Consider the following 72,089-nt stretch of genomic DNA (forward strand, 5'->3'; position numbering starts at 1 on the left):
GTTGTCAGCCATGATATCTGTTATCCCAGCCCCTGATATACAGCGGAGAGTCATCACTAGATCCCTGTACAGCTGCGCAGCCCTGCAGTTCCTGACATGGCCATTGGTGGCAGCACAGGCGCTGTGTCACCACTTACTGTTAAAAATGTGAGAACAAAACTATGTTTTCTTCAATAAAGTTCTATATATAAAATGTGAAAGAATAAAAATTTGTATTAACCGCAACACTTTTTATTGTGGAGAGTAAGAACATCTATAGAGGAGGAATATAGAGAGGAATCAACCTGGATATCTATACTGACCGTCAGCCCCGTATACTGCCCCATCAGCCCCGTATACAGACCCATCAGCCCCATATACTGCCCCATCAGCCCCGTATACAGACCCATCAGCCCGGTATACAGACCCATCAGCCCCGTATACTGCCCCATCAGCCCTATATACTGCCCCATCAGCCCCATATACTGCCCCATCAGCCCCGTATACTGCCCCATCAGCCCTATATACTGCCCCATCAGCCCCGTATACTGCCCCATCAGCCCCGTATACAGACCCATCAGCCCTGTATACTGCCCCATCAGCCCCGTATACAGACCCATCAGCCCCATATACTGCCCCATCAGCCCCGTATACTGCCCCATCAGCCCCGTATACAGACCCATCAGCCCCGTATACTGCCCCATCAGCCCCGTATACAGACCCATCAGCCCCGTATACTGCCCCATCAGCCCCGTATACTGCCCCATCAGCCCCGTATACAGACCCATCAGCCCCGTATACAGACCCATCAGTCCCGTATACTGCCCCATCAGCCCCGTATACAGACCCATCAGCCCGGTATACAGACCCATCAGCCCGGTATACAGACCCATCAGCCCTATATACTGCCCCATCAGCCCCGTATACAGACCCATCAGCCCCATATACTGCCCCATCAGCCTCGTATACTGCCCCATCAGCCCCGTATACAGACCCATCAGCCCCGTATACTGCCCCATCAGCCCCGTATACTGCCCCATCAGCCCCGTATACAGACCCATCAGCCCCATATACTGCCCCATCAGCCCCGTATACTGCCCCATCAGCCCCGTATACAGACCCATCAGCCCTGTATACTGCCCCATCAGCCCCGTATACAGACCCATCAGCCCCGTATACAGACCCATCAGCCCCGTATACTGCCCCATCAGCCCCGTATACAGACCCATCAGCCCCGTATACTGCCCCATCAGCCCCGTATACAGACCCATCAGCCCCGTATACTGCCCCATCAGCCCCGTATACTGCCCCATCAGCCCCGTATACTGCCCCATCAGCCCCGTATACAGACCCATCAGCCCCGTATACAGACCCATCAGTCCCGTATACTGCCCCATCAGCCCCGTATACAGACCCATCAGCCCGGTATACAGACCCATCAGCCCGGTATACAGACCCATCAGCCCGGTATACAGACCCATCAGCCCTGTATACTGCCCCATCAGTCCCGTATACAGACCCATCAGCCCCGTATACAGACCCATCAGCCCCGTATACAGACCCATCAGCCCGGTATACAGACCCATCAGCCCTGTATACTGCCCCATCAGCCCTGTATACTGCCCCATCAGCCCCGTATACAGACCCATCAGCCCTGTATACAGACCCATCAGCCCCGTATACAGACCCATCAGCACTGTATACAGACCCATCAGCCCTATATACTGCCCCATCAGCCCTGTATACAGACCCATCAGCCCTGTATACAGACCCATCAGCCCCATATACTGCCCCATCAGCCCTGTATACAGACCCATCAGCCCGGTATACAGACCCATCAGCCCTATATACTGCCCCATCAGCCCTGTATACTGCCCCATCAGCCCCATATACTGCCCCATCAGCCCCGTATACAGACCCATCAGCCCCGTATACTGCCCCATCAGTCCTGTACACTGCCCCATCAGCCCCGTATACAGACCCATCAGTCCCGTATACTGCCCCATCAGCCCCGTATACTGCCCCATCAGCCCCGTATACTGCCCCATAAACCCTGTATACTGCCCCATCAGCCCTATATACAGACCCATCAGCCCCGTATACAGACCCATCAGTCCTGTACACTGCCCCATCAACCCCGTATACTGCCCCATCAGTCTTGTATACAGGGCTTATCGGGCATTATACAGGGCTGATGGGGCAGTATACGGGGTTGATGGGGCAGTATACAGGGCTGATGGGTCTGTATAAGGGGCTGATGGGGCAGTATACAGGGCTGATGGGGCAGTATACAGGGCTTATGGGTCTGTATACGGGGCTGATGGGTCTGTATATAGGGCTGATGGGGCAGTATACAGGGTTTATGGGGCAGTATACGGGGCTGATGGGGCAGTATACGGGGCTGATGGGGCAGTATACGGGGCTGATGGGGCAGTATACGGGACTGATGGGTCTGTATATGGGGCTGATGGGGCAATATAGAGGGCTGATAGCAGCGGTCACTCGTGTACTGCCCCTCCGAGCTGGCGGAGATACCCGATCACTCTCAGACCCGCTGGATCCTACACTCATCCCTTATTCCTTATGGTAATTGTGGGACCACCCCTCCGCTCTGAGTGACAGCTCTAGTGGTCTCCTGATTGGATGCTGAAGCTGTCACCCGTACAGTTATGAAAGCTCCGCCTCCTTGGCACTTGTGATAGCGATGCTTGGGACACTTCAAGGATTCTTCTTTCCATCCTGACCATTACCTGGGGCCTTACTTCGTCTTCTCTCCTCTTCTCATCCACTATATGGAGCCTTAGTTCGGATCTCATTGATTTATATGGGGAATCCTTTCCGTGCATCCGTTCCTAGTAATGACACGTCCTATTTTTTAACGGAACGGATCACGGATCCGTGAAATCACGGAACATCTGAATAGCCCCATAGAAAGCAATGGGCTGTAAAATTGTCCATGAGCACGGATCCGTGAGCACGGACAACTTCCCGGGACGTGTGAATGCAGCCTTAGTTCCATCCTCCCTCCTCTTCTCATCCGCTATATGGAGCATTAGTTCCATCTTCCATCCTCTTCTCATCCGCTATATGGAGCCTTAGTTCCGTCCTCCCTCCTCTTCTCATCCGCTATATGGAGCCTTAGTTCTATCCTCCATCCTCTTCTCATCCTCTATATGGAGCCCTAGTTCCGTCCTCCCTCCTCTTCTCATCCGCTATATGGAGCCTTAGTTCCATCCTCCCTACTCTTCTCATCCGCTATATGGGGCCTTAGTTCTATCCTCCCTCCTCTTCTCATCCGCTATATGGGGCCTTAGTTCAATCTTCTCTCCTCTTCTCATCCGCTATATGGAGCCTTAGTTCCGTCCTCCCTCCTCTTCTCATCCGCTATATGGAGCCTTAGTTCCGTCCTCCCTCCTCTTCTCATCCGCTATATGGAGCCTTAGTTCTATCCTCCCTCCTCTTCTCATCCGCTATATGGGGCCTTAGTTCTATCCTCCCTCCTCTTCTCATCCGCTATATGGAGCCTTAGTTCCATCCTCCCTCCTCTTCTCATCCGCTATATGGGGCCTTAGTTCTATCCTCCCTCCTCTTCTCATCCGCTATATGGGGCCTTAGTTCTATCCTCCCTCCTCTTCTCATCCGCTATATGGAGCCTTAGTTCTATCCTCCCTCCTCTTCTCATCCGCTATATGGAGCCTTAGTTCTATCCTCCCTCCTCTTCTCATCCGCTATATGGAGCCTTAGTTCCGTCCTCCCTCCTCTTCTCATCCTCTATATAGAGCCTTAGTTCTATCCTCCCTCCTCTTCTCATCCTCTATATGGAGCCTTAGTTCCGTCCTCCCTCCTCTTCTCATCCTCTATATGGAGCCTTTGTTCCATCTTCCATCCTCTTCTCATCCGCTATATGGAGCCTTAGTTCCGTCCTCCCTCTTCTCATCCGCCATATGGAGCCTTAGTTCTATCCTCCCTCCTCTTCTCATCCGCTATATGGAGCCTTAGTTCCATCTTCCCTCCTCTTCTCATCCGCTATATGGAGCCTTAGTTCCATCTTCCATCCTCTTCTCATCCTCTATATGGAGCCTTAGTTCTGTCCTCCCTCCTCTTCTTATCCGCTATATGGAGCCTTAGTTCCGTCCTCCCTCCTCTTCTCATCCGCTATATGGAGCCTTAGTTCCATCCTCCCTCCTCTTCTCATCCGCTATATGGAGCCTTAGTTCCATCCTCCCTCCTCTTCTCATCCGCTATATGGGGCCTTAGTTCAATCTTCTCTCCTCTTCTCATCCGCTATATGGAGCCTTAGTTCTATCCTCCCTCCTCTTCTCATCCGCTATATGGAGCCTTAGTTCCGTCCTCCCTCCTCTTCTCATCAGCTATATGGAGCCTTAGTTCCATCCTCCCTCCTCTTCTCATCCGCTATATGGAGCCTTAGTTCTATCCTCCCTCCTCTTCTCATCCGCTATATGGAGCCTTAGTTCCGTCCTCCCTCCTCTTCTCATCCTCTATATGGAGCCTTAGTTCTATCCTCCATCCTCTTCTCATCCTCTATATGGAGCCTTAGTTCCATCTTCCATCCTCTTCTCATCCGCTATATGGGGCCTTAGTTCCGTCCTCCCTCTTCTTCTCATCCGCTATATGGAGGCTTAGTTCCGTCCTCCCTCCTCTTCTCATCCGCTATATGGAGCCTTAGTTCCGTCCTCCCTCCTCCTCTTCTCATCCTCTATATGGAGCCTTAGTTCCATCTTCCATCCTCTTCTCATCCGCTATATGGAGCCTTAGTTCCGTCCTCCCTCCTCTTCTCATCCGCTATATGGAGCCTTAGTTCTATCCTCCCTCCTCTTCTCATCCGCTATATGGAGCCTTAGTTCCATCCTCCCTCCTCTTCTCATCCGCTATATGGAGCCTTAGTTCCATCCTCCCTCCTCTTCTCATCCGATATATGGAGCCTTTGTTCTATCCTCCCTCCTCTTCTCATCCTCTATATGGAGCCTTAGTTCCTTCCTCCCTCCTCTTCTCATCCGCTATATGGAGCCTTAGTTCTATCCTCCCTCCTCTTCTCATCCGCTATATGGAGCCTTTGTTCTATCCTCCCTCCTCTTCTCATCCGCTATATGGAGCCTTAGTTCCGTCCTCCCTCCTCCTCTTCTCATCCTCTATATGGAGCCTTACTTCCATCTTCCATCCTCTTCTCATCCGCTATATGGAGCCTTAGTTCCGTCCTCCCTCCTCTTCTCATCCGCTATATGGAGCCTTAGTTCTATCCTCCCTCCTCTTCTCATCCGCTATATGGAGCTGTCAGCAGTAAAGCCATGTACAAATTCGCTTACTAAGGGGGACATGTATCATCTGGTGTTCCGGGGGTTTTTGGCGGAAATTGACGATTTGCGCAATATTTTATTAGCAAATGGCCGATTTGCGAATAAAATATTCGCAAATCGGCACTTTCCGCCGGGTACGCCGGGGGCGGGGAGGGGGTGTGAAGGGGGCGGAACGGTGAGTCCGCGCGATTCACCATCCGTTCCGCAAAAAGATACGCCGAAAACCTACTCCAGTCCTCAGCTGGCGTAGGTTTTTGGCGGTGCGCACCAGAGCGCACTGGATTTATGTAGAGGCAGTCCGCCTCTACATAAATCCCCGTATCGCCAGAGATGCGGGGACATTTATAAGTCCGGCGTAAAAAACGTCAGACTTAATAAGTTTCCCCCTATGTGTTTTTTTTACACCACCTGGTTGGCACTGGCGCAGAGATCCCGTCGGTGCCGTCCATATTTCACTGTTCCCGTGATCGGCGCCAGTTCCTTCATGTGCACTTCGGCCAGCTCTATGTGGTGGAGGCGGGCCCAGTGCTCCCAGTGATCCAATATCTCTTTAATGACACGCCCCCCAAGGGGAGGGGTATCAGGGGGCTGGAGCGATGGGCCCGCCTCCACCTCATAGAGCAGGCCTAAGTGCACATGAAGAAATCGGCGCCGATCATGGGAACCGGGAAACATGGACGGCACCACCGGAATCTCTGTACCAACCAGGTAGTGAAAAAAAATAATAAATTCTGTAAGCGACTTGGTACACTGGCTATAACATGTATTGTGTAAGATGGGTCTGGGCTGTCTGTGAGGTTTATTTGGGCTCCCGGCCCCTGTGGTCACTGTGCACTCCCGTACTGAGACTTCACAAGGCGCAAGGACACATGGACCATCTATAGTGCTAAACCTCATCATTGTGATCAAGGATTTTATTGGCTGCCCAAGAGACCCGATCAGCCAATGAGTAGAGTTTTCTCACTTGTCAGCTGATCAGTGGCCCTTTTCTACGCCCCTAGGAGCCACAGATTATCAGGATGTGTAATATGACCTATAGAGAGTCCAGGCCCTTTATAATGTCAGATAGGGTTGGAGTGGCCACCAGAGCTCCAGACAATCCTCCTGTGGGCCGCCAAACCCAAACCCATATGGACAACTTACTGCTGGGACCAACAAAACATCTATAAGATCTTATTGATGATGAGTCCTATGTGTGTGATAATAACAGCTAAGATGGAGGGATTGTGGTCGTGGTCTGTGTAGATAGAGGGTGGTCCTCAGAATCATCTCTGGGATAGATGGAGGGTGGTCCTCAGAATTATCTCTGGTGTAGATGGAGGGTGGTCCTCAGAATCATCTCTGGGATAGATGGAGGGTGGTCCTCAGAATTATCTCTGGTGTAGATGGAGGGTGGTCCTCACAATCATCTCTGGTATTGATGGAGAGTGGTCCTCAGAATTATCTCTGGTGTAGATGGAGGGTGGTCCTCAGAATTATCTCTGGTATAGATGGAGGGTGGTCCTCACAATTATCTCTGGTTTAGATGGAGGGTGGTCCTCACAATCATCTCTGGTGTAGATGGAGGGTGGTCCTCACAATTATCTCTGGTGTAGATGGAGGGTGGTCCTCACAATCATCTCTGGTGTAGATGGAGAGTGGTCCTCAGAATCATCTCTGGGATAGATGGAGGGTGGTCCTCAGAATTATCTCTGGTGTAGATGGAGGGTGGTCCTCACAATCATCTCTGGTATTGATGGAGAGTGGTCCTCAGAATTATCTCTGGTGTAGATGGAGGGTGGTCCTCACAATTATCTCTGGTATAGATGGAGGGTGGTCCTCAGAATCCTCTCTGGTATAGATGGAGGGTGGTCCTCACAATTATCTCTGGTTTAGATGGAGGGTGGTCCTCACAATTATCTCTGGTATAGATGGAGGGTGGTCCTCACAATTATCTCTGGTATAGATGGAGGGTGGTCCTCAGAATCCTCTCTGGTATAGATGGAGGGTGGTCCTCACAATTATCTCTGGTATAGATGGAGGGTGGTCCTCACAATTATCTCTGGTATAGATGGAGGGTGGTCCTCACAATTATCTCTGGTTTAGATGGAGGGTGGTCCTCACAATCATCTCTGGTGTAGATGGAGGGTGGTCCTCACAATTATCTCTGGTGTAGATGGAGGGTGGTCCTCACAATCATCTCTGGTGTAGATGGAGAGTGGTCCTCAGAATTAGCTGTGGTATTGATGGAGAGTGGTCCTCAGAATAATCTCTGGTGTAGATGGATGGTGGTCCTCACAATTATCTCTGGTATTGATGGAGAGTGGTCCTCACAATTATCTCTGGTGTAGATGGAGGGTGGTCCTCACAATTATCTCTGGTATAGATGGAGGGTGGTCCTCAGAATCCTCTCTGGTATAGATGGAGGGTGGTCCTCACAATTATCTCTGGTATTGATGGAGAGTGGTCCTCACAATTATCTCTGGTGTAGATGGAGGGTGGTCCTCACAATTATCTCTGGTATAGATGGAGGGTGGTCCTCAGAATCCTCTCTGGTATAGATGGAGGGTGGTCCTCAGAATCCTCTCTAGTATAGATGGAGGGTGGTCCTCACAATTATCTCTGGTATAGATGGAGGGTGGTCCTCAGAATCCTCTCTGGTATAGATGGAGGGTGGTCCTCACAATTATCTCTGGTATAGATGGAGGGTGGTCCTCAGAATCCTCTCTGGTATAGATGGAGGGTGGTCCTCAGAATCCTCTCTGGTATAGATGGAGGGTGGTCCTCAGAATCCTCTCTGGTATAGATGGAGGGAGGTCCTCACAATTATCTCTGGTATAGATGGAGGGTGGTCCTCAGAATCCTCTCTGGTATAGATGGAGGGTGGTCCTCAGAATCCTCTCTGGTATAGATGGAGGGAGGTCCTCACAATTATCTCTGGTATAGATGGAGGGTGGTCCTCAGAATCCTCTCTGGTATAGATGGAGGGTGGTCCTCAGAATCCTCTCTGGTATAGATGGAGGGAGGTCCTCACAATTATCTCTGGTATAGATGGAGGGTGGTCCTCAGAATCCTCTCTGGTATAGATGGAGGGTGGTCCTCACAATTATCTCTGGTATAGATGGAGGGTGGTCCTCAGAATCCTCTCTGGTATAGATGGAGGGTGGTCCTCAGAATCCTCTCTGGTATAGATGGAGGGTGGTCCTCACAATTATCTCTGGTATAGATGGAGGGTGGTCCTCAGAATCATCTCTGGTGGGCCCAGTCCAATGCTACCTGGAAGGTTTTCTGTTATATATAAGACAATGAGACGACATTTTTACAAATATTTTATTGGTTATAAATACTACAGGTGGGTGAGGACCCTCTTGGCGCCGGTTCCTTTGCTGGACTCCCATCCGCTCCGGATCTTCTGGACTCTTCTATTGAAGCAGGGTAACAGTAATGCAGCTTTACAGAGAAGGACTACCAAGGGAAGGAGGACCACCAGCATAAAGGTGGGGGGAGTGTACCAAAGAAACTGCTTCCTGTCCACCCATTTATTCCAGGCAAAGACCAGGGCGTGCACCGTGCAGAGGAATAGCGCTACGTGGCCCAGCTGACTCTGTGGGGACAAAACACCAGAGAGTTACTACAAATATACATATACTGTTCACATTCAGTTCAGGTTGAGTTTCTCCTTGTGGCCGCCTACCAGAGGTTCCTTGCCTGTAGGTCAGTGCTCCCTAACCTGTGGCTCTCTGGCTGTGCACAGGAATGCATGCCTCCCCCTCCTCCACCCTCCCTGCCCTCCTTGATTCATATACAGGGCTTGGCTTCCAGCACCGAGAGAGAGAGACGGGGGAGAGAAGAGACCTGCATACTGAGACTAACCAACACCCCCTTGACACTTAAACATGATATATCTGTGACGGTATTATCTGGGCACTGTATGGTGGTATTATTTGGGCACTGTATGGTGGTATTGTTGGGCACTGTATGGGGGTATTATTTGGCACTGTATGATGGTATTATTTGGGCACTGTATGGTGGTATTATTTGGGCACTATATGGGGGTATTATTTGGGCACTGTATGGGGGTATTATTTGGGCACTGTATGGGGGTATTATTTGGGCACTGTATGGGGGTATTATTTGGGCACTGTATGGTGGTATTATTTGAGCACTGTATGGTGGTATTATTTGGGCACTGTATGGGGGTATTATTTGGGCACTGTATGGGGGTATTATTTGGGCACTGTATGGGGGTATTATTTGGGCACTGTATGGTGGTATTATTTGGACACTGTATGGGGGTATTATTTGGGCACTGTATGGTGGTATTATTTATATCATTTATAACTTTGTGCTTTGCAGTGTGTGTTATATCCTGCACTAGTGAAGTCTTATATATTACACATATTCCGAATATATCGGTGCTGTATGTTGCTGGTCACATCGTCCTCCTGTCTTTGTGATTGTTCCTGGATTAGTGATGCGCTCTGTACAGTCGGCGCGCGGGGGGGGGGGGGGGGGGGGGGGGGGATTATATCTCATCTCACTTTGATGTTAATAACTGTAATTTATAGGGATCCGAGGCCGTAAAGTCTCTGCAGACGTCTGAGATCGGGAAACATCAAGGAGCGGCTCTCATCAATGTCACAACTATATAAGAGGAAGAGTTTCCACGCTTTACTTCTGCCACGCCTGATGCAGGAACCGGGAATCAGCAGTCTCGGCTTTATATCCTGTAGATTCTACATTCTCTTCCTCCTCAGACTCAAAAAGACTGAAGGAAAAAGGTCACAAAAACTGCAGCGATATAGGCCGGGTGCAGGATTATAGGCCGGGTGCAGGATTATAGGCCGGGTGTAGGATTATAGACCGGGTGCAGCGATTATAGGCCGGGTGCAGCGATTATAGGCCGGGTGCAGCGATTATAGGCCGGGGGCAGCCATTATAGACCGGGTGCAGCGATTATAGGCCGGGTGCAGCGATTATAGGCCGGGTGCAGCGATTATAGGCCGGGTGCAGGATTATAGGCCGGGTGCAGGATTATAGGCCGGGTGCAGGATTATAGGCCGGGTGCAGCTATTATAGGCCGGGTGCAGCGATTATAGGCCGGGTGCAGCGATTATAGGCCGGGTGCAGCGATTATAGGCCGGGTGCAGGATTATAGGCCGGGTGCAGCTATTATAGGCCGGGTGCAGGATTATAGGCCGGGTGCAGCGATTATAGTCCGGGTGCAGGATTATAGGCCGGGTGCAGGATTATAGGCCGGGTGCAGGATTATAGGCCGGGTGCAGCTATTATAGGCCGGGTGCAGGATTATAGGCCGGGTGCAGCGATTATAGTCCGGGTGCAGGATTATAGGCCGGGTGCAGGATTATAGGCCGGGTGCAGCGATTATAGGCCGGGGGCAGGATTATAGGCCGGGTGCAGGATTATAGGCCGGGTGCAGCGATTATAGGCCGGGTGCAGGATTATAGGCCGGGGGCAGGATTATAGGCCGGGTGCAGCTATTATAGGCCGGTGCAGCGATTATAGGCCGGGTGCAGGATTATAGGCCGGGTGCAGCTATTATAGGCCGGGTGCAGGATTATAGGCCGGGTGCAGGATTATAGGCCGGGTGCAGCGATTATAGGCCGGGTGCAGCGATTATAGGCCGGGTGCAGCGATTATAGGCCGGGTGCAGGATTATAGGCCGGGTGCAGCTATTATAGGCCGGTGCAGCGATTATAGGCCGGGTGCAGGATTATAGGCCGGGTGCAGCTATTATAGGCCGGGTGCAGGATTATAGGCCGGGTGCAGCGATTATAGGCCGGGTGCAGCGATTATAGGCCGGGGGCAGGATTATAGGCCGGGTGCAGGATTATAGGCCGGGTGCAGGATTATAGGCCGGGGGCAGGATTATAGGCCGGGGGCAGGATTATAGTCCGGGTGCAGGATTATAGGCCGGGTGCAGGATTATAGGCCGGGTGCAGCGATTATAGGCCGGGTGCAGCGATTATAGGCCGGGGGCAGGATTATAGGCCGGGGGCAGGATTATAGGCCGGGTGCAGCCATTATAGGCCGGGTGCAGCGATTATAGGCCGGGGGCAGGATTATAGGCCGGGTGCAGGATTATAGGCCGGGTGCAGCGATTATAGGCCGGGGGCAGGATTATAGGCCGGGTGCAGCGATTATAGGCCGGGTGCAGCGATTATAGGCCGGGTGCAGCGATTATAGGCCGGGTGCAGCGATTATAGGCCGGGGGCAGGATTATAGGCCGGGGGCAGGATTATAGGCCGGGTGCAGGATTATAGGCCGGGTGCAGGATTATAGGCCGGGTGCACGAGGAGTCTCAGCCGGAGGTCGGCCGGGGGAGTGCAGGGTGAAGTGTGTGCTCTCCGAACTTACACTATAAGTCTATGGGGCCGTCTCTACACAATGATTGTGCTTTACCAGCATAAAACTGGAAAACTCCCTTAAAGTGGTACTCCGGCAGAAGAAGAAACCTTTCAAATCTGACAAATCTGTCAGAAAATTATACAGATTAGCAAATTACTTTTATGTAAAAATCTCCAGTCCTCCAGTACTTATCAGCTGCTGTATGTCCTGCAGGAAGTGGTGTATTCTCTCCAGTCTGACACAGTGCTCTCTGCTGCCACCTCTGTCCATGTCAGGAACTGTCCAGAACAGCAGCAAATCCCCATAGAAAACCTCTCCTGCTCTGGACAGTTGCTGACATGGACAGAGGTGGCTGCAGAGAGCAGTGTCAGACTGGAGAGAATACACCACTTCCTGCAGGACATACAGCAGCTGATAAGTATGGGAAGACTGGAGGTTTTTATGTAGAAATAATTTACAGTTCTGTATACGTTTCTGACACCAGCTGATTTGAAAGTCTTTTTTTTGCTGGAGTTCCCCTTTATCACAGTTGCTCTATAAGTTTATTGATGACGTCTAATATCACAATTTCTAGTTTATTTTTGCAGCGTCTATATTATTATTATTATTATTATTATTATTATTATTACTACGTCCTGTGATACGGTGTAGCCGTCTTTCCTCCCCGGCTCTCTGTGCAGATTTTATTGCCCTTTTATTACACTCTCGGCTGAGTCACTGGATTACGGACTCGCCCAGCGGCCGTCACATGGGATCTCAGCAGCTTTAGAACGTTTTGCCGCTGCCTGTATAGAAGCGTCCGTGACTCCTGTGACTCCTGTGAGATGGGGCCCCGACGGCTGACATCACTGCTCTGTAGATGGAGCGTCTACTGCTGTACACTCCACCCCAGAGTTATAGGCAGCACTGTGCTTGTGCAGCCCTGCAGTTCCTGACACAGACACAGGGGGCAGCAGAGAGGCCTGTGTCGTCCTTTCTTGCTGCCACTCGGCAGATAACTATGTGTAAATAATAAGATATAAATGTATTTTCTTGACGTTATACTACAAAGTGATGCAACTTTATTAAAGCAATGTGTTGGCAAAAAACTAGTCTCCGGAGTATCCCTTTAACTCTTTGTGTCTTTTGAGCTGGAGTTCTCATTTCATGATAGTCATTAGTGTATATAGTGCGCGCCCTGTATGTGCATACAGATTACCGGTAAATGATAAAATCCCTTGTACCTGGATGAAGTTGTATTCCCGCCATGACAGGCCGTCCCCGACAGCCGGGATGGAGGCCACGGCCAGTACTGATAATATGGCGAGTGCTATGATACCCAGACACACGTAAATCTCCATCCTCCACACATCCTCCTCAATCCAGCTGTCCTCTCTTTGTTGCTGAACCTGTAACAATAAGAATAATAACTGTAATATATGGTCCGGTGTAAGAACGCCCGCAGGATGTCCCCCATGTCTACCACGTGTGACCCCGGACACTGGGATTAAAGGGAAGGTAAAGGGATTGTTCACCAATTTTTTTTTTATTTGAAATCAACGGGTACCAGAGATTTGTAATTTACTTCTAATTATAAATCTCCAATCTTCCAGTAATTATCAGCTGCTGTATGTCCTGCAGGAAGTGGTGTATTCTCTCCAGTCTGACACAGTGCTCTCTGCTGCCGCCTCTGTCCATGTCAGGAACTGTCCAGAGCAGCAGCAAATCCCCATAGAAAACCTCTCCTGCTCTGGACAGTTCCTGACATGGACAGAGGTGGCAGCAGAGAGCACTGTGTCAGACTGGAGAAAATACACCACTTCCTGCAGGACATACAGCAGCTGATAAGTACTGGTGGACCTGGAGGTTTTTAACACCTTCAAGACCGAGCCCACTGATGCCCAGATATCCGGGTCAAATTAATGCAATGTCCTTCCGACCTTCTAAGAGTCATAGCGCTGTTATTTTTCCACCTACAGGGCTGGTTGCGGTAATTTTTTGCGCCCTCATCTCTAGTTTTTATTTATATCATATTGGTGTAACAGAAAAATCTTGATAGCTCTTTATTTCTTTCTTTTCTTTTTTTCTGATATATATTTTTAAAAAATCTGCAATCCTGGTGTTTTTCTTTTTTTGTCCGTTTTACGCCGTTCACCGCGTGGGGACAATAATGTTTTGCTTTAATAGATCGGACAATTCTGCACGCTACAAATCTATTTTTTTTATAAATATTTTTATTTTTATAATGGGAAAGGAGGTATTTTAAACTTATATCAGGAGGGAGGTTTATAAGGGTTTTTTGTAATAGTTTTAAAAACTTTTTTAATACTTTTTTTTTCACTTTAAAACATGCAATTATTAGATTGCATGTACTGATCTATGGGATGCCATAGCACAGCACAGATCAGTGTTATCGGCCATCTATGCTTAGAGCCTGCCTGACAGCAAACTCTATCCACAGATTGCTGATCCGACAGGATGGAGGTAAGAAACTGCCCGTCGGCACATGGGGACCCCCACAGGTGGGGGACAGATGGGGACTCAGTGACAGGTGATTGTCCTGTCACTGAGTACCTTAAAGGGGTAGTCCACCCAAAAAAAATTTCTTTCAAATCAACTGGTACCATAAAGTGCCAGAGATTTGTAATTCACTTCTATTAAAAAATCTCAAGTTTTCCAGTACTTATCAGCTGCTGTGTGTCCAGCAGGAAGTGGTGTTTTCTTTCCTGTCTGACACAGTGCTCTCTGTTGCCTCCTTTGACCATGTCAGGAACTGTCCAAAACAGGAGCAAATCCTCATAGAAAACCTCTCCTGCTCTCCAGACTCGAAATAATACAACTTCCTGTTGGGCATACAGCAGCTGAAAAGTACTGGAAGGCTTGAGATTTTTTAATAGAAGTAAATTACAAATCTCTGGCACTTCATGGCAGCAGTTGATTTGAAAGAAAAAAAATTTGGGTGAACTACCCCTTTAAATGCTACAATCACTATAGATCACAGCGTTTAAGGGGTTATTGGCAAGAATCGCAGCTGCCTGTCATTATGCTGGGCTCCCGGGACACTGATGTGTGCGGGATCGCTCTCACTGTAGCGGACCCGCACACATCTACACCCCCTGAAGTCAGGAACGTATATATACATTCCTACTGCATTCCTGAATGTATATATGCTGACGTGAAGGGGTTAAATAGAAGTAGATTACAAATCTATATAACTTTTTGACATCAATTGATCTGAAAGAAACAGATTTTTGCCGGAGTGCCCTTTTAAAAAAAATAAAGTGAGTGTATTGCAAACTGTTTGCGATCACCACCCCTGCTGATTTCTGTAGGCGCCCCCTTTGTACCTGCTGGTAGGCCCAGTTGAGTAGCTTGTATCGGTAGGAGCGTCTCATGGGGTAGGACAAGCTATAGAGCACATGCATGGCCGCAAAGAAGAAGCCCAGAAGGCCAAACTGCTTCCGCCTCAGCATCCAGGTGTCCAACCAGTGCGGAAACCTCCGGTATTTTGTGCCGCGGTGAAGCTGGAGAATTGTGGCTAATATTCCCGGCAAATACGCCAAAGTCAGCAGAGTAATGGCGACGTCCGGCAGAACCTTGTTTATCACCAGTATTGGGATTCTATAGAACTCATTTCTGCTAAATACCAGGAAGGGGTGAAGAACTTCCCGGAGGAAGGCGTAGGCGAAGAAGAGCAGCGACAGGCACACGGACACCTTGGCGGGCAGCCGCCATCTGGGGAACAGCTCCATCTTCCTGTGGCCCATGCTGGCGGCCTCCCAGTCATAGGCCTCATAGTAATCTCTTCTTTCCAGGTTGTCGGGGTCACTGCTGTCATCGCTCAGGTTCTATATAGGACACAAAATACATGACATTTACATGAGACAAAGCAGAAAATTCTATTATTGTGAGCTGATTTTCCCTATTTGTGCTATGACCTGCAGTCACCACCAGGGGCGCTCAGGAGCTCACTGCATCACATTTCTGTTTCAAGAACAAGAAGTCAAGAACAACGAATCAAGAACAAGAAGCCAAGAACAAGGAATCAAGAACAAGAAGCCAAGAACAAGAACTAAGAACAAAAAGCCAAGAACAAGGAATCAAGAACAAGAAGCCAAGAACAAGGAATCAAGAACAAGGAGCCAAGAACAAGGAATCAAGAACAAGGAGTCAAGAACAAGGAGCCAAGAACAAGGAATCAAGAACAAGGAGCCAAGAACAAGGAATCAAGAACAAGGAGCCAAGAACAAGGAATCAAGAACAAGGAGTCAAGAACAAGGAGCCAAGAACAAGGAATCAAGAACAAGGAATCAAGAACAAGGAGCCAAGAACAAGGAATCAAGAACAAGGAGTCAAGAACAAGGAGCCAAGAACAAGGAGCAAAGAACAAGAAGCCAAGAACAAGGAATTAAGATCAAGGAATCAAGAACAAGGAATCAAGAACAAGGAGCCAAGAACAAGGAGTCAAGAACAAGGAGCCAAGAACAAGGAATCAAGAACAAGGAGCCAAGAACAAGGAGCCAAGAACAAGAAGCCAAGAACAAGAAGCCAAGAACAAGAAACTAAGAACAAGGAGTCAAGAACAAGGAATCAAGAACAAGAAGCCAAGAACAAGGAGCCAAAAACAAGGAGCCAAGAACAAGGAATCAAGAACAAGGAATCAAGAACAAGGAGCCAAGAACAAGGAATCAAGAACAAGGAGCCAAGAACAAGGAATCAAGAACAAGGAATCAAGAACAAGAAACTAAGAACAAGGAGCCAAGAACAAGAACTAAGAACAAAAAGCCAAGAACAAGGAATCAAGAACAAGAAGTCAAGAACAAGGAGCCAAGAACAAGGAATCAAGAACAAGAAGCCAAGAACAAGGAGCCAAGAACAAGGAATCAAGAACAAGGAGCTAAGAACAAGGAGCCAAGAACAAGGAATCAAGAACAAGAAGCCAAGAACAAGAACTAAGAACAAAAAGCCAAGAACAAGGAATCAAGAACAAGGAGTCAAGAACAAGAAGTCAAGAAAAAGGAATCAAGATCAAGGAGCCAAGAACAAGGAATCAAGAACAAGAAGCCAAGAACAAGAACTAAGAACAAAAAGCCAAGAACAAGGAATCAAGAACAAGAAGTCAAGAACAAGGAGCCAAGAACAAGGAATCAAGAACAAGAAGCCAAGAACAAGGAGCCAAGAACAAGGAATCAAGAACAAGGAGCCAAGAACAAGGAGCCAAGAACAAGGAATCAAGAACAAGAAGCCAAGAACAAGAACTAAGAACAAAAAGCCAAGAACAAGGAATCAAGAACAAGGAGTCAAGAACAAGAAGTCAAGAAAAAGGAATCAAGATCAAGGAGCCAAGAACAAGAAACCAAAAACAAGGAATCAATAACAAGAAGCCAAGAACAAGGAGCGATGAACAAGAAGCCAAGAACAAGGAATCAAGAACAAGAAGCCAAGAACAAGGAGCGATGAACAAGGAGCCAAGAACAAGGAGCCAAGAACAAGGAGCCAAGAACAAGAACAAAACTCCAAGAACTAGGAGCAAAGAACAAGGAATCAAGAACAAGGAATCAAGAACAGGAAGCCAAGAACAAGAAGCCAAAAACAAGGAGCCAAGAACAAGGAGCCAAGAACAAGAAGCCAAGAACAAGAAGCCAAGAACAAGAAGCCAAGAACAAGGAATCAAGAACAAGGAATCAAGAACAGGAAGCCAAGAACAAGAAGCCAAAAACAAGGAGCCAAGAACAAGGAGCCAAGAACAAGAAGCCAAGAACAAGAAGCCAAGAACAAGGAATCAAGAACAATGAATCAAGAACAAGAAGCCAAGAACAAGGAATCAAGAACAATGAATCAAGAACAAGAAGCCAAGAACAAGGAACTAAGAAGAAGGAGACAAGAACAAGGAATCAAGAACAAGAACCCAAGAACAAGGAATCAAGAACAAGGAGCGAAGACCAAGATGGCCTGAGGCAGAGATTACAGGAACAGAAGCAAATAAGGAGCAGCAATGTGAACTGCGCCCTGACACTCAGGCGATGAGAGGAGATCTGTCCGGGTATAAATGGCCTCACCAGAAGCCGCAGCCCCGGAGGAAGCATCAGGTGTCCTGGCTCCAGGGTGCAGACCAAGTAACAGTATAGTACTACAGGGGCAGGGAGTGGTCACCCAGCGGAGATGGGACAAGACATTCTAGGGTCCCACTGGTATTGGGGTGATCTGAAGGAGCTGCACAAATAGGGGACTGGGATCTACTGGTGTTTGTTACCATAATAACTGGATGCTCTTGCCAGCGATGTCATAAGTGTGTGCCAGCGATGTCATAAGTGTGTGCCAGCGATGTCATAAGTGTGTGCCAGCGATGTCATACGTGTGTGCTAGTGATGTCATAAGTGTGTGCCAGTGATGTCCACTTCCTACAGGACATACAGCAGCTGATAAGTACTGGAAGTCTGAGGATTTTTATGTAGAAGTAAATTATAAATCTTTATCTGCCGCTGAGTTCTGATGCGGGCGCATCCATGCACACCACATCAGAACTCCGCACTGCACACTATGGAGCGAGTGGCCAGAGACGGAGCCGCTCGCTCCATTGTGAGCACTGACAGGGTTTTCTGCGGCCGCTATTCACCGAATAGTGACATGTCAGTTTTCTACGGGGCCGCTAGAGATATACTATAGCATATACTATGTGTATGTATATATGTACTATGTGTATACTATGTGTATGTATATATGTACTATGTGTATACTATGTGTATGTCTATATGTACTATGTGTATACTGTGTGTATGTATATATATATACTATGTGTATACTATGTGTATGTATATATGTACTATGTGTATACTGTGTGTATGTATATATATACTATGTGTATACTATGTGTATGTATATATGTACTATGTGTATGTATATATGTACTATGTGTATACTGTGTGTATGTATATATATACTATGTGTATACTATGTGTATGTATATATGTACTATGTGTATACTATGTGTATGTATATATGTACTATGTGTATGTATATATGTACTATGTGTATACTATGTGTATGTATATATGTACTATGTGTATACTATGTGTATGTATATATGTACTATGTGTATGTATATATGTACTATGTGTATGTATATATGTACTATGTGTATGTATATATGTACTATGTGTATACTATGTGTATGTATATATATGTACTATGTATATGTATATATGTACTATGTGTATACTATGTGTATGTATATATGTACTATGTGTATACTATGTCATGTGTATGTATATATGTACTATGTGTATACAGGGTGTATGTATATATGTACTATGTGTATACAGGGTGTATGTATATATGTACTATGTGTTTACTGTGTGTATATATATGTACTATGTGTATACTATGTGTATGTATATATGTACTGTGTATACTATGTGTATGTATATATGTACTATGTGTATACTATGTGTATGTATATATGTACTATGTGTATGTATATATGTACTATGTGTATACAGGGTGTATGTATATATGTACTATGTGTATACTATGTGTATGTATATGTGTACTATGTGTACTATGTGTATGTATATATGTACTATGTGTATACTATGTGTATGTATATATGTACTATGTGTGTACTATGTGTATGTATATATGTACTATGTGTATACTATGTGTATGTATATATATGTACTATGTGTATACTATGTGTATGTATATATGTACTATGTGTTTACTATGTGTATGTATATATGTACTATGTGAATACTGTGTGTATGTATATATGTACTATGTGTATACTATGTGTATGTATATATGTACTATGTGTATACTATGTATATATGTACTATGTGTATACTATGTGTATGTATATATGTACTATGTGTATACTATGTGTGTGTATATATGTACTATGTGTATACTATGTGTATGTATATATGTACTATGTGTATGTATATATGTACTATGTGTGTACTATGTGTATATATATGTACTATGTGTATATATATATATGTACTATGTGTATACAGGGTGTATGTATATATGTACTATGTGTATACTATGTGTATGTATATGTACTATGTGTATACTATGTGTATGTATATATGTACTATGTGTATACTATGTGTATGTATATATGTACTATGTGTATACTATGTGTATGTATATATGTACTATGTGTATACTATGTATATATGTACTATGTGTATACTATGTGTATGTATATATGTACTATGTGTATACTATGTGTATGTATATATGTACTATGTGTATACTATGTGTATGTATATATGTACTATGTGTATACTATGTATATATGTACTATGTGTATACTATGTGTATGTATATATGTACTATGTGTATGTATATATGTACTATGTGTGTACTATGTGTATATATATGTACTATGTGTATATATATATATATATATATATATATATATATGTACTATGTGTATACAGGGTGTATGTATATATGTACTATGTGTATACTATGTGTATGTATATATGTATTATGTGTATTCAGGGTGTATGTATATATGTACTATGTGTATACTATGTGTATGTATATATGTACTATGTGTATGTATATGTACTATGTGTATACTATGTGTATGTATATATGTACTATGTGTGTACTATGTGTATGTATATATGTACTATGTGTATACTATGTATGTATATATGTACTATGTGTATACTGTGTGTATATATATATGTACTATGTGTATACTATGTGTATGTATATATGTACTATGTGTATACTATGTGTATGTATATATGTACTATGTGTATACTATGTGTATGTATATATGTACTATGTGTATGTATATATGTACTATGTGTATACTGTGTGTATATATATATATGTACTATGTGTATACTATGTGTATGTATATATGTACTATGTGTATACTATGTGTATGTATATATGTACTATGTGTATACTATGTGTATGTATATATGTACTATGTGTATACTATGTGTATGTATATATGTACTATGGGTATACTATGTGTATGTATATATGTACTATGTGTATACTATGTGTATGTATATATGTACTATGTGTATGTATATATGTACTATGTGTATACTGTGTGTATGTATATATGTACTATGTGTATGTATATATGTACTATGTGTATACTGTGTGTATATATATATGTACTATGTGTATACTATGTGTATGTATATATGTACTATGTGTATACTATGTGTATGTATATATGTACTATGTGTATGTATATATGTACTATGTGTATACTATGTGTATGTATATATGTACTATGGGTATACTATGTGTATGTATATATGTACTATGTGTATACTATGTGTATGTATATATGTACTATGTGTATACTATGTGTATGTATATATGTACTGTGTATACTATGTGTATGTATATATGTACTATGTGTATACTATGTGTATACTATGTGTATGTATATATGTACTATGTGTATGTATATGTATACTATGTGTATACTATGTGTATGTATATATGTACTATGTGTGTACAGGACGGCCGGGATTCACTCAGCCTTCAGCATATCGTAAGTTCCGTACTAATCACGGCCGTTGCAACAAGAAGTGATTTACACGGCTACATGTGAAAATGGCCTCACCCGAGGTTGTGGGATAGGACGCCCGGTCAGAGTCTGGATGGAACAATATGGTCATTGTTCACACTGTGAAGAGTTACCAGTAATGAGGCTCCAGGAGATGAGGACGCGGCGCTGTACTGTACTAATGAGGCAGCAAAACCAGCGGGGATGGGAAGGGGGGTCACCGCAGGATAACCGAGGGGGGGGGGGATGGGAAGGGGGGGTCACCACAGGATAACAGGGGGGGGGCGGTTGGGAAGGGGGGTCACCACAGGATAACAGGGGTGGGGGGGGGGGTGGGAAGGTGGGTCACCGCAGGATAACCTAGGGGGGGGGGATGGGAAGGGGGGGTCACCACAGGATAACAGGGGGGGGGGATGGGAAGAGGGGTCACCACAGGATAACAGGGGGGGGGATGGGAAGGGGGGTCACCACAGGATAACAGGGGAGGGGGATGGGAAGGTGGGTCACCACAGGATAACAGGGGGGGGGGATGGGAAGGGGGGTCACCACAGGATAACAGGGGGGATGGGAAGGGGGGTCACCACAGGATAACAGGGGGGGGGGATGGGAAGGGGGGTCACCACAGGATAACAGGGGGGGATGGGAAGGGGGGTCACCACAGGATAACGGGGGGGGGGATGGGAAGGGGAGTCACCACAGGATAACAGGGGGGGGGATGGGAAGGGGGGTCCCTGCAGGATAACCGAGGGGGGGGGGATGGGAAGGGGGGGTCACCACAGGATAACAGGGGGGGGGATGGGAAGGGGGTTCACCACAGGATAACTGGGGGGGGGGATGGGAAGGGGGGGTCACCATGGGATAACAGACTAAAGACCACCTTGGTGTCTGGTTAAGACAAACCACCTCATATTATACCCTCATACCCGGAAGGGGGGTATCTATTAGTCAGAGACAGAGAGCTCCGGTACTGGGGGACCCGGTGTGCATTACAAACACAGTACACTTGTGAGTAGAAGAAAAGATAAGGGCACTCACCCGTTTACAGTGTGTAAACTTCAAGCTTTATTTCATGGTGCGATAAAACATCCGATCACGCACTAGGTCGGGACAGACGCCATTCCACATTCATCCACATGTCATGATGGCCATTTCGCGCGCATGCTTCCGAGAAAGCGCACATGCGCGTGAAATGGCCGTCGTTAGCTGAATGTGGAATGGCGTCTGTCCCGACCTAGTGCGTGATCGGATGTTTTATCGCACCATGAAATAAAGCTTGAAGTTTACACACTGTAAACGGGTGAGTGCCCTTATCTTTTCTTCTACTCACAAGTGTACTACGCCATTCATACGTGCATTAGAAAGGAGCACCCCCAATGTGTATCGGCTACAGTCCCCAGCACACCCGATTGTTCCCCCACGCCACACTAAGGAGTAGTGCCGGTGAACTCTCCTACACATTCATTACAAATACAGACTATAGATTTCATGTGTAATACCTCATTTGTCCTCTGGGGGAGCTGTAGGTAAATTGAGCTGCTGATCCTGGTTATCTGTATATGGCGGCTTATGGCTGAGGGTTCTGCTATCAGGATAACAAGGCATTGTGCAAGGCGGACGAGCCTCCCTGGGTATATCACCCCGCACACTTCCCACACATCACACATCACACATCTCAGATCACACATCTCAGATCACACATCACAGATCACACATCACATATCACACATCTCAGATCACACATCACATATCACACATCTCAGATCACACATCACATATCACACATCACAGATTACACATCACACATCACACATCTCAGATCACATATCACAAATTACAGATCACGCATCTCAGATCACACATCACAGATCCCATATCACAAATTACAGATTACACATCACAGATCACTTATCACACATCACATATCACACATCTCAGATCACACATCACAGATCACATATCACAAATTACAGATTACACATCACAGATCACTTATCACACATCACATATCACACATCACAGATCACACATCACAGATCACATATCACAAATTACAGATCACACATCACAGATCACACATCACAGATCACACATCTCAGATCACAAATTACAGATCACACATCTCAGATCACACATCACAGATCACACATCACATATCACACATCACATATCACACATCACAGATCACACATCACAGATCACACATCACAGATCACATATCACAAATTACAGATTACACATCACAGATCACTTATCACACATCACATATCACACATCACAGATCACACATCACACATCTCAGATCACAAATTACAGATCACACATCACAGATCACACATCACAGATCACATATCACAGATCACACATCTCAGATCACAAATTACAGATCACACATCACAGATCACATATCACAAATTACAGATCACACATCACAGATCACACATCTCAGATCACAAATTACAGATCACACATCTCAGATCACACATCACAGATCACACATCACATATCACACATCACATATCACACATCACAGATTACACATCACAGATTACACATCACAGATCACACATCACAGATCACACATCTCAGATCACACATCACATATCACACATCACATATCACACATCACAGATCACACATCACAGATCACAGATCACACATCTCAGATCACACATCACAGATCACATATCACAAATTACAGATCACACATCACAGATCACACATCACAGATCACATATCACAAATTACAGATCACACATCACAGATCACACATCTCAGATCACAAATTACAGATCACACATCTCAGATCACACATCACAGATCACACATCACATATCACACATCACATATCACACATCACAGATTACACATCACAGATTACACATCACAGATCACACATCTCAGATCACACATCACAGATCACATATCACAAATTACAGATCACACATCACAGATCACACATCACACATCTCAGATCACAAATTACAGATCACACATCACAGATTACACATCACAGATCACATATCACAAATTACAGATCACACATCACATATCACACATCTCAGATCACACATCACATATCACACATCACATATCACACATCACAGATCACACATCACAGATCACATATCACAAATTACAGATCACACATCACAGATCACACATCTCAGATCACAAATTACAGATCACACATCTCAGATCACACATCACAGATCACACATCACATATCACACATCACATATCACACATCACAGATTACACATCACAGATTACACATCACAGATCACACATCTCAGATCACACATCACAGATCACATATCACAAATTACAGATCACACATCACATATCACACATCTCAGATCACACATCACATATCACACATCACATATCACACATCACAGATCACACATCACGCATCACAGATCACATATCACACATTACAGATCTCAGATCACACATCACACATCACAGATCACGCATCACAGATCACACATCACAGATCACGCATCACAGATCACGCATCACAGATCACACATCACAGATCACACATCACAGATCACGCATTACAGATCACACATCACAGATCACGCATCACACATCACAGATAACACATCATGCATCACACATCATGCATCACACATCATGCATCACACATCACAGATCACGCATCACAGATCACACATCACAGATCACGCGTCACAGATCACACATCATGCATCACAGATCACGCATCACAGATCACGCGTCACAGATCACGCGTCAGAGATCACACATCATGCATCACAGATGACACAGCACGCGTCACACATCACAAATCACGCATCACAGATGACACAGCACGCATCACAGATCACGCATCACACATCACAGATCACGTAACACAGATCACACATCACAGATCACGCATCACACATCACGCATCACAGATCACGCATCACACATCACGCATCACAGATCATGCATCACAGATCACACATCACAGATCACGCATCACACATCACGCATCACAGATCATGCATCACAGATCACACAGCACGCGCCACACATCACAAATCACGCATCACACATCACGCATCACACATCACAGATCACGCATCACAGGTCACGCATCACACATCACAGATCAGAGTAACTGATCTGGATAGAGCAAAGTTGCTACAAGCCTACATACTTTATCTCGTAGCGCATTTGTAATCAGGGTTTTTAGGCCACCTTGCTCAACTGGTGCTTGTGTCACCTTGTTAGGACGGGTCACCTGACACTGCAGGGCTATAGGTGGTATCACGACAGAGGTCGAAACACGGGCACATGTATACTTCTACTCTCAAGTACTCTCAAGTATTCTCCTTCTTCTTATTCTAAAGTTCCGGCAGAGCACATTTCTAAACTGGGTTGGCACAGAGACAAACTCCTCTCCTCTACTCTGAACTTACTCTACTTCTCAGCCCACAACCAAGTCAGCATTGCTGTTCTACCTCTAAAGGTCTTAGCACAGATTGTGTCCAGTGAAGTCAGAAGTCTATTGTCAGCTGGTGGGCTAAGTCTTCCTGCAGTAAAGAAGAGTTTCTTTATTATAACAGGACTCAGTGGTTATTGCTCAGACACCTACACAGTAGTTACAGTAGTAGTCCTTGGGTCATCTCCCCTTACTGTGGGTGGTGGTACCGATAGGCCGTTGGGTCACTCCGGACTACCGTGATAAGCGCTCAAGGGACCCTCTCACAGCCCGGCAGGTCACCGACCACAGGGGAAGGGTATAACCGGCCTCACTAAACTAAAAACAGGTGTGCCCCCATACCTGTGTGCCCGACCGGCACTGGCGTCACAACAACCTAACATCCGGCTGAGCTATACTCCAACCAACCACACAGAGGTGGCGTCACCCGGAACAACTCCATAGGTGACCGCTCGAGCACTCGCCACATATAGTATAATGTGTAAAGCGTTTATAGTGTATAGTATATAGTTTAGTGTATAGTGTAATGTATATAGTGCATAGTATAGTGTAAATAGTATAGTGTGTATATAGTGTATAGTACAGTGTAGTGTATATAGTTTAGTGTGTATATAGTGTAATGTATATAGTGTATAGTATAATGTATAGTGTATAGTATACTGTATAGTACAGGGTAGTGTATATAGTTTAGTGTGTATATAGTGTATAGTATAGTACAGGGTAGTGTATATAGTTTAGTGTGTATATAGTGTATAGTATAGTACAGGGTAGTGTATATAGTTTAGTGTGTATATAGTGTATAGTATACTGTATTTAGTATAGTATAGTGTGTATATAGTGTATAGTATAGTACAGGGTAGTGTATATAGTTTAGTGTGTATATAATGTATAGTATAGTTGTGTATATAGTATATAGTATAGTGTACTTAGTATAGTATAGTGTGTATATAGTGTATAGTATACTGTATAGTACAGGGTAGTGTATATAGTTTAGTGTGTATATAGTGTATAGTATAGTACAGGGTAGTGTATATAGTTTAGTGTGTATATAGTGTATAGTATAGTACAGTGTAGTGTTTATAGTTTACTGTGTATATAGTGTATAGTATAGTTGTGTATATAGTATATAGTATAGTGTGTATATAGTGTATAGTATAGTGTATAGTATAATGTATAGTGTATAGTATACTGTATAGTACAGGGTAGTGTATATAGTATAGTGTGTATATAGTGTATAGTATAGTACAGTGTAGTGTTTATAGTTTAGTGTGTATATAGTGTATAGTATAGTGTATAGTATAATGTATAGTGTATAGTATACTGTATAGTACAGGGTAGTGTATATAGTATAGTGTGTATATAGTGTATAGTATAGTACAGTCTAGTGTATATAGTTTAGTGTGTATATAGTGTATAGTATAGTTGTGTATATAGTGTATAGTATACTGTATTTAGTATAGTATAGTGTGTATATAGTGTATAGTATAGTACAGTGTAGTGTATATAGTTTAGTGTGTATATTGTGTATAGTATAGTTGTGTATATAGTGTATAGTATACTGTATTTAGTATAATATAGTGTGTATATAGTGTATAGTATAGTACAGTGTAGTGTATATAGTTTAGTGTGTATATAGTGTATAGTATAGTTGTGTATATAGTATATAGTATAGTGTACTTAGTATAGTATAGTGTGTATATAGTGTATAGTATAGTGTATAGTGTATAGTATAATGTATAGTATACTGTATAGTACAGGGTAGTGTATATAGTATAGTGTGTATATAGTGTATAGTATAGTACAGGGTAGTGTATATAGTTTAGTGTGTATATAGTGTATAATATAGTTGTGTATATAGTATATAGTATAGTGTACTTAGTATAGTATAGTGTGTATATAGTGTATAGTATAGTGTATAGTGTATAGTATAATGTATAGTATACTGTATAGTACAGGGTAGTGTATATAGTATAGTGTGTATATAGTGTATAGTATAGTTGTGTATATAGTGTATAGTACACTGTATTTAGTATAGTATAGTGTGTATATAGTGTATAGTATAGTGTATAGTGTATAGTATAATGTATAGTATACTGTATAGTACAGGGTAGTGTATATAGTATAGTGTGTATATAGTGTATAGTATAGTTGTGTATATAGTGTATAGTACACTGTATTTAGTATAGTATAGTGTGTATATAGTGTATAGTATAGTGTATAGTGTATAGTATACTGTATAGTACAGGGTAGTGTATATAGTATAGTGTGTATATAGTGTATAGTATAGTACAGTGTAGTGTATATAGTTTAGTGTGTATATGGTGTATTGTATAGAAGTGTATATAGTATATAGTATAGTGTAGTGTATATAGTATAGTGTATATGGTGTATTGTATAGAAGTGTATATAGTATATAGTATAGTGTAGTGTATATAGTATAGTGTATATGGTGTATTGTATAAAAGTGTATATAGTATATAGTATAGTGTAGTGTATATAGTATAGTGTATATGGTGTATTGTATAGAAGTGTATATAGTATATAGTATAGTGTAGTGTATATAGTATAGTGTATATGGTGTATTGTATAGAAGTGTATATAGTATATAGTATAGTGTAGTGTATATAGTATAGTGTATATGGTGTATTGTATAGAAGTGTATATAGTATAGTGTATATAGTATATAGAATAGAGTATATAGTATAGTATAGTGTATATAGTATAGTGTAGTGTATATAGTATAGTGTATATGGTGTATTGTATAGAAGTGTATATAGTATATAGTATAGTGTAGTGTATATAGTATAGTGTATATGGTGTATTGTATAGAAGTGTATATAGTATATAGTATAGTGTAGTGTATATAGTATAGTGTATATGGTGTACTGTATAGAAGTGTATATAGTATAGTGTATATAGTATATAGAATAGAGTATATAGTATAGTGTAGTGTATATAGTATAGTGTATATAGTATAGTGTATATGGTGTATTGTATAGAAGTGTATATAGTATATAGTATAGTGTAGTGTATATAGTATAGTGTATATGGTGTATTGTATAGAAGTGTATATAGTATAGTGTATATAGTATAGTGTATAGAGTATATAGTATAGTGTAGTGTATATAGTATAGTGTAGTGTATATAGTATATAGTATAGTGTATATAGTATAGTGTAGTGTATATAGCAGGGGTGGGGAACCTCCGGCCCGCGGGCCGCATCCGGCCCCTGAGCCCACCCGATGCGGCCCGCGGCTCCCCTGTGATGCGCGCCGCTCTGGAGGAGGAAGAAGCCGGCATACACCGCATCCTCCGGTGTCTGTGACAGCTGCCGGACACAGGAGGATGCTGTCTATGCCGGCTTCTTCCCCAGCAGAGCGGCGCGTGTCTTCAGTCTCCTGCGGGCCGCGCTCGATGACGTCATTTCATCGCGCGCCGCCTGCAGGAGAAGACCGGCACAGATGACCTGAGACAGAAGAGGACATGGGCAGCGTGGGAGCGGAGGTTAGGTGAGTGGGATGTTTATTTTTTTTATTTGGGGGTTAACTAGGCCACCAGGGACATGCCTGATGGGGGTTAACTAGGCCACCAGGGACATGCCTGATGGGGGTTAACAAGGCCACCAGGGACATGCCTGATGGGGGTTAACTAGGCCACCAGGGACATGCCTGATGGGGGTTAACAAGGCCACCAGGGACATGCCTGATGGGGGTTAACTAGGCCACCTGGGACATGCCTGATGGGGGTTAACTAGGCCACCAGGGACATGCCTGATGGGGGTTAACTAGGCCACCTGGGACATGCCTGATGGGGGTTAACTAGGCCACCTGGGACATGACTGATGGGGGTTAACTAGGCCACCTGGGACATGACTGATGGGGGTGATAACTAGGACTACCAGAGGCATCACTGGGGGGGTTAACTAGGCTACCAGGGACATAACTTGGGGGTTAACTAGACTACAAGGGGCATCACTGGGGGGGGGGGGGGGTTAACTACAATAGCAGGGGCATCACTGGGGGTTAACTACAATAGCAGGGGCACTAGGGGAACAATACTTTGCCTTGCCCCGGGTGCTGCAAACCCCCGCTACTAACTGCCGCACACGGTATGCGGCCCTCGAATGATTTTATTAATGCCCGACCGGCCCTCGACATGGAAAAGGTTCCCCACCCCTGGTATATAGTATATAGTATAGTGTAGTGTATATAGTATATAGTGTAGTGTATATAGTATATAGTATAGTGTAGTGTATATAGTATATAGTATAGTGTAGTGCATATAGTATAGTGTAGTGTATATAGTATAGTGTGTATAGTATAGTGTAGTGTATATAGTATAGTGTGTATAGTGTATATAGTATAGTGGAGTGTATATAGTATATAGTATAGTGTAGTGTATATAGTATAGTGTAGTGCATATGCAGTGTCCCAGAACAGCCCTTCTTATGCTCACACTTTCATTATAAACAGTTCTGTTCTGGAAAGCTATGGTCCACTGCAAACTGCGTGTATTGTGTCACCCCTGCAGTATTTAGGTCTGCCATTTCAGTCATTTATTGCATGTGTATTCAGGTATCAGTGTCTAAAGGTATTATGTCGCCTCCTAGTGTTCAAGGATGGTACTTCTCATGCATATTCCTCTGTATATGCCTAATGGTGTGATGATGCAATGGCTGGATGTCACGTGACTGTGCCCTGCTTCCATGGTAACACCAATGGTCATCGAGCTTTTGGCTGGGTTACCATGTGACTTCCTGTTGTTAAGGTTAAATTTATATGTTGACCTCTCTCTATGGAGAGAAGCCAAAAACCCAGGTAAAGGATGGTTTTTTAATTATATCTAGAGTTGGAATCCTGCAGTATTACCAGCTCGTTACTTATACGTCATGGACACAGATAAGACAATGTATCATGATTATAAGCCTGGAGAAAATGGCCCAAGTTTTATTATGGTCATCACATTTTATAGACAGATAGAATATAGGGTGGTAACAAATGCTAATAAGACATAGATGAGGCGGTGCTAGTGATTTAGATATTCAGTCATGCGCAATGGCATCTATATTAGTATTCATTATTATTATTCAAAAAGGTTAAAACAATACATTCTGTGCAATGATACTTTCACATTATTCCCACTGTAACAGACAGGCAGCTTTCCTCTGAGAACGGCCTTGAACGCTGATAAACATGTCTCTGAGGGAAATAGTTCTTGAGACAAAACATTCTTTCTAGTGTCCATATCAGAAGTTTTCCAAGGTAAGAAATGGTCCAACTATAAGTTAACCCTATCAGGGACTCTCTAATGTGCTGGAGCTTCTGAGCAAGAGGCCTATATATATGTGTAGTCATATAGGTACGGTGCAGGTAGGTAAAATCGTATGGCTGGCCTTATCACTGTGCTACCTCAGTCTTGTCCTCCACCTTCAGGAGACAAGTTCTGTGTCCTTCCTCTGTGACGTGTTCCCCCCGGACCCCATATCCCTGTGATGTGTCCCCCCCCGGACCCCATATCCCTGTCATGTGTCCCCCCGGACCCCATATTCCTGTGACGTGTCCCCTCCGGACCCCATATTCCTGTCATGTTTCCCCCCCCCCCCCCGGACCCCAAATCCCTGTGACGTGTCCCCTCCGGACCCCATATTTTTGTGATGTGGCCCCCTTCCCCCCGGCGGATTAACTTTCCCATAGGCCCCGGACTGTTCACCAGGCCTGGGCCCCCCCACCCCACTGTAACTATGGAAGCACTAGCCTGGCGTTCATAGTACAGGATAAATAATGTCATGACTTCCTGATTTGTGCAAAATTGCCATAAAAAAACAGTGATTTTTTTGCAAATCATGGCGGAAGTTCAGCCAGGAGACAGTACACCACTGAAAGTATAAGTCTTTTTTGGTGGTCATGGGCCCCCCAGGAGCTCAGGGCCCCGGGCTGCCGCCCAAAACGCCTCTGTTATAATCCCCTACTGGATGTGTCCCCCCGGACCCCAAATCCCTGTGCAGTTTGTGGTGCGGATGCCAAATCCCTGTGGCGCCCCCTGTGGAATCAGAGGCAGATGAACTGCTTAGAGCCAGGAACCGTCAGGAACTGTCCAGCAAATCCCCATAGAAAACCTCTCCTGCTCTGGACAGTTCCTGACATGGACAGAGGTGGCAGCAGAGAGCACTGTGTCAGACTGGAGAGAATACACCACTTCCTGCAGGACATACAGCAGCTGATAAGTACTTGAAGACTGGACTTTTTTTAATAGAAGTCAATTACAAATCCGTATAACTTTCTGGCACAAGCTGATTTGAAAGAAAAATAAATTGGTGAACTGATCACTTTCTCCTTATATCTCCCAACCTGACCGACACTATTGCCACCAGGTTATCCATGTTATTCACTTCACCCGTTAGTGGTTTTAATGTTACGGCTGGTTGGTGTACATTTTTCGTTGCTATTTTTGGTAGATTCAGAGTTTAAACTCCCCATCTATATAGAGTCACATCTCCATCCCGAGTTCATTCATGTCACTGCGTATAGCTGCGGGGTGAATCAGTGATTCATAAAGTCCACATGTGTGACTCCATTGAGAAGAGACGGCGCGAACCCCGGGAGCCGATGAACTGGGAGAGGTTTTTGTCTCTGTGTAAGAACTTGTGAGATCCACGACAATGGAACAGCTGATGCAATGGCGGAAACTGAACTGATCTTATGCCAGCCGCTCATGCATGCCGAGGAACAATCCAGGAAGAAAGAGAACGTGTCAGTCACACAGCGCCCGAGAGACGGCCACAAGATTTACTGCAGAGGATCAGCAAACAGCCAGGTATGAGTCCGGACTTGGCACATCTAAGAGGCGATCCAGAAAAACACGACTGCTTTCTGCCAAAAAGAGAACCAGCAACTAACAGTGCACCTATACCAGAGCCAGCAAGTAACAGTGCACCTATACCAGAGCCAGCAAGTAACAGTGCACCTATACCAGAGATAGTAAGTAACAGTGCACCTATACCAGAGCCAGCAAGTAACAGTGCACCTATACCAGAGATAGCAAGTAACAGTGCACCTATACCAGAGCCAGCAAGTAACAGTGCACCTATACCAGAGATAGCAAGTAACAGTGCACCTATACCAGAGATAGCAAGTAACAGTGCACCTATACCAGAGATAGCAAGTAACAGTGCACCTATACCAGAGCCAGCAAGTAACAGTGCACCTATACCAGAGATAGCAAGTAACAGTGCACCTATACCAGAGATAGCAAGTAACAGTGCACCTATACCAGAGATAGCAAGTAACAGTGCACCTATACCAGAGCCAGCAAGTAACAGTGCACCTATACCAGAGATAGCAAGTAACAGTGCACCTATACCAGAGCCAGCAAGTAACAGTGCACCTATACCAGAGCCAGCAAGTAACAGTGCACCTATACCAGAGATAGCAAGTAACAGTGCACCTATACCAGAGATAGCAAGTAACAGTGCACCTATACCAGAGATAGCAAGTAACAGTGCACCTATACCAGAGATAGCAAGTAACAGTGCACCTATACCAGAGATAGTAAGTAACAGTGCACCTATACCAGAGCCAGCAAGTAACAGTGCACCTATACCAGAGATAGCAAGTAACAGTGCACCTATACCAGAGATAGCAAGTAACAGTGCACCTATACCAGAGATAGCAAGTAACAGTGCACCTATACCAGAGATAGCAAGTAACAGTGCACCTATACCAGAGCCAGCAAGTAACAGTGCACCTATACCAGAGATAGCAAGTAACAGTGCACCTATACCAGAGATAGCAAGTAACAGTGCACCTATACCAGAGATAGCAAGTAACAGTGCACCTATACCAGAGCCAGCAAGTAACAGTGCACCTATACCAGAGATAGCAAGTAACAGTGCACCTATACCAGAGCCAGCAAGTAACAGTGCACCTATACCAGAGCCAGCAAGTAACAGTGCACCTATACCAGAGATAGCAAGTAACAGTGCACCTATACCAGAGATAGCAAGTAACAGTGCACCTATACCAGAGATAGCAAGTAACAGTGCACCTATACCAGAGATAGCAAGTAACAGTGCACCTATACCAGAGATAGCAAGTAACAGTGCACCTATACCAGAGATAGCAAGTAACAGTGCACCTATACCAGAGATAGCAAGTAACAGTGCACCTATACCAGAGATAGCAAGTAACAGTGCACCTATACCAGAGATAGTAAGTAACAGTGCACCTATACCAGAGCCAGCAAGTAACAGTGCACCTATACCAGAGCCAGCAAGTAACAGTGCACCTATACCAGAGCCAGCAAGTAACAGTGCACCTATACATGAGATAGTAAGTAACAGTGCACCTATACCAGAGCCAGCAAGTAACAGTGCACCTATACCAGAGATAGCAAGTAACAGTGCACCTATACCAGAGATAGCAAGTAACAGTGCACCTATACCAGAGCCAGCCAGTAACAGTGCACCTATACCAGAGATAGCAAGTAACAGTGCACCTATACCAGAGCCAGCAAGTAACAGTGCACCTATACCAGAGATAGCAAGTAACAGTGCACCTATACCAGAGCCAGCAAGTAACAGTGCACCTATACCAGAGATAGCAAGTAACAGTGCACCTATACCAGAGATAGCAAGTAACAGTGCACCTATACCAGAGATAGCAAGTAACAGTGCACCTATACCAGAGATAGCAAGTAACAGTGCACCTATACCAGAGCCAGCCAGTAACAGTGCACCTATACCAAAGCCAGGAAGTAACAGTGCACCTATACCAGAGATAGTAAGTAACAGTGCACCTATACCAGAGCCAGCAAGTAACAGTGCACCTATACCAGAGCCAGCAAGTAACAGTGCACCTATACCAGAGATAGCAAGTAACAGTGCACCTATACCAGAGCCAGTAAGTAACAGTGCACCTATACCAGAGCCAGAAAGTAACAGTGCACCTATACCAGAGATAGCAGGTAACAGTGCACCTATACCAGAGCCAGCAAGTAACAGTGCACCTATACCAGAGATAGCAAGTAACAGTGCACCTATACCAGAGATAGCAAGTAACAGTGCACCTATTCCAGAACCAGCAAGTAACAGTGCACCTATACCAGAGATAGCAAGTAACAATGCACCTATACCAGAGATAGCAAGTAACAGTGCACCTATACCAGACCCAGCAAGTAACAGTGTACCTATACCAGAGATAGCAAGTAACAGTGCACCTATACCAGAGCCAGAAAGTAACAGTGCACCTATACCAGAGATAGCAGGTAACAGTGCACCTATACCAGAGCCAGAAAGTAACAGTGCACCTATACCAGAGCCAGAAAGTAACAGTGCACCTATACCAGAGATAGCAGGTAACAGTGCACCTATACCAGAGCCAGAAAGTAACAGTGCACCTATACCAGAGATAGCAGGTAACAGTGCACCTATACCAGAGCCAGAAAGTAACAGTGCACCTATACCAGAGCCAGCAAGTAACAGTGCACCTATACCAGAGCCAGCAAGTAACAGTGCACCTATTCCAGAACCAGCAAGTAACAGTGCACCTATACCAGAGATAGCAAGTAACAGTGCACCTATACCAGAGATAGCAAGTAACAGTGCCCCTATACCAGAGCCACCAAGTAACAGTGCACCTATACCAGAGCCAGCCAGTAACAGTGCACCTATACCAGTCCCAGCAAGTAACAGTGCACCTATACCATAGATAGCAAGTAACAGTGCACCTATACCAGAGCCAGCCAGTAACAGTGCACCTATACCAGTCCCAGCAAGTAACAGTGCACCTATACCAGAGATAGCAAGTAACAGTGCACCTATACCAGAGCCAGCAAGTAACAGTGCACCTATACCAGAGATAGCAAGTAACAGTGCACCTATACCAGAGCCACCAAGTAACAGTGCACCTATACCAGAGCCAGCAAGTAACAGTGCACCTATACCAGAGATAGCAAGTAACAGTGCACCTATACCAGAGATAGCAAGTAACAGTGCACCTATACCAGAGCCAGAAAGTAACAGTGCACCTATACCAGTGATAGCAAGTAACAGTGCAACTATACCACAGCCAGCAAGTAACAGTGCACCTATACCAGAGATAGCAAGTAACAGTGGACCTATACCAGAGCCAGCAAGTAACAATGCACCTATACCAGAGATAGTAAGTAACAGTGCACCTATACCAGAGATAGCAGGTAACAGTGCACCTATACCAGAGCCAGCCAGTAACAGTGCACCTATACCAGAGATAGCAAGTAACAGTGCACCTATACCAGAGATAGCAAGTAACAGTGCACCTATACCAGAGCCAGCAAGTAACAGTGCACCTATACCAGAGCTAGCAAGTAACCAGTGCACCTATACCAGAGATAGCAAGTAACAGTGCGACCTATACCAGAGCCAGCAAGTAACCGTAGCCTGACCTTAACCAGAGCCAGCCAGTAACAGTGCACCTATACCAGAGATAGCAAGTAACAGTGCACCTATACCAGAGATAGCAAGTAACAGTGCACCTATACCAGAGCCAGCAAGTAACAGTGCACCTATACCAGAGCCAGCAAGTAACAGTGCACCTATACCAGAGATAGCAGGTAACAGTGCACCTATACCAGAGATAGCAAGTAACAGTGCACCTATACCAGAGATAGCAAGTAACAGTGCACCTATACCAGAGCCAGTAAGTAACAGTGCACCTATACCAGAGCCAGCAAGTAACAGTGCACCTATACCAGAGCCAGCAAGTAACAGTGCACCTATACCAGAGCCAGCAAGTAACAGTGCACCTATACCAGAGCCAGCAAGTAACAGTGCACCTATACCAGAGATAGCAAGTAACAGTGCACCTATACCAGAGCCAGCAAGTAACAGTGCACCTATACCAGAGCCATCAAGTAACAGTGCACCTATACCAGAGACAGAAAGTAACAGTGCACCTATACCAGAGCCAGCAAGTAACAGTGCACCTATACCAGAGCCAGCAAGTAACAGTGCACCTATACCAGAGCCAGAAAGTAACAGTGCACCTATACCAGAGCCAGGAAGTAACAGTGCACCTATACCAGAGATAGCAAGTAACAGTGCACCTATACCAGAGCCAGAAAGTAACAGTGCACCTATACCAGAGCCAGAAAGTAACAGTGCACCTATACCAGAGCCAGAAAGTAACAGTGCACCTATACCAGAGCCAGAAAGTAACAGTGCACCTATACCAGAGCCAGAAAGTAACAGTGCACCTATACCAGAGCCAGCAAGTAACAGTGCACCTATACCAGAGCCAGCAAGTAACAGTGCACCTATACCAGAGCCAGCAAGTAACAGTGCACCTATACCAGAGCCAGTAAGTAACAGTGCACCTATACCAGAGACAGCAAGTAACAGTGCACCTATACCAGAGCCAGCAAGTAACAGTGCACCTATACCAGAGATAGCAAGTAACAGTGCACCTATACCAGAGATAGCAAGTAACAGTGCACCTATACCAGAGCCAGCAAGTAACAGTGCACCTATACCAGAGCCAGTAAGTAACAGTGCACCTATACCAGAGCCAGCAAGTAACAGTGCACCTATACCAGAGATAGCAAGTAACAGTGCACCTATCCCAGAGCCAGCAAGTAACAGTGCACCTATCCCAGAGCCAGCAAGTAACAGTGCACCTATACCAGAGATAGCAAGTAACAGTGCACCTATACCAGAGCCAGGAAGTAACAGTGCACCTATACCAGAGATAGCAAGTAACAGTGCACCTATACCAGAGCCAGCAAGTAACAGTGCACCTATACCAGAGCCACCAAGTAACAGTGCACCTATACCAGAGCCAGCAAGTAACAGTGCACCTATACCAGTCCCAGCAAGTAACAGTGCACCTATACCGCAGAGATAGCAAGTAACAGTGCACCTATACCAGAGGATAGCAAGAACAGTGCACCTATACCAGAGCCAGCAAGTAAACAGGAGCACCTATACCCGAGCCAGCAAGTAACAGTGCACCTATACCAGAGATAGCAAGTAACAGTGCACCTATACCAAAGATAGCTAAGTAACAGGCACCTATACCAGAGACAGCAAGTAACAGTGCACCTATACCAGAGCCAGCAAGTAACAGTGCACCTATACCAGAGCCAGCCAGTAACAGTGCACCTATACCAGTCCCAGCAAGTAACAGTGCACCTATACCAGAGATAGCAAGTAACAGTGCACCTATACCAGAGATAGCAAGTAACAGTGCACCTATACCAGAGATAGCAAGTAACAGTGCACCTATACCAGAGCCAGCAAGTAACAGTGCACCTATACCAGTCCCAGCAAGTAACAGTGCACCTATACCAGAGATAGCAAGTAACAGTGCACCTATACCAGAGATAGCAAGTAACAGTGCACCTATACCAGAGCCAGCAAGTAACAGTGCACCTATACCAGAGCCAGCAAGTAACAGTGCACCTATACCAGAGATAGCAAGTAACAGTGCACCTATACCAGAGATAGCAAGTAACAGTGCACCTATACCAGAGATAGCAAGTAACAGTGCACCTATACCAGAGCCAGCAAGTAACAGTGCACCTATACCAGAGCCAGCCAGTAACAGTGCACCTATACCAGTCCCAGCAAGTAACAGTGCACCTATACCAGAGATAGCAAGTAACAGTGCACCTATACCAGAGATAGCAAGTAACAGTGCACCTATACCAGAGCCAGCAAGTAACAGTGCACCTATACCAGAGCCAGCAAGTAACAGTGCACCTATACCAGAGATAGCAAGTAACAGTGCACCTATACAGAGATAGCAAGTAACAGTGCACTATACCAGAGCAGCAAGTACAGTGCACCTATACCAGAGCAGTAAGTAACAGTGCACCTATACCAGAGCCAGCAAGTAACAGTGCACCTATACCAAGCATAGCAAGTAACAGTGCACCTATACCAGAGCCAGCAAGTAACAGTGCACCTATACCAGAGCCAAGCAAGTAACAGTGCACCTTACCAGAGATAGCAAGTAACAGTGCACCTATCCAGAGCCAGAAGTAATATACCAGTGCCATATTACAAGCAGATACAGCAAGGTAACAGTGCACCTATACCAAGCCAGCAAGTAACAGTGCACCTATACCAGAGCCAGCCAAGTAACAGTTCACCTATACCAGAGCCAGAAAGTAACAGTGCACCTATACCAGAGCCAGGAAGTAACAGTGCACCTATACCAGAGCATAGCAAGTAACAGTGCACCTATACCAGAGCCAGCAAAGTAACAGTGCACCTATACCAGAGCCAGCGAGTAACAGTGCACCTATACCAGTCCCAGCAAGTAACAGTGCACCTATACCAGAGATAGCAAGTAACAGTGCACCTATACCAGAGATAGCAAGTAACAGTGCACCTATACCAGAGATAGCAAGTAACAGTGCACCTATACCAGAGCCAGAAAGTAACAGTGCACCTATACCAGAGATAGCAAGTAACAGTGCACCTATACCAGAGATAGCAAGTAACAGTGCACCTATACCAGAGATAGCAAGTAACAGTGCACCTATACCAGAGATAGCAAGTAACAGTGCACCTATACCAGAGCCAGCAAGTAACAGTGCACCTATACCAGAGATAGCAAGTAACAGTGCACCTATACCAGAGATAGCAAGTAACAGTGCACCTATACCAGAGATAGCAAGTAACAGTGCACCTATACCAGAGCCAGCAAGTAACAGTGCACCTATACCAGAGCCAGCAAGTAACAGTGCACCTATACCAGAGCCAGCCAGTAACAGTGCACCTATACCAGTCCCAGCAAGTAACAGTGCACCTATACCAGAGATAGCAAGTAACAGTGCACCTATACCAGAGATAGCAAGTAACAGTGCACCTATACCAGAGATAGCAAGTAACAGTGCACCTATACCAGAGCCAGAAAGTAACAGTGCACCTATACCAGAGATAGCAAGTAACAGTGCACCTATACCAGAGCCAGCAAGTAACAGTGCACCTATACCAGAGATAGCAAGTAACAGTGCACCTATACCAGAGATAGCAAGTAACAGTGCACCTATACCAGAGATAGCAAGTAACAGTGCACCTATACCAGAGCCAGCAAGTAACAGTGCACCTATACCAGAGCCAGCCAGTAACAGTGCACCTATACCAGAGATAGCAAGTAACAGTGCACCTATACCAGAGATAGCAAGTAACAGTGCACCTATACCAGAGATAGCAAGTAACAGTGCACCTATACCAGAGCCAGTAAGTAACAGTGCACCTATACCAGAGATAGCAAGTAACAGTGCACCTATACCAGAGCCAGCAAGTAACAGAGCACCTATACCAGAGCCAGCAAGTAACAGTGCACCTATACCAGAGCCAGCAAGTAACAGTGCACCTATACCAGAGCCAGCAAGTAACAGTGCACCTATACCAGAGGCAGCAAGTAACAGTGCACCTATACCAGAGCCAGAAAGTAACAGTGCACCTATACCAGAGCCAGGAAGTAACAGTGCACCTATACCAGAGATAGCAAGTAACAGTGCACCTATACCAGAGCCAGAAAGTAACAGTGCACCTATACCAGAGCCAGAAAGTAACAGTGCACCTATACCAGAGCCAGAAAGTAACAGTGCACCTATACCAGAGCCAGAAAGTAACAGTGCACCTATACCAGAGCCAGCAAGTAACAGTGCACCTATACCAGAGCCAGCAAGTAACAGTGCACCTATACCAGAGCCAGTAAGTAACAGTGCACCTATACCAGAGCCAGCAAGTAACAGTGCACCTATACCAGAGCCAGCAAGTAACAGTGCACCTATACCAGAGATAGCAAGTAACAGTGCACCTATACCAGAGATAGCAAGTAACAGTGCACCTATACCAGAGCCAGCAAGTAACAGTGCACCTATACCAGAGCCAGTAAGTAACAGTGCACCTATACCAGAGCCAGCAAGTAACAGTGCACCTATACCAGAGCCAGGAAGTAACAGTGCACCTATACCAGAGATAGCAAGTAACAGTGCACCTATACCAGAGCCAGCAAGTAACAGTGCACCTATACCAGAGCCACCAAGTAACAGTGCACCTATACCAGAGATAGCAAGTAACAGTGCACCTATACCAGAGATAGCAAGTAACAGTGCACCTATACCAGAGATAGCAAGTAACAGTGCACCTATACCAGAGCCAGCAAGTAACAGTGCACCTATACCAGAGCCAGCCAGTAACAGTGCACCTATACCAGAGCCAGCAAGTAACAGTGCACCTATACCAGAGATAGCAAGTAACAGTGCACCTATACCAAAGATAGCAAGTAACAGTGCACCTATACCAGAGATAGCAAGTAACAGTGCACCTATACCAGAGCCAGCAAGTAACAGTGCACCTATACCAGAGCCAGCCAGTAACAGTGCACCTATACCAGTCCCAGCAAGTAACAGTGCACCTATACCAGAGATAGCAAGTAACAGTGCACCTATACCAGAGCCAGCCAGTAACAGTGCACCTACACCAGAGATAGCAAGTAACAGTGCACCTATACCAGAGCCAGCAAGTAACAGTGCACCTATACCAGACCCAGCAAGTAACAGTGCCCCTATACCAGATCCAGCAAGTAACAGTGCACCTATACCAGAGATAGCAAGTAACAGTGCACCTATACCAGAGCCAGCAAGTAACAGTGCACCTATACCAGAGCCAGCAAGTAACAGTGCACCTATACCAGTGCCAGTCAGAGTGTTAGAAGTGTATAGCAGCAACAGTGCACCTATACCAGAGCCAGGAAGTAACAGTGCACCTATACCAGAGCCAGCAAGTAACAGTGCACCTATACCAGAGCCAGCAAGTAACAGTGCACCTATACCAGAGCCAGCAAGTAACAGTGCACCTATACCAGAGCCAGCAAGTAACAGTGCACCTATACCAGAGATAGCAAGTAACAGTGCACCTATACCAGAGCCAGCAAGTAACAGTGCACCTATACCAGAGCCAGCAAGTAACAGTGCACCTATACCAGAGCCAGCAAGTAACAGTGCACCTATACCAGAGATAGCAAGTAACAGTGCACCTATACCAGAGATAGCAAGTAACAGTGCACCTATACCAGAGATAGCAAGTAACAGTGCACCTATACCAAAGCCAGCAAGTAACAGTGCACCTATACCAGAGATAGCAGGTAACAGTGCACCTATACCAGAGCCAGTAAGTAACAGTGCACCTATACCAGAGATAGTAGGTAACAGTGCACCTATACCAGGGCCAGCAAGTAACAGTGCACCTATACCAGAGATAGCAAGTAACAGTGCACCTATACCAGAGATAGCAAGTAACAGTGCACCTATACCAGAGATAGCAAGTAACAGTGCACCTATACCAGAGCCAGAAAGTAACAGTGCACCTATACCAGAGCCAGCAAGTAACAGTGCACCTATACCAGAGATAGCAAGTAACAGTGCACCTATACCAGAGATAGCAAGTAACAGTGCACCTATACCAGAGCCAGGAAGTAACAGTGCACCTATACCAGAGATAGCAAGTAACAGTGCACCTATACCAGAGATAGCAAGTAACAGTGCACCTATACCAGAGATAGCAAGTAACAGTGCACCTATACCAGAGATAGCAAGTAACAGTGCACCTATACCAGAGCCAGCCAGTAACAGTGCACCTATACCAGAGCCAGAAAGTAACAGTGCACCTATACCAGAGATAGCAAGTAACAGTGCACCTATACCAGAGATAGCAAGTAACAGTGCACCTATACCAGAGATAGCAAGTAACAGTGCACCTATACCAGAGCCAGCAAGTAACAGTGCACCTATACCAGAGCCAGCAAGTAACAGTGCACCTATACCAGAGCCAGCCAGTAACAGTGCACCTATACCTGAGATAGCAAGTAACAGTGCACCTATACCAGAGCCACCAAGTAACAGTGCACCTATACCAGAGCCAGCCAGTAACAGTGCACCTATACCTGAGATAGCAAGTAACAGTGCACCTATACCAGTGATAGCAAGTAACAGTGCACCTATACCAGAGCCAGCAAGTAACAGTGCACCTATACCAGAGATAGCAAGTAACAGTGCACCTATACCAGAGCCAGCAAGTAACAGTGCACCTATACCAGAGATAGCAAGTAACAGTGCACCTATACCAGTGATAGCAAGTAACAGTGCACCTATACCAGAGCCAGAAAGTAACAGTGCACCTATACCAGTGATAGCAAGTAACAGTGCACCTATACCAGACCCAGCAAGTAACAGTGCACCTATACCAGAGATAGCAAGTAACAGTGCACCTATACCAGAGCCAGTAAGTAACAGTGCACCTATACCAGAGATAGCAAGTAACAGTGCACCTATACGAGACCCAGCAAGTAACAGTGCACCTATACCAGAGATAGTAAGTAACAGTGCACCTATACCAGAGCCAGCAAGTAACAGTGCACCTATACCAGAGCCAGCAAGTAACAGTGCACCTATACCAGAGCCAGTCAGAGTGTTAGAAGTGTATAGCAGCAACAAGGCCCAGGGAAGCCACATATACCCCAGCTCTCTGCCACTTACCCCCCTTAGGGCAAACACATCACAGGCCAAGAAACTTAGTTCTTACCACGGTATATGACATCAGTCTATCACACTAAGCTCCTGCTGTTTTATCTTATAAGGATTCTTTTGCATTCTCCTAGTCTGCCCGGTTACTGCGGAGCCTTTCCTCTATACTTCATGCCACCGGCCTCGTCTCATTTATGTCAGAGTGAAAACAAACAATGGCTGATCTGTGACCACCGAGGACCGCTCCAGATCTGTCCCCTGACCAATCAAAGCGGGGAGTGCGGTGTGTGATGTGACAGATCTCGGAGCCTTGGTTTTCATCACTGCGCTCCTCATATGCCGTTCTGACACCTGTCTCCGTAATAGTACAGCATGGGCACAGAGCTGGCAGCGAGCCCAGACCCGCAGCCTGCCAGTCTCTTAATTGGCACCGAGCGCCATAGTCGCAGTTTTGGCTCACAGCAGATGCTGCACAACTTTCCGCTATACTCACATTATTGGTGATGGGTTGTGAAATGTAAAGCCCCCCCCCTACCCCCTCTGGGGTAAGACGCTGCGCAGCCCCTTTTGGGAAAGCTGGGTGACAACCAACGTGATCACAACTGTGCAAAGTACAAATCATTTTAGATCCAACCCCAGTTCTGCTTATATTCCCACATAGGGTCATCACCCAGCTTTCCCATGAACAGGTAATACAGCTCTGTAGGATATTGTAGGGCTCTGGGGTGCATGACTGGGGTGTGGGGCTCTGGGGTGTATGACTGGGGTGTATGACTGGGGTGTATGACTGGGGTGTGGGGCTCTGGGGTGTAGGACTCTGGGGTGTATGGCTGGGGTGTATGACTGGGGTGTATGACTGGGGTGTGGGGCTCTGGGGTGTATGACTGGGGTGCAGGGCTCTGGGGTGTATGGCTGGGGTGTATGCCTGGGGTGTATGACTGGGGTGTGGGGCTCTGGGGTGTATGACTGGGGTGTGGGGCTCTGGGGTGTATGACTGGGGTGTATGACTGGGGTGTAGGGCTCTGGGGTGTATGACTGGGGTGTAGGGCTCTGGGGTGTATGGCTGGGGTGTATGACTGGGGTGTGGGGCTCTGGGGTGTATGACTGGGGTGTGGGGCTCTGGGGTGTATGACTGGGGTGTGGGGCTCTGGGGTGTGTGACTGGGGTGTATGACTGGGGTGTAGGGCTCTGGGGTGTGTGACTGGGGTGTATGACTGGGGTGTAGGGCTCTGGGGTGTATGACTGGGGTGTATGACTGGGGTGTAGGGCTCTGGGGTGTATGACTGGGGTGTATGACTGGGGTGTAGGGCTCTGGGGTGTATGACTGGGGTGTGGGGCTCTGGGGTGTATGACTGGGGTGTATGGCTCTGGGGTGTGTGACTGGGGTGTATGACTGGGGTGTAGGGCTCTGGGGTGTATGACTGGGGTGTGGGGCTCTGGGGTGTATGACTGGGGTGTAGGGCTCTGGGGTGTAGGGCTCTGGGGTGTGTGACTGGGGTGTAGGGCTCTGGGGTGTATGACTGGGGTGTAGGGCTCTGGGGTGTATGGCTGGGGTGTATGACTGGGATGTATGACTGGGGTGTAGGGCTCTGGGGTGTATGGCTGGGGTGTATGACTGGGATGTATGACTGGGGTGTAGGGCTCTGGGGTGTATGACTGGGGTGTGGGGCTCTGGGGTGTATAACTGGGGTGTAGGGCTCTGGGGTGTGTGACTGGGGTGTAGGGCTTTGGGGTGTATGACTGGGGTGTAGGGCTCTGGGGTGTGTGACTGCGGTGTATGACTGGGGTGTAGGGCTCTGGGGTGTGTGACTGGGGTGTAGGGCTCTGGGGTGTGTGACTGGGGTGTGTGACTGGGGTGTAGGGCTCTGGGGTGTATGACTGGGGTGTGTGACTGGGGTGTATGACTGGGGTGTGTGACTGGGGTGTAGGGCTCTGGGGTGTATGACTGGGGTGTAGGGCTCTGGGGTGTATGACTGGGGTGTGTGACTGGGGTGTATGACTGGGGTGTGTGACTGGGGTGTATGACTGGGGTGTAGGGCTCTGGGGTGTGTGACTGGGGTGTGTGACTGGGGTGTATGACTGGGGTGTAGGGCTCTGGGGTGTATGACTGGGGTGTAGGGCTCTGGGGTGTATGACTGGGGTGTAGGGCTCTGGGGTGTAGGGCTCTGGGGTGTATGACTGGGGTGTAGGGCTCTGGGGTGTGTGACTGGGGTGTAGGGCTCTGGGGTGTGGGGCTCTGGGGTGTAGGGCTCTGGGGTGTATGACTGGGGTGTAGGGCTCTGGGGTGTAGGGCTCTGGGGTGTATGACTGGGGTGTAGGGCTCTGGGGTGTATGACTGGGGTGTAGGGCTCTGGGGTGTGTGACTGGAGTGTGTGACTGGGGTGTAGGGCTCTGGGGTGTGTGACTGGGGTGTATGACTGGGGTGTAGGGCTCTGGGGTGTGTGACTGGGGTGTAGGGCTCTGGGGTGTAGGGCTCTGGGATGTATGACTGGGGTGTGTGACTGGGGTGTAGGGCTCTGGGGTGTAGGGCTCTGGGATGTATGACTGGGGTGTGTGACTGGGGTGTGTGACTGGGGTGTAGGGCTCTGGGGTGTGTGACTGGGGTGTGTGACTGGGGTGTGTGACTGGGGTGTAGGGCTCTGGGGTGTAGGGCTCTGGGGTGTATGACTGGGGTGTGTGACTGGGGTGTGTGACTGGGGTGTAGGGCTCTGGGGTGTGTGACTGGGGTGTAGGGCTCTGGGGTGTGTGACTGGGGTGTAGGGCTCTGGGGTGTGTGACTGGGGTGTGTGACTGGGGTGTAGGGCTCTGGGGTGTGTGACTGGGGTGTGTGACTGGGGTGTGTGACTGGGGTGTAGGGCTCTGGGGTGTAGGGCTCTGGGGTGTATGACTGGGGTGTGTGACTGGGGTGTGTGACTGGGGTGTAGGGCTCTGGGGTGTGTGACTGGGGTGTAGGGCTCTGGGGTGTGTGACTGGGGTGTAGGGCTCTGGGGTGTGTGACTGGGGTGTGTGACTGGGGTGCAGGGCTCTGGGGTGTGGGGTTCCCCTATATAACATAGAACATTATCCTTTACCAGATCAGTTCTGCATTCCGTACTTCTCCAGACGTCTCCATTACCCGTACAAGACCCGGGCGTCTCCTCGGCCGCCCTGCTGGATGACTGGGAAAACAAAGCAGATATAAGGCATTAGATAAGACCTCCGAGGACGCCACGGTGAGCTGTAACTGAGCGCGGCGCACCGACTGTCTCCATGATGTAAGAAGTTTGTCGCATCTTATGCCGGAGTTACACCGCTGCATCTCCACATTGATTTATCCTCTATATTCTGTGTTTGATCTCGGGGTCAGACCGCCAGGACACCCCTGCTGTCCAATCCATTAAAGGGGAACTCTGGGGAAAATCTTTTTCTTTCAAATCAACTGGTGTCAGAAAGTTATACAGATTTGTAATTTACGTCTATATAAAAATCTCCAGTCTTCCAGTACTTATCAGCTGCTGTATGTCCTGCATGAGGTGGTGTATTCTCTCCAGTGTGACACAGTGCTCTCTGCTGCCACCTCTGTCCATGTCAGGAACTGTCCAGAGCAGGAGAGGTTCTCTATGGGGATTTGCTGCTGCTCTGGACAGTTCCTGACATGGACAGAGGTGGCAGCAGAGAGCACTGTGTCAGACTGGAGAGAATACACCGCTGGAGTTCCCCTTTAATGTGGCACAGGCCCCTAGGAAATCTGGAAGGTTCTTCAGTAGATAGACTAAAACCCGACCATCCACGTTAGTAAATCAGCCCCGATGCTCCAAATAAATTCCCTTGTGTTTATGGCAATATAAACCTGCCTGGCCTTCATCGGGAGACCCCCGCTCACTGACAGCCGATCCTTAGCGTCATGGAGGGAACTGACACTGTGCTCCGCCCCCTACAGCGGCCCGCTCCTGCTTCTGGTAAAGGGGTAGTTTCCCTTTAAGGAAATTGTATTGTCTTGTTTTGGCTCATGAATATTAATTAGGGCCCCGCCCCCGCTTAGTGCAGTTCCTATGGGGCGTGGATAGCATAACACTGGAGATGGAGCAGTGCTAGTGTCCAGGGAATCACAGGCTCCGCCTCCTTGACACTAATCACAACCTGAATAAAGGCTTTTATAAAGTTATAAGAAAATCACAGACACCGGCGACAAAGGCGAATTCTAAACATTTTATCCATCTGTGCCGCCAGCGCGACAGACGGTCAGGAGGTGACAGATTCACTTTAAGGACAACAAGTGGTCAATCTTACAGTAAGAGGCTCCCCCCCCGCTGGGCCAGATCCATGTATCAGCTCTCTATGTATAGGGGGAAATAGTATTATCCAGAACTAGGGAACATTGTGTCCGCTTTCTCCCAGATACAGCGCCTATCCTGTCCTCAGGTCAGGTGAGGTATTGCAGCTCAGTTCCATTGAAGTAAATGGGGCTGACTTGTAATACCAGACACAGCCTGAGGACAGGGGTGGCGCTGTACTTGGAGGTAGTTGTACTGTTATAACCCTGGATGACCCCTTTACAGGAACATTTCAGCCATAAGGATATACAGAGTCACGCTTAGTGCAGGGTATGAGGGGGCGGAGCATGACACCCCAATTATCTCCGTGTCATGCTCCGCCCCGTCAAACTGTAGAATGTATTTTGCTTAGAGTGCTCCTTTAAGCTTTACTACCCCTGTGGCCGCCATTTAAAGGGCCCCCTAGAATTGTCCTTTTACTCCCACGTTCGTTTCGCCATCTCACCTGGACACCATTGTCCGCCATGCTGACCGATTACCGAGTCACCGAGGATCCATCCTGCTGCCGAGGAGCAGACGCTGTGTAGATAGAGGAGCGCTGTCACTTTAAGGAATCCAAACAGACTGACACAACAAGCCTCTCTGCGTCCGGAGAACGGCCGCCCCCACAGCCGCAGGTTCCTCTCCCATCAATGGCCGCCATTATACCCCTCATAAACCGACTTTCCTCGGTAAATAAACGCACAGAGTTGGATTTTTGTCGTCGCTCCCGTCTGCCAGGTCCAGGGAGACGTCAGACGTTTATACAAACAGCGAGCGTCTGGAGGGGACGTGTTATATATAGGAGGAGCCGGAGTACAAAGGGAACGCAAAAATAACGAAAATACTTATATACACTCATATATATACAGCGACAGTCCGGTAATCCGGCATCTGATAATCTGTTCTATGTTATTACAGGCAGTCGCATTACTCCAGGGGTAAATCCTATCACATGGAAGAGATCAGTCACATGGAGGCAAATCAGGCAAAGCATCATGGGAAAATATGCAAATCTAATCCTGAAGCAGGAAAACTCTTATACTAGCCACCCCATTGTCAGCTTGGAAGAATGACAGCAGTCTGTGGCAGGCACTGTGTATAGGAGCAGTCTGTGGCAGGCACTGTGTATAGGAGCAGTCTGTAACAGGTACTGTGTATAGAAGCAGTCTGTGGCAGGCACTGTGTACAGGAGCAGTCTGTGGCAGGCACTGTGTATAGGAGCAGTCTGTGGCAGGCACTGTGTACAGGAGCAGTCTGTGGCAGGCACTGTGTATGGGGATCAGTCTGTGGCAGGCACTGAGTATGGTAGCAGTCTGTAACAGGTACTGTGTATAGGAGCAGTCTGTGGCAGGCACTGTGTATAGGAGCAGTCTGTGGCAGGCACTGTGTATAGGAGCAGTCTGTGGCAGGCACTGTGTATAGGAGAAGTCTGTGGCAGGCACTGTGTATAGGAGCAGTCTGTGGCAGGTACTGTGTATAGGAGAAGTCTGTGGCAGGCACTGTATGGGAAGCAGTCTGTGGGAGGCACTGTGTATAGGAGCAGTCTGTGGCAGGCACTGTGTATAGGAGCAGTCTGTGGCAGGCACTGTGTATGGGGAGCAGTCTGTGGCCGGCACTGTGTATAGGAGAAGTCTGTGGCAGGCACTGTGTATAGGAGCAGTCTGTGGCAGGCACTGTATGGGGAGCAGTCTGTGGCAGGCACTGTGTACAGGAGCAGTCTGTGGCAGGCACTGTGTATAGGAGAAGTCTGTGGCAGGCACTGTGTATAGGAGCAGTCTGTGGCAGGCACTGTGTATAGGAGCAGTCTGTGGCAGGTACTGTGTATAGGAGCAGTCTGTGGCAGGTCCTGTGTATAGGAGAAGTCTGTGGCAGGCACTGTGTATAGGAGCAGTCTGTGGCAGGCACTGTGTACAGGAGCAGTCTGTGGCAGGCACTGTGTACAGGAGCAGTCTGTGGCAGGCACTGTGTACAGAAGCAGTCTGTGGCAGGCACTGTGTACAGAAGCAGTCTGTGGCAGGCACTGTGTACAGGAGTAGTGTGTGGCAGGCACTGTATGGGGAGCAGTCTGTGGCAGGCACTGTGTACAGGAGCAGTCTGTGGCAGGCACTGTGTATAGGAGCAGTCTGTGGCAGGCACTGTATGGGGAGCAGTCTGTGGCAGGCACTGTGTACAGGAGCAGTCTGTGGCAGGCACTGTGTATAGGAGAAGTCTGTGGCAGGCACTGTGTATAGGAGCAGTCTGTGGCAGGCACTGTGTATAGGAGCAGTCTGTGACAGGTACTGTGTATAGGAGCAGTCTGTGGCAGGCACTGAGTATGGTAGCAGTCTGTAACAGGTATTGTGTATAGGAGCAGTCTGTGGCAGGCACTGTGTATAGGAGCAGTCTGTGGCAGGCACTGATTATAGGAGCAGTCTGTGGCAGGCACTGTGTATAGGGGCAGTCTGTGGCAGGCACTGTGTATAGGAGCAGTCTGTGGCACTGTTTATAGGAGCAGTCTGTGGCAGGCACTGTGTATAGGAGCAGTCTGTGGCAGGCACTGTGTATGGGAGCAGTCTGTGGCACTGTGTATAGGAGCAGCCTGGGGCAAGCACTGTGTATAGGAGCAGTCTGTGGCAGGCACTGTTTATAGTAAAAGTCTGTGGCAGGCACTCTGTATAGGAGCAGTCTGTGGCAGGCACTGTATGGGGAGCAGTCTGTGGCAGGCACTGTGTACAGGAGCAGTCTGTGGCAGGCACTGTGTATAGGAGAAGTCTGTGGCAGGCACTGTGTATAGGAGCAGTCTGTGGCAGGCACTGTGTATAGGAGCAGTCTGTGGCAGGTCCTGTGTATAGGAGCAGTCTGTGGGAGGCACTGTGCATAGGAGCAGTCTGTGGCAGCCACTGTGTACAGGAGCAGTCTGTGGCAGGCACTGTGTACAGGAGCAGTCTGTGGCAGGCACTGTGTACAGAAGCAGTCTGAGGCAGGCACTGTGTACAGAAGCAGTCTGTGGCAGGCACTGTGTACAGAAGCAGTCTGTGGCAGGCACTTTGTATAGGAGCAGTCTGTGGCAGGCACTGTGTATGGGAGCAGTCTGTGACAGGCACTGTGTATAGGAGCAGTCTGTGGCAGGCACTGTGTATAGGAGCAGTCTGTGACAGGTACTGTGTATAGGAGCAGTCTGTGGCAGGCACTGTGTATAGGGGCAGTCTGTGGCAGGCACTGTGTATAGGAGCAGTCTGTGGCAGGCACTGTGTACAGGAGCAGTGTGTGGCAGGCACTGTGTACAGGAGCAGTCTGTGGCATGCACTGTGTACAGGAGCAGTCTGTGGCAGGCACTGTGTACAGGAGCAGTCTGTGACAGGTACTGTGTATAGGAGCAGTCTGTGGCAGGCACTGAGTATGGTAGCAGTCTGTAACAGGTATTGTGTATAGGAGCAGTCTGTGGCAGGCACTGAGTATGGTAGCAGTCTATAACAGGTACTGTGTATAGGAGCAGTCTGTGGCAGGCACTGTGTATAGGAGCAGTCTGTGGCAGGCACTGATTATAGGAGCAGTCTGTGGCAGGCACTGTGTATAGGAGCAGTCTGTGGCAGGCACTGTTTATAGAAGCAGTCTGTGGCAGGCACTGTGTATAGGAGCAGTCTGTGGCAGGCACTGTGTATGGGAGCAGTCTGTAGCACTGTGTATAGGAGCAGTCTGTGGCAGGCACTATGTATAGGAGCAGTCTGTGGCAGGCACTGTTTATAGGAAAAGTCTGTGGCAGGCACTCTGTATAAGAGCAGTCTGTAGCAGGCACTGTGCATAGGAGCAGTCTATGGCAGGCACTGTGTATAGGAGCAGTCTGTGGCAGGTACTGTGTATAGGAGCAATCTGTGGCAGGCACTGTTTATAGGAACAGTCTGTGGCAGGCACTGTGTATAGGAGCAGTCTGTGGCAGGCACTGTGTACGGGGAGCAGTCTGTGGCAGGCACTGTGTATGGGGAGCAGTCTGTGGCAGGCACTTTGTATGGGGAGCAGTCTGTGACAGGCACTGTGTATAGGAGCAGTTTGTGGCAGGCAAAGTGTATAGGAGCAGTCTGTGGCAGGCACTGTGTATGGGGAGCAGTCTGTGGCAGGCACTGTGTATAGGAGAATTCTGTGGCAGGCACTTTGTATGGGGAGCATTCTGTGGCAGGCACTATGTATAGGAGCAGTCTGTGACAGGCACTGTGTATGGGGAACAGTTTGTGGCAGGCACTATGTATAGGAGCAGTCTGTGACAGGCACTGTGTATGGGGAACAGTTTGTGGCAGGCACTGTACACAGGACCTGCCACAGACTGCTCATATACACAGGACCTGCCACAGACTGCTCCTATACACAGTACCTGCCACAGACTGCTCCTATACACAGTGCCTGCCACAGACTGCTCCCCCTACATAGTGCCTCCCACAGACTGCTCCCCATACACAGTGCCTGCCACAGACTGCTCCCCATGCACAGTGCCTGCCACAGACTGCTCCCATACACAGTGCCTGCCAGAGAATGCTCCCCATACACAGTGCCTGTCACAGACTGCTCCTATACACAGTGCCTGCCACAGACTGCTCCTATACACAGTGCCTGCCACACACTGCTCCCATTCACAGTGCCTGCCACAGAATGCTCCCCATACACAGTGCCTGCCAGACTGCTTCTATACACAGTGCCTGCCACAGACTGCTCCTATAAACAGTGCCACAGACTGCTCCTATACACAGTGCCTGCCACAGACTGCTCCTATACACAGTACCTGTCACAGACTGCTCCTATACACAGTGCCTGCCACACACTGCTCCTGTACACAGTGCCTGCAACAGACTGCTCCTGTACACAGTGCCTGCCACAGACTGCTCCCCATAAACAGTGCCTCCCACAGACTGCTCCCATACACAAGGCCTCCCACAGACTGCTTCCATACACAGTACCTGCCACAGACTGCTCCTATACGCAGTGCCTGCCACAGACTGCTCCTATGCACAATACCTGTCACAGACTGCTCCTATACACAGTGCCTGCCACAGACTGCTCCCCATACACAGTGCCTGCCACAGACTGCTCCCCATACACATTACCTGCCACAGACTGCTCCTATACACAGTGCCTGCCACAGACTGCTCCTATACACAGTGCCTGCCACAGACTGCTCCCCATACACAGTGCCTCCCACAGACTGCTCCCCATACACAGTGCCTGCCAGAGACTGCTCCTATACACAGTACCTGCCACAGACTGCTCCCCATACACAGTGCCTCCCACAGACTGCTCCTATACACAGTGCCTGCCACAGACTGCTCCCCATACACAGTGCCTGCCACAGACTGCTCCTATACACAGTGCCTGCCACAGACTGCTCCTATACACAGTGCCTGCCACAGACTGCTCCTGTACACAGTGCCTGCCACAGACTGCTCCTATACACAGTGCCTTCCACAGACTGCTCCTATACACAGTGCCTGCCACAGACTGCTCCTATACACAGTGCCTGCCACAGAATGCTCCTATACACAGTGCCTCCCACAGACTGCTCCTATACACAGTGCCTGCCACAGACTGCTCCTATACACAGTGCCTGCCACAGACTGCTCCTATACACAGTGCCTGCCACAGACTGCTCATAGACACAGATAATAGTGGTATGGCCGTCCTGTGGCATCACCCGTGGTCTGTGGCATCTGTGCCAGCTCTACCCTAAACACAGGTGACTTATAATAAGTTATAATGTACAGAAACTATATCCATTCAGTGAATGACGCCCCATGCTGGGACTTGTAGTTCTACATCCAATAAATAGGGGCAGGTTGTCTCCTGGCTGTGCGTATATAGTGTCTGATCTACTGGTCTTACAGCACAAACCAGTTTACTCCACATTGTGGGCTGACGCTTCCTCTCTATCTACTCCCAGACCCGACCTGCTGCTGACGTATATATATATATATGTATACTGTTCACTATGACTCCGCAGTGTAGATATATATACTGTACACCATGACTCCGCAGTGTATATATATATACTGTACACTATGACTCCATGGTGTGTGTGTATATATATATATATATATATATATATATATACTGTGCACTATCATTCTGTAGTGTTATATATATATATATATATATACTGTACATCATGACTCCGCAGTATATATATATATATATATTTATATATATATATATATACTGTACACTATGACTTCATGGTGTATATATATATATATATATATATACTGTACACCATGACTCCGCAGTGTATATATATATATATATATACTGTGCACTATCATTCTGTAGTGTTATATATATATATGTATACTGTTCACTATGACTCCGCAGTGTGTGTATATATATATATATATATATATATATATATATATGTATACTGTTCACTATGACTCCGCAGTGTATATATATATATATATATACTGTACACCATGACTCCGCAGTGTATATATATACTGTACACCATGACTCCATGGTATATATATATATATATATACACACTTCACCATGACTTTGCAGTGTTCGGTCCTGAGTTTGTAATGAAGGAAAAGGAAATAAAATGACCCAAATGTTGTATAAATGTAGCAGAGCTGAGTGTCCTTTCCTACATTGCTGTAACCATAGGGGTCAGTATGGTGGACGGTGTAGGTGATAGGAGTTAGAGCTCTGCTACATCTGTACATAAATATAGAGTAGTAACTATAAGAAGACAGCTGGATGTAGCAGAGCTGAGGCAACCTAGAGTGATCTGACAATGTGGTATACAGCACTGCACCATCTCTCCACCCCACTGAATAACATACTCAGCTCTGCTACATCCGCACACAATCTCACTAATAAAGTTTATTGCCCTGAATACAGCGGAGTCCCTGAGGGAGGAAGGAGAAGGGGGGACACTCACCCGAGCAGTCAGGCACCAGACTAGTACACAGGCTGCTGGAGGTGATTCCTGCTCAGCTACACCGCCTCCTGCTGGCCACACCCACTGTGCACACCCAGGCCCCTCCCACTGCAGGGCACGTGTGTGTGTGTAAGTGTGAGCTGAACGTCATTGATGATAATTCATGTGGAAAGAATGAGCGTAGTCCATGGGCTGGGAGATGCGTCACCATGTAGCAGAGCCGAATCGCTCTCTCTATATATATACAGTATTATTATTATTATTATTATTATTATTATTATTATTGTTATTATTATTGTTATTATTATTATTATTATTATTATTATATTATTATTGTTATTGTTATTATTATTATTATTATTATTATTATTATTATTATTGTTATTATTGTTATTATTATTATTATTATTATTATTATTATTATTATTATTGTTATTATTATTATTATTGTTATTATTATTGTTATTATTATTATTATTATTATTATTATATTATTATTGTTATTGTTATTATTATTATTATTATTATTATTATTATTATTATTGTTATTATTGTTATTATTATTATTATTATTATTGTTATTATTGTTATTGTTATTATTATTATTGTTATTATTATTATTATTATTATTATTATTGTTATTATTGTTATTATTATTGTTATTATTATTATTATTGTTATTATTATTATTATTATTATTATTATTGTTGTTATTATTATTATTATTGTTATTATTATTATTGTTATTATTATTGTTATTATTGTTATTATTATTATTATTATTGTTATTATTATTATTATTATTATTATTATTATTATTATTATTGTTGTTATTATTATTATTATTATTATTATTATTATTATTATTATACAAGCTGTAATTTTCATTGGTTGTGTGTAGATGGACATATAACATTTTGTCGTTTTCTTTCTTTCTTTCTATTATTTGGAGGACAGGACTTGATATAACACACTGCACTAGGTATATATTGAAGTATATACCTGTCAGCTTAACCCCTTAGGGACCGGGCCTATTTGGGCCTTAATGACCAGGCTCATTTTTCTAAATCTGACCTGTCTCACTTTATGCGCTCATAGCTCAGTGATGCTGTAACGTATGCTAGCGATTCTGAGATTGTTTTTTCGTCACATATGGCACTTTATATTAGTGGCAAAATTTGGTCACTACTTTGTGTGTTTTTTGTGAAAAACATCAAAATATCATGAAAAATGTAAAAAATTAGCATTTTATGAACTTTGAAATTCTCTGCTTCTAAAAAAAGAAAGTCGTAGCACATAAATTAGTTACTAAGTCACATTACCGATATGTCCTCTTTATTCTGGCTTCATTTCATAAACATATTTTACTTTTTTAGGGTGTTACGGGGCTTAGAAATGTATCAGCAAATTACCACATTTTCGTGAAAGTTTCCAAAACTGATTTTTTTAGGGACCAGTTCTTTTCTTAAGTTGATTTAGGAGGTTTGTATACTGGAAACCCCCATAAGTGACCCCATTTTGGAAACTAGACACCTTAAAGAATTAATCTAGGGGTATAATGAGCATTTTAACCCTACAGGGGCTGGAGGAAAGTATTCACCATTAGGCCGTAAAAAAATGAAAAAATAAAATTTTCCAATAATATATACGTTTAGATTAAAGTTTCTCATTTTCAAAAGGAACATGAGAGAAAAAGCACCCCAAAATCTGTAACGCAGGTTCTCCTGAGTAGAACGGTACCCCATGTGTGGGCATAAACCACTGTATGGGCACCCAGCCGGGCTCAGAAGGGAAGGAGCGCCAATTAGCTTTTCCAAGAAGTTTCTGAGCGCCAGGTGCGTTTGCAGCGCCCCTGTAGTGCCAGTGGAGTGAACCCCCCCCCCCCCCAAAGGTCACCCCATTTAGGAAAGTGCACCCCTCAAAGAATTCATCTTGGGGTGCGGTGACCATTTTGACCCCACAGGTATTAGAGAAAAGTATTCAAAATTGGCCAGTAAAAATGAAAAACTCGAATTTTTCCAGTAATGTGTTGGTTTAGTTTGAAATTTCTAAATTTCTCGAGGAACAGGGGAGAAAACTCCCCCCAATATATGTAACGCAGGTTCTCCTGAGTAGAACGGTACCCCATGTGTGGGCATAAACCACTGTATGGGCACACAGCCGGGCTCAGAAGGGAAGGAGCGCCAATTTACTGGAGCAAAACCGCAGCTAGTGATAGTTATTAGAATAGCGCAGTTACTAAAATACAAAAAAAAATGAGATTACAGGTAATGTGGGGGGAGGGGGGGGGGTACGGAGAGTCTGGGGTGGTTACGGGTAATCTGGAGGTGGTTATGGGTAATCTGGGATTGTTACGGATAAACTGAAGTGCTTATAGGTAATCTGGGGTGGGTACATGTAATTTGGGGTGATTACGGACAATCTGGAGGGGGTCACTGGCAACGAGCGGTGGTTACGTGCAATCTGACGTGATTACGGACAACCTGGGGTGGTTACGGGCAACGTGCGGTGGTTACGTGTAATCTGGGGGGTTACGTGCAATCTGACGTGATTACGGACAACCTGGGGTGGTTACGGGCAACGTGCGGTGGTTACGGGTAATCTGGGGGGGGGTTAGGGGTAATTTAGGAGTAAACTGCAATTATTACTATAATAGAAAGTGTGTGTTTTATTTTTTTGTATGTTTGTCACTTTTTGTACTTTACACATTCTTTTTCACTGTATTACTATGATTACTGTGATATTTTCTATCTCAGTAATCATAGTTCAGTGACAGAGACCAAATTGGTCTCTGTCACTTTAAATTTTCAGAGTTGGCTGGTTGTGGAGCGCATGCGCACTTCATAACCAGCCAGGACGTCGAGGAGTAAGGAGCTCCAGGATCAGGTAACGTATAAGGGGTAGGGGGGTGACTGGGGGACGGGGGGTGACTGGGGGGGGTGGGGGGCGACTTGGGGGACGGACCCTGACACTTTTTATCCCCTTTCACCAATCATTTATAGTGACAGGGGATAAAAAGTGCTGGGCAGCACATGGCACAAGCGATCAGCGGTAGATAGTATATACTGCTGATCGCTTGTACCGGCACCCCACAGGGGGGGTCCCCAATCACTGCCCCATGCTCTCCGCTACCTCCGGTGGTGGAGAGCATGGGGCTTTGATTGATTTTTACATTTCCATCGCTGTGAACAGACATAGTCTGTTCACAGCGATGGCGGCGGCCATCTTGGATGTGATGGTGGGGGTAGATTAAATGCAGTGGCGGCACCGGCCCATTAGTTACCGCAGTGTCGGCGGTCACTAAGGGGTTAACTGCCGAGATCCGGGCACGGCCCGAATCTCGGCAGTCGAGGTGGGTGCCCGGCTATCACCGACAGCCGGGCCCCGATGGGGATGACAGGAGTGCAGCTCCTGCACCCCTGTCATCCCGAGGACATACCGGCACGTCCATCTGCAGGAACGGGCTGCAGATTTGGACGTGCTAGTACGTCCATATGCGGCAAGGGGTTAAAGGGGAACTCCGCTGATATAATATTGTTTTCAAATCAACTGATGTCAGAAAGTTATACAGATTTGTCATTCACTGCTATATAAAACTCTCCAGTCTTCCAGGACTTATCAGCTGCTGTATGTCCTGCAGGAAGTGGTGTTTTCTCATCAGTTTGGCACAGTGCTCTCTGCTGCCACCTCTGTCCATGTCAGGAACTGCAGCAAATCCCCATAGAAAACCTCTTCTGCTCCGGACAGTTCCTGACATGGACAGAGGTGGCAGCAGAGAGCACTGGAAGACTGGAGAGTTTTATATTGAAGTTATCTACAAATCTATATAACTTCCTAGCACCAGTGGATTTATTGGATTCATTGGAGTACCCCTTTAAGGCTATGTTCACACACTGTAAAATAAAGGTAAAATACTGACATTATTTTAAATGAAAGTAAAACAATATGTGAACAGGTGAAAAGAAAAACTGCGATATTGATGCATATTATCATCCCAGTGTCCGGACATGGAGTAGCGGCTGCAGGGCCGTATTTACCACTAGGCACCCGTGGTCCGGTGCCTAGGGCAGCACCTTGCAGGGGGGCAGCAGCAGGGAGCAGGGGGACAGAAAAAACTAATATTTTTGTTTTTATTTTTTTAGTTTCCCTCCTCCTGTTCAGACTTGCCAGTAAATCTGGTGTCTTTTCCAGGGGGGTGGGGGGTATGGTGGTATTGGTCAGGTCTGGTATCGCCAATAGGTGCATGAAGATGGGGCGTCTTAAGGTTTAGTGCCTAGGGCAGCAGCAGCTGTTAATACAGCCCTGAGCGGCTGCAGCGTCCGGACAGGGAGTAGCGGCTGCAGCGTCCGGACAGGGAGTAGCGGCTGCAGCGTCCGGACAGGGAGTAGCGGCTGCAGCGTCCGGACAGGGAGTAGCGGCTGCAGCGTCCGGACAGGGAGTAGCGGCTGCAGCGTCCGGACAGGGAGTAGAGGCTGCAGCGTCCGGACAGGGAGTAGAGGCTGCAGCGTCCGGACAGGGAGTAGCGGCTGCAGCGTCCGGACAGGGAGTAGTGGCTGCAGCGTCCGGACACGGAGTAGCAGCTGCAGCGTCCGGACAGGGAGTAGCGGCTGCAGGGTCCGGACAGGGAGTAGCGGCTGCAGCGTCCGGAGACCCCGGCTCTGGGGATGTCACCTGCTGCCGCTCGGGCCAGTGGTTTCCATTACCCGCAGCAGAGATTCTGCACCTGTAGCTGCATCACTGCTACAATACACTGAGAGCCTGAGAAGCTGCGTTGCATGTTGGGGGATGTAGTTTTGCAGCAGCCATGGGCTGGGGATCCCATGTTGTTATAGACCCTGGATGACCCTGGTGTGAACAGATCCTTACGCTACTGAATGTTTTCCTATGAAAATATTTTGCAATCATTAGAAGCCGGATTAATCATTATTCCTCTGATTCCTCTTTGCCCTTGGCGTCCGTTCACGGATCCGATTCAGTATCGTCCCCGGTAACACGTTTCATCATACTTGGCCGGATCTTCCTTCTCTCCATATTACATATTCAGTACGTCTCCTGCTCCCATCAGCTGTTCTTCTCCCCTCTATCATTCAGCTAAATGACTATGAGCAAAGTCCTGAGATGCCGACGGAGTATATACGGTATATATACAGTATATATATTTTTCACATTGAATGGCAGCAGTAAAAGGTGACACGGCCTCTCTACTGCCACCAATGTCTGTCTCAGGAACTGCAGGGCTCCTACCCTTAGAATAGACATTAAACTGGGAGAGCTGTCTGTGTCACTAGTGCTGCGGCCTCCCTTGATGTCTATATAATACATGTTACCATTAGAATAGACATTACACTGGGGGGAGCTGTCTGTGTCACTAGTGCTGCAGCCTCCCTTGATGTCTATATATTACATGTTACCATTAGAATAGACATTACACTGGGAAAGCTGTCTGTGTCACTAGTGCTGCAGCCTCCCCTGATGTCTGTATAATATATGTTACCATTAGAATAAACATTACAATGGGGGAAGCTGTCTGTGTCACTAGTGCTGCAGCTTCTACCGATGTCTATATATTACATGTTACCATTAGAATAGACATTACACTGGGAGAGCTGTCTGTGTCACTAGTGCTGCAGCCATTCCTGATGTCTATTCTAATGGTAACATGTAATATATAGACATCAGGGGAGGCTGCAGCACTAGTGACACAGACAGCTTCTCCCAGTGTAATGTCTATTCTAATGGTAACATGTATTATATAGACATCAGGGGAGGCTGCAGCACTAGTGACACAGACAGCTTCCCCAGTGTAATGTCTATTCTAATGGTAACATGTATTATATAGACATCAGGGGAGGCTGCAGCACTAGTGACACAGACAGCTCCCCCAGTGTAATGTCTATTCTAATGGTAACATGTATTATATAGACATCAGGGGAGGCTGCAGCACTAGTGACACAGACAGCTTCCCCAGTGTAATGTCTATTCTAATGATAACATGTATTAGGCCCTGTTCCCACTAAGCAAAACTAGCGGATGTCAGAGCCCCTGGGAACACAGAGACACAGGACAAGTGGTCCCTATGGCTTAGACCCCCCACACTGTCCCTACTGTAGGGATCTTCCCGGGGGGGAAGGTGTGTTTGGACACAGTTCACAGCAGTCTTGGCGTTATAAAATATCAGCTTGGCGTTTATTTGCAGTATAAACCGTCCATCAAACAGCGCGCTTTAAGAACAAAACAAACACAAGGTCTTGCTCGTCTGGGTGCTTCCTAACAGGTCTTCTCACCTATCTGACACTATATAACATGGCGTCTCTCACCTGGATGCCGCAGGGTGTATATAAGCTCCAGCCGTGGCTGTATTCACAGCTTCCACCAAACACACAGGCGGAGAGCGACCACCTGCAGCTCTGCAGAGCTTTTACCTTTTCCAGGCTCATCAGAGACACCTGATCACAACACCCAAAGTGGATCGGGGGGAGGGAATGGCAAGTCCCACTACCAAACCTACCTGCCATAATAACACTGCTGAGCAACAGATCCCTCCTGGACTTACCATCTGACGCTGTGTAGTAACCTAGGTGAGATGTGCACCCCCTCGAGCACTTCACCTGTGACCTGTCTACACTACCTACTTGCAGAGCAGGCCCTAAACGACCGTCTGCAACTGGGCGGCGTTCCCTACGCTGCAGTAAGTGCAAATACAGACAAGACACAGTACAGACGAAAAAGGTAAACGGTGGAGCCAAAGCCAGAGATATAACAAGGTAATGGTGAAGCCAAAGTTAGAGAACGTAGCAAGAAATGGGGATGCACAAGGAACACTAAGGACTAGAGGAGAACACTGAGGGAGGACTAGAGGAGAACACTGAGGACCAGAGGAGAACACTGAGGGAGGACTAGAGTTGAACACTGAGGACTAGAGGAGAACACTGAGGACTAGAGGAGAACACTGAGGACTAGAGGAGAACACTGAGTGAGGACTAGAGTTGAACACTGAGGACTAGAGGAGAACACTGAGGACTAGAGGAGAACACTGAGGACTAGAGGAGAACACTGAGGACTAGAGGAGAACACTGAGGACCAGAGGAGAACACTGAGGACCAGAGGAGAACACTGAGGACCAGAGGAGAACACTGAGGACCAGAGGAGAACACTGAGGACCAGAGGAGAACACTGAGGACTAGAGGAGAACACTGAGGACCAGAGGAGAACACTGAGGACTAGAGGAGAACACTGAGGGAGGACCAGAGGAGAACACTGAGGACCAGAGGAGAACACTGAGGACTAGAGGAGAACACTGATGGAGGACTAGAGGAGAACACTGAGGACTAGAGGAGAACACTGAGGACTAGAGGAGAACACTGAGGACCAGAGGAGAACACTGAGGACCAGAGGAGAACACTGAGGACTAGAGGAGAACACTGAGGACCAGAGGAGAACACTGAGGACTAGAGGAGAACACTGAGGACTAGAGGAGAACACTGAGGACTAGAGGAGAACACTGAGGACTAGAGGAGAACACTGAGGACCAGACAAGAACACTGAGGACTAGAGGAGAACACTGAGGACTAGAGGAGAACACTGAGGACCAGAGGAGAACACTGAGGACCAGAGGAGAACACTGAGGACTAGAGGAGAACACTGAGGACCAGACGAGAACACTGAAGACCAGACGAGAACACTGAGGACCAGACGAGAACACTGAGGACCAGAGGAGAACACTGAGGACCAGAGGAGAACACTGAGGACCAGAGGAGAATACTGAGGACCGGACAAGAACACTGAGGACCAGAGGAGAACACTGAGGACTAGAGGAGAACACTGAGGACTAGAGGAGAACACTGAGGACCAGAGGAGAACACTGAGGACCAGAGGAGAACACTGAGGACTAGAGGAGAACACTGAGGACCAGAGGAGAACACTGAGGACTAGAGGAGAACACTGAGGACCAGAGGAGAACACTGAGGACTAGAGGAGAACACTGAGGACCAGAGGAGAACACTGAGGACTAGAGGAGAACACTGAGGACCAGAGGAGAACACTGAGGACCAGAGGAGAACACTGAGGACCAGAGGAGAATACTGAGGACCGGACAAGAACACTGAGGACCAGAGGAGAACACTGAGGACTAGAGGAGAACACTGAGGACCAGAGGAGAACACTGAGGACTAGAGGAGAACACTGAGGACTAGAGGAGAACACTGAGGACTAGAGGAGAACACTGAGGACCAGACGAGAACACTGAGGACCAGAGGAGAACACTGAGGACTAGAGGGGAACACTGAGGACCAGACGAGAACACTGAGGACTAGAGGAGAACACTGAGGACCAGACGAGAACACTGAGGACTAGAGGAGAACACTGAGGACCAGACGAGAACACTGAGGACTAGAGGAGAACACTGAGGACCAGACGAGAACACTGAGGACTAGAGGAGAACACTGAGGACTAGAGGAGAACACTGAGGACTAGAGGAGAACACTGAGGACCAGAGGAGAACACTGAGGACCAGAGGAGAACACTGAGGACCAGAGGAGAACACTGAGGACCAGAGGAGAACACTGAGGACCAGAGGAGAACACTGAGGACTAGAGGAGAACACTGAGGGAGGACTAGAGGAGAACACTGAGGACCAGAGGAGAACACTGAGGACTAGAGGAGAACACTGAGGACTAGAGGAGAACACTGAGGACCAGAGGAGAACACTGAGGACTAGAGGAGAACACTGAGGACCTAGAGGAGAACACTGAGGACCAGAGGAGAACACTGAGGACTAGAGGAGAACACTGAGGACTAGAGGAGAACACTGAGGACTAGAGGAGAACACTGAGGACCAGACGAGAACACTGAGGACTAGAGGAGAACACTGAGGACCAGAGGAGAACACTGAGGACTAGAGGAGAACACTGAGGACTAGAGGAGAACACTGAGGACTAGAGGAGAACACTGAGGACTAGAGGAGAACACTGAGGACCAGACGAGAACACTGAGGACTAGAGGAGAACACTGAGGACCAGAGGAGAACACTGAGGACCAGAGGAGAACACTGAGGACCAGAGGAGAACACTGAGGACCAGAGGAGAACACTGAGGACCAGAGGAGAACACTGAGGACTAGAGGAGAACACTGAGGGAGGACTAGAGGAGAACACTGAGGACCAGAGGAGAACACTGAGGACTAGAGGAGAACACTGAGGACTAGAGGAGAACACTGAGGACTAGAGGAGAACACTGAGGACCAGAGGAGAACACTGAGGACTAGAGGAGAACACTGAGGACTAGAGGAGAACACTGAGGACTAGAGGAGAACACTGAGGACTAGAGGAGAACACTGAGGACCAGAGGAGAACACTGAGGACTAGAGGAGAACACTGAGGACTAGAGGAGAACACTGAGGACTAGAGGAGAACACTGAGGACTAGAGGAGAACACTGAGGACTAGAGGAGAACACTGAGGACTAGAGGAGAACACTGAGGGAGGACTAGAGGAGAACACTGAGGACTAGAGGAGAACACTGAGGACTAGAGGAGAACACTGAGGACTAGAGGAGAACACTGAGGACCAGAGGAGAACACTGAGGACTAGAGGAGAACACTGAGGACCAGAGGAGAACACTGAGGACTAGAGGAGAACACTGAGGACTAGAGGAGAACACTGAGGACTAGAGGAGAACACTGAGGACTAGAGGAGAACACTGAGGACTAGAGGGGAACACTGAGGACTAGAGGAGAACACTGAGGACCAGAGGAGAACACTGAGGACCAGAGGAGAACACTGAGGACTAGAGGAGAACACTGAGGACCAGAGGAGAACACTGAGGACCAGAGGAGAACACTGAGGACCAGAGGAGAACACTGAGGACTAGAGGAGAACACTGAGGACCAGAGGAGAACACTGAGGACCAGAGGAGAACACTGAGGACTAGAGGAGAACACTGAGGACTAGAGGAGAACACTGAGGACTAGAGGAGAACACTGAGGACTAGAGGAGAACACTGAGGACCAGAGGAGAACACTGAGGACTAGAGGAGAACACTGAGGACCAGAGGAGAACACTGAGGACCAGAGGAGAACACTGAGGACTAGAGGAGAACACTGAGGACTAGAGGAGAACACTGAGGACTAGAGGGGAACACTGAGGACTAGAGGAGAACACTGAGGACCAGAGGAGAACACTGAGGACCAGAGGAGAACACTGAGGACCAGAGGAGAACACTGAGGACTAGAGGAGAACACTGAGGACCAGAGGAGAACACTGAGGACCAGAGGAGAACACTGAGGACCAGAGGAGAACACTGAGGACTAGAGGAGAACACTGAGGACCAGAGGAGAACACTGAGGACCAGAGGAGAACACTGAGGACTAGAGGAGAACACTGAGGACTAGAGGAGAACACTGAGGACTAGAGGAGAACACTGAGGACCAGAGGAGAACACTGAGGACTAGAGGAGAACACTGAGGGAGGACTAGAGGAGAACACTGAGGACCAGAGGAGAACACTGAGGACTAGAGGAGAACACTGAGGGAGGACTAGAGGAGAACACTGAGGACTAGAGGAGAACACTGAGGGAGGACTAGAGGAGAACACTGAGGACTAGAGGAGAACACTGAGGACTAGAGCAGAACACTGAGGACTAGAGGAGAACACTGAGGACCAGAGGAGAACACTGAGGACTAGAGGAGAACACTGAGGACCAGAGGAGAACACTGAGGACCAGAGGAGAACACTGAGGACCAGAGGAGAACACTGAGGACCAGAGGAGAACACTGAGGACCAGAGGAGAACACTGAGGACCAGAGGAGAACACTGAGGACCAGAGGAGAACACTGAGGACCAGAGGAGAACACTGAGGACCAGAGGAGAACACTGAGGACCAGAGCAGAACACTGAGGACCAGAGGAGAACACTGAGGACCAGAGGAGAACACTGAGGACCAGAGGAGAACACTGAACCAAAAGACAAGTAGGTAATAAACAATCAGAGGACAGGCCGGATCAGGCTGACAGACAAGCTGAAGAACCCATCAGGAGCTCAGAGGGAAAGGAGGGAGAAGCTATAAGGGAGCAGAAGTCCCGGGCTCCAAGCTGATAGGCTGAGCAGGAGAAACACACAAGAGAAACACAGAAAATCAGAGGTGAGGAGACCTGTCAATCACAACACAGCAGAGACAATCAGTGACCACAGCAAGGAAAGTGCAGGGAGAACTAAGGAAACATGGACCGGATCACAGAAGACATAAGCAGAGAACATAAGAAAACCAGGCACGGACCTAATGCCAAAAGCGCAGTCTTTGGCGCACAGGTCGAATCTTTGCAACAGAGTATAGCACTGATGCCAGGCGCGATCATGACAGCAAAAAGCCGTTAGCCTCCCGCTCATAATGGGAGTCTATGGGAGGTGCGCGCTCCTGCTCTGTCCGCGCTAAAGAATGAACATGTCTTTTCTAGTTTTGCTCAGTGGGAACGGGGCCTTATATAGACATCAGGGGAGGCTGCAGCACTAGTGACACAGACAGCTCCCCCCAGTGTAATGTCTATTCTAATGGTAACATGTATTATATAGATATCACAGGAGGCTGCAGCACTAGTGACACAGACAGCTCCCCCAGTGTAATGTCTATTCTAATGGTAACATGTATTATATAGACATCACGGGAGGCTGCAGCACTAGTGACACAGACAGCTCCCCCCAGTGTAATGTCTATTCTAATGGTAACATGTATTATATAGATATCACAGGAGGCTGCAGCACTAGTGACACAGACAGCTCCCCCAGTGTAATGTCTATTCTAATGGTAACATGTAATATATAGACATCAGGGGAGGCTGCAGCACTAGTGACACAGACAGCTCCCCCCAGTGTAATGTCTATTCTAATGGTAACATGTATTATATAGACATCAGGGGAGGCTGCAGCACTAGTGACACAGACAGCTCCCCCCAGTGTAATGTCTATTCTAATGGTAACATGTATTATATAGATATCACAGGAGGCTGCAGCACTAGTGACACAGACAGCTCCCCCAGTGTAATGTCTATTCTAATGGTAACATGTATTATATAGACATCACAGGAGGCTGCAGCACTAGTGACACAGACAGCTCCCCCCAGTGTAATGTGTATTCTAATGGGAACATGTATTATATAGACATCGGGGGAGGCTGCAGCACTAGTGACACAGACAGCTTCCCCCAGTGTAATGTCTATTCTAATGGTAATATGTATTATATAGACATCAGGGGAGGCTGCAGCACTAGTGACACAGACAGCTTCCCCCAGTGTAATGTCTATTCTAATGGTAATATGTATTATATAGACATCAGGGGAGGCTGCAGCACTAGTGACACAGACAGCTCCCCCAGTGTAATGTCTATTCTAATGGTAACATGTATTATATAGGCAGCAGCACTAGTGACACAGACAGCTTCCCCAGTGTAATGTCTATTCTAATGGTAACATGTATTATATAGACATCAGGAGAGGCTGCAGCACTAGTGACACAGACAGCTCCCCCCAGTGTAATGTCTATTCTAATGGTAACATATATTATATAGACATCGGGGAAGGCTGCAGCACTAGTGACACAGCCAGATCCCCCCAGTGTAATGTCTATTCTAATGGTAACATGTAATATATAGACATCAGGGCAGGCTGCAGCACTAGTGACACAGACAGCTCCCCCAGTGTAATGTCTATTCTAATGGTATCATGTATTATATAGACATCAGGGGAGGCTGCAGCACTAGTGACACAGACAGCTCCCCCCAGTGTAATGTCTATTCTAATGGTAACATGTATGATATAGACATCACAGGAGGCTGCAGCACTAGTGACACAGACAGCTCCCCCCAGTGTAATGTCTATTCTAATGGTAACATGTAATATATAGACATCAGGGGAAGCTGCAGCACTAGTGACACAGACAGCTCCCCCAGTGTAATTTTTATTCTAATGGTAACATGTAATATATAGATATCACAGGAGGCTGCAGCACAAGTGACAGAGACAGCTCCCCCCAGTGTAATGTCTATTCTAATGGTAACATGTATTATATAGACATCAGGGGAGGCTGCAGCACTAGTAACACAGACAGCTTCCCCAGTGTAATGTCTATTCTAATGGTAACATGTATTATATAGGCAGCAGCACTAGTGACACAGACAGCTTCCCCCAGTGTAATGTCTATTCTAATGGTAACATGTAATATGTAGATATCACAGGAGGCTGCAGCACAAGTGACACAGACAGCTTCCCCCAGTGTACTGTCTATACTAATGGTAACATGTAATATATAGACATCAGGGGAGGCTGCAGCACTAGTGAAACAGACAGCTTCCCCCAGTGTAATGTCTATTCTAATGGTAACATGTATTATATAGAAATCAGGGGAGGCTGCAGCACTAGTGACACAGACAGCTCCCCCAGTGTAATGTCTATTCTAATGGTAACATGTATTATATAGACATCAGGAAAGGCTGCAGCACTAGTGACACAGACAGCTCCCCCAGTGTAATGTCTATTCTAATGGTAACATGTATTATATAGGAGGCAGCACTAGTGACACAGACAGCTTCCCCCAGTGTAATGTCTATTCTAATGGTAACATGTATTATATAGACATCAGGGGAGGCTGCAGCACTAGTGACACAGACAGCTTCCCCAGTGTAATGTCTATTCTAATGGTAACATGTATTATATAGACATCAGGGGAGGCTGCAGCACTAGTGACACAGACAGCTCCCCCAGTGTAATGTCTATTCTAATGGTAACATGTATTATATAGACATCAGGGGAGGCTGCAGCACTAGTGACACAGACAGCTTCCCCAGTGTAATGTCTATTCTAATGATAACATGTATTAGGCCCTGTTCCCACTAAGCAAAACTAGCGGATGTCAGAGCCCCTGGGAACACAGAGACACAGGACAAGTGGTCCCTATGGCTTAGACCCCCCACACTGTCCCTACTGTAGGGATCTTCCCGGGGGGGAAGGTGTGTTTGGACACAGTTCACAGCAGTCTTGGCGTTATAAAATATCAGCTTGGCGTTTATTTGCAGTATAAACCGTCCATCAAACAGCGCGCTTTAAGAACAAAACAAACACAAGGTCTTGCTCGTCTGGGCGCTTCCTAACAGGTCTTCTCACCTATCTGACACTATATAACATGGCGTCTCTCACCTGGATGCCGCAGGGTGTATATAAGCTCCAGCCGTGGCTGTATTCACAGCTTCCACCAAACACACAGGCGGAGAGCGACCACCTGCAGCTCTGCAGAGCTTTTACCTTTTCCAGGCTCATCAGAGACACCTGATCACAACACCCAAAGTGGATCGGGGGGAGGGAATGGCAAGTCCCACTACCAAACCTACCTGCCATAATAACACTGCTGAGCAACAGATCCCTCCTGGACTTACCATCTGACGCTGTGTAGTAACCTAGGTGAGATGTGCACCCCCTCGAGCACTTCACCTGTGACCTGTCTACACTACCTACTTGCAGAGCAGGCCCTAAACGACCGTCTGCAACTGGGCGGCGTTCCCTACGCTGCAGTAAGTGCAAATACAGACAAGACACAGTACAGACGAAAAAGGTAAACGGTGGAGCCAAAGCCAGAGATATAACAAGGTAATGGTGAAGCCAAAGTTAGAGAACGTAGCAAGAAATGGGGATGCACAAGGAACACTAAGGACTAGAGGAGAACACTGAGGGAGGACTAGAGGAGAACACTGAGTGAGGACTAGAGTTGAACACTGAGGACTAGAGGAGAACACTGAGGACTAGAGGAGAACACTGAGGACTAGAGGAGAACACTGAGGACTAGAGGAGAACACTGAGGACCAGAGGAGAACACTGAGGACCAGAGGAGAACACTGAGGACCAGAGGAGAACACTGAGGACCAGAGGAGAACACTGAGGACTAGAGGAGAACACTGAGGACCAGAGGAGAACACTGAGGACTAGAGGAGAACACTGAGGGAGGACTAGAGGAGAACACTGAGGACCAGAGGAGAACACTGAGGACTAGAGGAGAACACTGATGGAGGACTAGAGGAGAACACTGAGGACTAGAGGAGAACACTGAGGACCAGAGGAGAACACTGAGGACCAGAGGAGAACACTGAGGACTAGAGGAGAACACTGAGGACCAGAGGAGAACACTGAGGACCAGAGGAGAACACTGAGGACTAGAGGAGAACACTGAGGACCAGAGGAGAACACTGAGGACTAGAGGAGAACACTGAGGACTAGAGGAGAACACTGAGGACTAGAGGAGAACACTGAGGACTAGAGGAGAACACTGAGGACCAGACAAGAACACTGAGGACTAGAGGAGAACACTGAGGACTAGAGGAGAACACTGAGGACCAGAGGAGAACACTGAGGACCAGAGGAGAACACTGAGGACTAGAGGAGAACACTGAGGACCAGACGAGAACACTGAAGACCAGACGAGAACACTGAGGACCAGACGAGAACACTGAGGACCAGAGGAGAACACTGAGGACCAGAGGAGAACACTGAGGACCAGAGGAGAATACTGAGGACCGGACAAGAACACTGAGGACCAGAGGAGAACACTGAGGACTAGAGGAGAACACTGAGGACTAGAGGAGAACACTGAGGACCAGAGGAGAACACTGAGGACCAGAGGAGAACACTGAGGACTAGAGGAGAACACTGAGGACCAGAGGAGAACACTGAGGACTAGAGGAGAACACTGAGGACCAGAGGAGAACACTGAGGACTAGAGGAGAACACTGAGGACCAGAGGAGAACACTGAGGACTAGAGGAGAACACTGAGGACTAGAGGAGAACACTGAGGACCAGAGGAGAACACTGAGGACCAGAGGAGAACACTGAGGACCAGAGGAGAATACTGAGGACCGGACAAGAACACTGAGGACCAGAGGAGAACACTGAGGACTAGAGGAGAACACTGAGGACCAGAGGAGAACACTGAGGACTAGAGGAGAACACTGAGGACTAGAGGAGAACACTGAGGACTAGAGGAGAACACTGAGGACCAGACGAGAACACTGAGGACCAGAGGAGAACACTGAGGACTAGAGGGGAACACTGAGGACCAGACGAGAACACTGAGGACTAGAGGAGAACACTGAGGACCAGACGAGAACACTGAGGACTAGAGGAGAACACTGAGGACCAGACGAGAACACTGAGGACTAGAGGAGAACACTGAGGACCAGACGAGAACACTGAGGACTAGAGGAGAACACTGAGGACTAGAGGAGAACACTGAGGACTAGAGGAGAACACTGAGGACCAGAGGAGAACACTGAGGACCAGAGGAGAACACTGAGGACCAGAGGAGAACACTGAGGACCAGAGGAGAACACTGAGGACCAGAGGAGAACACTGAGGACCAGAGGAGAACACTGAGGACCAGAGGAGAACACTGAGGACTAGAGGAGAACACTGAGGGAGGACTAGAGGAGAACACTGAGGACCAGAGGAGAACACTGAGGACTAGAGGAGAACACTGAGGACTAGAGGAGAACACTGAGGACCAGAGGAGAACACTGAGGACTAGAGGAGAACACTGAGGACTAGAGGAGAACACTGAGGACCAGAGGAGAACACTGAGGACTAGAGGAGAACACTGAGGACTAGAGGAGAACACTGAGGGAGGACTAGAGGAGAACACTGAGGACTAGAGGAGAACACTGAGGACTAGAGGAGAACACTGAGGACTAGAGGAGAACACTGAGGACTAGAGGAGAACACTGAGGACCAGAGGAGAACACTGAGGACTAGAGGAGAACACTGAGGACTAGAGGAGAACACTGAGGACTAGAGGAGAACACTGAGGACCAGACGAGAACACTGAGGACTAGAGGAGAACACTGAGGACCAGAGGAGAACACTGAGGACTAGAGGAGAACACTGAGGACTAGAGGAGAACACTGAGGACTAGAGGAGAACACTGAGGACTAGAGGAGAACACTGAGGACCAGACGGAGAACACTGAGGACTAGAGGAGAACACTGAGGACCAGAGGAGAACACTGAGGACCAGAGGAGAACACTGAGGACCAGAGGAGAACACTGAGGACCAGAGGAGAACACTGAGGACCAGAGGAGAACACTGAGGACTAGAGGAGAACACTGAGGGAGGACTAGAGGAGAACACTGAGGACCAGAGGAGAACACTGAGGACTAGAGGAGAACACTGAGGACTAGAGGAGAACACTGAGGACTAGAGGAGAACACTGAGGACCAGAGGAGAACACTGAGGACTAGAGGAGAACACTGAGGACTAGAGGAGAACACTGAGGACTAGAGGAGAACACTGAGGACTAGAGGAGAACACTGAGGACCAGAGGAGAACACTGAGGACTAGAGGAGAACACTGAGGACTAGAGGAGAACACTGAGGGAGGACTAGAGGAGAACACTGAGGACTAGAGGAGAACACTGAGGACTAGAGGAGAACACTGAGGACTAGAGGAGAACACTGAGGACTAGAGGAGAACACTGAGGGAGGACTAGAGGAGAACACTGAGGACTAGAGGAGAACACTGAGGACTAGAGGAGAACACTGAGGACCAGAGGAGAACACTGAGGACTAGAGGAGAACACTGAGGACCAGAGGAGAACACTGAGGACTAGAGGAGAACACTGAGGACCAGAGGAGAACACTGAGGACCAGAGGAGAACACTGAGGACTAGAGGAGAACACTGAGGACTAGAGGAGAACACTGAGGACTAGAGGGGAACACTGAGGACTAGAGG

The 72,089-nt window shown here is 47.0% G+C and overlaps 1 protein-coding gene across 1 annotated transcript; it reads right to left on the reverse strand.

Moving 5' to 3' along the window:
• Nucleotides 1-8,599: 8,599 nt before the first annotated feature.
• Nucleotides 8,600-54,412, reverse strand: STEAP1 (STEAP family member 1). Its single transcript, XM_069959536.1, has 6 exons — nucleotides 54,338-54,412; nucleotides 47,903-47,976; nucleotides 46,216-46,302; nucleotides 14,969-15,469; nucleotides 12,866-13,030; nucleotides 8,600-8,877 (listed from the first exon to the last, which is right to left on the reverse strand). The coding sequence occupies exons 2-6, from the start codon at nucleotides 47,921-47,923 to the stop codon at nucleotides 8,620-8,622; spliced, it is 1,032 nt and encodes a 343-aa protein (XP_069815637.1). The 5' UTR covers nucleotides 47,924-47,976; nucleotides 54,338-54,412; the 3' UTR covers nucleotides 8,600-8,619.
• Nucleotides 54,413-72,089: the final 17,677 nt, after the last annotated feature.

Source organism: Dendropsophus ebraccatus, chromosome 2 (assembly GCF_027789765.1).
Source record: "Dendropsophus ebraccatus isolate aDenEbr1 chromosome 2, aDenEbr1.pat, whole genome shotgun sequence".
NCBI classification, from domain to species: domain Eukaryota; kingdom Metazoa; phylum Chordata; class Amphibia; order Anura; family Hylidae; genus Dendropsophus; species Dendropsophus ebraccatus.

Excerpts from the sequence above, each read along its gene's own strand:
- STEAP1 (XM_069959536.1), bottom strand. The coding sequence starts at position 47,923 with ATGGCGGACAATGGTGTCCAG. Across the intron at positions 46,303-47,902 it reads TGGCGGACAATGGTGTCCAG|TCATCCAGCAGGGCGGCCGA; the intron begins GTGAGATGGCGA and ends TTGTTTTCCCAG. Across the intron at positions 8,878-12,865 it reads GGGAATACAACTTCATCCAG|AGTCAGCTGGGCCACGTAGC; the intron begins GTACAAGGGATT and ends TTGTCCCCACAG.